This window comes from Oppia nitens, unplaced genomic scaffold (assembly GCF_028296485.1).
Source record: "Oppia nitens isolate AA-2021 unplaced genomic scaffold, nextdenovo-longstitch-racon4-pilon3 scaffold18_pilon_pilon_pilon, whole genome shotgun sequence".
NCBI lineage: Eukaryota > Metazoa > Arthropoda > Arachnida > Sarcoptiformes > Oppiidae > Oppia > Oppia nitens.
In genome coordinates this window covers 507,773-579,861 of record NW_026533197.1, presented here as the reverse complement: position 1 = coordinate 579,861, position 72,089 = coordinate 507,773, and the positions used below count along the sequence as shown (strand labels likewise).

The window sequence follows — 72,089 nt, the reverse complement described above, 5'->3', positions numbered from 1 at the left end:
ATTATACGTGGGATAAAATCACTAAAGTTTTATCGTACAAAAATCTGCCGGTGTTTTCATCAAACATTCACACCATAAGACACCTTAATATTTATAAATAACAGCTCTATTTGCAAATCTCTGTCATTAAACAACAATTGAATCAAATATATTATACAAAAAAACTATTATTCAATTCAACAAATTTCTCTAAATAAAAATATTGAATATTCTCATAAAGTTTTTTAAAATATATTTTAAATTATATTATTTAACAGTTTATTTCCTTTTATTCACTCATCTCATACTTGAAAGTGAAAATACATAAAAAAGTTTGTTTATAAAGTTTTGTGTAAATTACTTAATAATATCTGTATATATTGTATTATATAGTAAATGTGTGCCAATAATAAAATTAAAAGACTAACAACTAGTAAATGTCATTTGAGGATAAATATATAAATTATATATAATATTAGAATTATTAACAATAACTTATTAAAAGACAATACTTTTGAAAATTAAAAATTGATTCAATGTTTTCAGTATTGAAGAGGAAACCCAATGTTTAATAATAATAATAATAATAATAATATAATCATATTTGAATGCATATTTATTGTATGACCTGAAGTATCATAACATTACATCATTTGCATCATATATTTGATCACATTTTCATATACAAAGAAATGATTGATATTAACTTATATTTAACTCACATTTCAGGTAAGCTTTTTACTGATTTACTATTAAAATAAAAGCAAATATTTTGCATATGATTCTTGTGTTATGTAATTTTAAATATAATTTATTGCACTATAATATGATTTTTATATTCCAAACCATTGGCTTTTTTGTATATATGCTTTTTATTATTACAGTATATTTATGTGTATTTTATGTCTACCTTTTCTTTTCCCTCTATTACTACCCCTTTCTAAATATGTATATTATATGTCCGTTATGTATAATGTATACAGAGAGTTATATATATATTCAGCAAACATTAAAAATAGCATCTCATGAACCAAAATATAATTATATAAAATAATGTAATAAAAAAATAAATAATACATTTAATAAATACACATTTATTGAAGTAATAATAATAATACTTCTACTAATGTTAGAAAGTAATGATAGATAAATGTTATAATCAGCAAACAATATGGGAGTTTACCTGTCGATAGCATACAAGTTATAATATTATATTTTTTGAGTCATATTTAATGCATGTATATAAATATACAAAGTATTTGATATGAAACACTATTTTAATAAATTCCTTACTTAATTGATAATATTATTAATAATATAATTACTATTAATAATATAACTAAATTATATTAACTATTATAAATTTTATGTAGTTAATATAAATTGAAAGATCGTCTACTTTTACTAAACAAAATTAATATTATATTATAGTTATTACAAATAACTAACTATTGTAGCAATAATATTGTTTTCCTTTTTTATGTTTTATTAAATAAATATTAAGCACACTCTGTATAATATACAATATTACATGTTTTGCTATATAATTAAAATAGATTTCAATAATCAAAATATGCAACCATTTATATAAACAATATGTTTGTTTTATTGCAAATATTATTAATATTTTTTGTATAATGCTATATGTATATTAAAAATAAATTACAAAACAGAAAAATACTAATATTAGATGATATTAATAACATGCAATTCTATAAAATTACAAATTCATATCAAATTTTTTTAGGTGTATTTGTTATTTGCATTTCTATTAGATAGTCAATGATATAGATTTGTTAACCTAAATATAAATAATAATATTAATTGTTGGCTCTTATATTATAATAATAATATTGTTATTAATAACTTAGTATTCATTATTATTACGCCTCTATTTATTCAGGTATATCACAGTCCTTCGTTATCCTTGTGCTACAAATATTAACTATAATATAATTGCCATTTATTTTATGTTATATTATTTAAGATGAGACAAAACTTTGTTTTAAATTATATTTTGAATTATTTGAATAAAAAATATAGTATTAATTTATATACTGTACATCCGTTAGTATTATATAGCTTCCGATTCATACAATCGTAAACTTTTTTAAAGAGAGATAATTATTGAAAATATAAACTATTTAATAGAATAGTTAGTAATACAATATGAATCAAGAAATATAACTCGGATTTTAAATATATTTATTGTAGACATATGTAACACAATTTCATACATTATAATCAAGTGATGTTATTGTCAAAAGTAAATATTTCAATTGAAAAATGACACTCATATTTATTCAAATTTGTTTGTCATATTAGTAGTAATACAAACAAAATGCAAGTTTTGCTAAACAGACAATTGTTAGTCTTTTGATGGATTTGTGTGAATATCTTATTTAAGACCACAGAATATTATTGTAGTGATTGACAGTTAATTTGATGGTTAAGAGTGCCATTTGGTTATCAGTTTATAACTATAGATGAGTCAAATGTTAAGCAAAACTTATATCTATTTTAGTATCTGTTTGTCAAATATTAAATATCTTTCAAGTCATAAGAAATGGTTTATATTTTGCTTCACAAGTAAATAGTATTTTCGTTTATATTCAATAACTTTGAGAATCATGAATCATGTTATTAAATTCAATCAAATGTTTGCAGCACTTGATAAGTACAATCAAATAACTATATACTCTACTGTACTATACTTTACTAGTCAATTGCATCTCTCTCTCTCTCTCTCTCTCTCTCTCTCTCTCTCTCTCTCTCTCTCTCTCTCTCTCTCTCTCTCTCTCTCTCTCTTACTCTGTACTAACATTGATATCACATATATTAGTAAATATGACATTGTTTATGATGACTGGCCAACAGGCATATAATAATCACTGAATTTCTTATTTACAGTTATATTAATATTCACATTGACTGCAATGGTATCAGCACTACGTATAGTAATGTTAGACATACCGAGCCCTTCAATGGCCGGAGAGTCGGTTGAATTAATGTAAATATAATTTATTATAAATTAGTTTTAAATATGATTAAAGTGACCAATAAATAGACGAATCATTTATATTTTATGTTTTATTTATTAGGTGTAGTTATGACTTAGAAAATGATCGACTTTACTCTATTAAATGGTAATTATTATTGTATTGATACTTAAATCAATTATTGATTATTATTGCTTTCATTATACATAATATATTGATATAAACTATTTTGGACGTAAAAATAAATAAAAATACAGTTTCATTTTATTGATTCCCATAATATTAGGTATAAAAATGGGTACGAATTTTATAGGTAAGTGTAGCCATAAATTGTAATGAAAATTTATGGTTAATTTAAAAGTGAATAATTAACTATTGGATCATTTTTATGACTATAGATATGTGCCTCGCGATTGGCCACAGGCTCAGTATCTGGCGATGCCTGGCATTAAAGTCGATGTAAGTATCATTCAATCAGATACATCAAACTGCCTGTCCTTATGTTAATCTCATTAATGGCCCATTGGATTACATATAAGAAATAAACAAAAACTAATTAAATAATTACAGCGAAAACTGCTTAATATATTGTGGATTCAATTGAATTAACTCATCATTTACTTTGATAGCACTTTAATATGCAGTTTATTTCTATTACAATATATATCAATAACTTAGTATATTATATACACTTTGATTATAAATAAATTTTTCAATAATCAAAACATGATTAGATAGAAATACTTATATTTATATACTGTATATCTATTATATGTATAGCTATCTCGATCCGATAAGATGTCTGTATATCTGCAAAATGTAAACTTAAGCACAAGTGGCAAATACCGGTGCGAAATCAGTGCCGAAGCTCCGAGTAAGTGATACAAACATTTTTTATTGACTATTATTGTCGTATTTAAAAAAAATTGAATGTTAGTAATGTTGGTAATGTTGTTTGCCTCCAACAATATGCAACAAAATATAACAAAATAAAGTCATCCACAAAATTATTGTTATTGCACTGCTATATGTGTGCCAACAAAACAAATTTTATGTGTTTTAATGTATTTTACTTTTATTATTGTTATTATTATTATTTGTATTTTATATTTTATTTAGGTTTTAATACGGCAGCCGTTGAGGACTATTTGGTGATAAACGGTAATAAAAAATCTGAACACAAATTTGTAAACTTACTTTTTTTGACTTTCAATATTGATTTTTATTACTTAAATAGTGATAGCATAAAGTATAGACAATTGTATTTAAAGGCAAATGGTATAAAAATCTATTTTTTTAAAGTCAATGTTTTAAAGCTCATATAAAGTATTTTTCTTATAGTTGACACTAAAATAGGTGTAGATTTTATTTGAAGTTAACATTACATCATTTATCCAAAATTTATTATTATGTAGTTATAAGACATAGATTTCTTTTATTTCTAATAATTTTCTGATTGTTATAAAATTATAAGAGATATAAAAAATAGGAAACTAAATAATTGGCTAATATATAAAAGATTAAATCAAACAGAAAAAATCTGTCGAATAACTAATATATTTAATACAATTGAAAAGAGTTAGAGAAAAATTACTTTTTTTAATGTAATAGTTTTACAGACGATTTTTTTTGGATATTTTATGATTTGAACAAAAAAAATAGTGAAGTTTTTTGTATCAATTTTAGAGTCAAAAATAGAGAGCAAATAATATGAAATGTGAATCACTCAGCAAATGGGAAATATTTCGCTCCAACAGATACCGGGCATTAGCTTTATATACGGGTCACTAACTGTAACACTAATACTATTGCATTATTTCATTTGATACAGTATTTTTCAACCCATCATTTTAAACTTATTTTTATCTAACGGTGCAATTTGCTTTATCTTTATTAAAAAAAACAGTGTTACCATCGGAGGGCCCCCGGATATCGACGGGTAATGGAAAAATTGCTTACAGTCCGGGAGAGCTGGTTGTGGCCAACTGTACGTCAGCCAAATCAAAACCGGGAGCTTATCTTAATTTTACCATTAATGACGAACCCGTAAGTCAATACATAGTCAATAAATTTAATGCTTTTTATTTTTATGTTATTATTATATCCATTATTGTCTCTTATTCTTTATTATAGTATAATTCATTCCCAATAAGCATAATAATAATAATAATAGTAATAAACATTTAGTTTTATATCAATTTTAAGAAATTTGTCGTGTATTTCATAATATTTGCCTTAATCTCAATCATTCATTAAGTAATGAATTTTAGTGATTTTGTTAGAATTATAAACTCATATTTTATATACATTAGGATCTTTAAAAAAGATAATAATGAAGTTTACTAAATAAAATGATATCCAGTATTAATGTTAATGCAAAGCTATATGAGGTTATAATACATATTTTGCATAATAATTGGTTAACTGATTGATTGTGACGTTAATTATTTGGATGAAGAAAATTTGTCATTTTATAAATTATGGCACTAATTATATATCTTTCCTTTAGTTTTATATATAGTATATATTGTGAATTAAATTTGTAAATATTTTTGTATCAATTGCTAACAAAAATAGGTGGGTGCGGAACATGATGTTGAATACAGTACGACTCTGCACACCGACGGCTTAGAGACTTCAAGTCTTAGTCTGAGATTTAAAGCACAAGAAAAACATTTTATGAACTCCGGGCACATGAGGTTAAAGTGTATGTCCACTATATCACAGTTATATCAAATCAAAAATGAAGCCCAACTTATATTATATAATGCCGACGATAAACAACAGCAACAGTCAGGTCTACACATCATTAATAGTGAAAACTTAAGCCAAGGTTTGTATCAATAATTTTGTTAATCATTTCTAATTTTGCTATACAATAGTACTGTATTTAAATATACAAACAATTTTTATATTTAATATAAATTATATTATTTACTTATTTTTATGGTATCATATTTTAAAATGCATTTTATCATACACTTTTCATATCATTGCCATTTATCTGCAAAACACACATTGGTATTATAAAAATAATAAATTATTTGATGAGTTTGTAATTAAAAGTTTAATTTTGGTTTAAATACAAAACTAGTAAAAGTTAAAACATATTTTAAATGTTGACAACAGTTTGCAAAAATAATTAACGGAGAAAAAGGCATTACTTTGACTGTGTTTTGTGTTCACTCGTTAGATAACTATTGAATTACACGCAAACATATTACTGGCAACACATGCCTTTCAAATCTCGTGTTACTTAATATTAGTTTCAATCAAAGTTTAAAATTAATATTTATTTTACATTAAAACTATGAGATTACTAAACGAAAACATTTAACCATTGCTTTTATTACAATATATCTATGAAATATTACTGTATAATTGTAGTCATAGTAAAATTTTAGCATATATTTTGATAAATTAGTCGCTAATAATAATATGAATGATGTGATCATATCATGGCTTGTAATAACATATTAAATATATTCATCACACAATTAATTAAATAAAAAATTGTATTTTTAAAAATTATTTCAAATTATTTCAATTATTTTTTATGTCTTAAAAACCATTAAATTGATTATTTGCTTTATCTTTAATTATAATTTTTAAAGTTAATAATCAATATTTATATTAAAATGACTTAATTTTACTAATATTTTTGATAAAAAACAGTAATGACACGAAAATTAGTTTAGTTAACAGTTTTAAAATAAAATGACATTTTTATATATTTTATAAATTTAAACAAATCGTTACATTAACGATGATAATTGAATTTATGAAAATATTATGTTTAATTAATATAAATTATTTTATTTTAAATGTTATTGTTTTGTTATAATGTTGCAATATTTTTATTTCACAATAATTAAATGTTCATTTTAAATGTAAAATTATGAAAGAAAAAATTTGTTGCAATATAAAATTAAATTATCAAATTTATATGATATAAATTAATTTTAATTATTTCTCTGTATAATATTAGTACTTTAAATTGCGGTATTTAGTTGATTAAAATATAAAAAAAACCTTAAATATTTATGGAAATCTTTATTTTATATTAATATTAATAAAGTATTGTAGTAAATATTATATATTGTAAATCTAGCTATCATAATATTTTAAATATATTATATATAAACAAATATATAAATTATACAATTGTATTGCAAATATAACATATTAACTTAAAACTAATTAGTCATTAAATACGATTGTATTCATAGTTTCAAAACAAATGAATCGCACGAATCTTATGTTTTTTGATTAATTTTTATGTTATTAGTATTGTTTTCATAAAAATTTATTATTTAAATAAAATATTTTTTAAATAAGTGTTTTATAATTTTGTAAATATTTCAGTACTTTGTTGAATGTCAGAATAAAACAAACTTTTTTATTATTTTAATTTAATGAGTATAGAGAGTAACTTGTTATGAAACATATTGTATAAAACAATCAGTCATTAAATATAAAAAGTTTTTTATGTAATTTTGATAATTACTTGTTATTAGTGATAACTCGTAATTTAATTTATTCCACTCATTCATAGACTCACAGCATTGCATATATAATATAATTATATTAAACGATAATAAAATACAATAAAGTGTATTAAAATATAGCAAAATGTTTTATTTGCCTCAATATAATATGTATATACAGTATATTTTATATATTTTTTTTTGTTTAGTTCGCTCTGAAGCTAAGGACATCCATAACTCGGACTCACCGCCAAAGGAGTGGAAAGTGCTGTCAGTATTATTTGCTATGTATTTGCACCGGCAGTTGCAAAGGGTGTTCTCTACATGAATATCATCACATTATTCATAGATTTACATAGTTTACAAAATTCACATAAATGTTATATATATATATATATAATTCATATTATAATACAATTGTTAAATATTTTGAAAAATATTTGACAAGTAAATAGCTCAACACTAATATATATTATTTTATTTATAATATAATTTTTAAATTTATTATAAATCAAACAATTTACAGCTAATTTATTGTAAGACAAGCATAAAATCACATATATATTGGAAAATTATTTATTTAAAAAAATGTTTTATAAATTATACACAAGAATTATGAAGTTTTTATATTTATTTATATAATTTAATGATTTGTACAATTTAGAAATGTATATTAATATAATTTAGAAATTTAGAAATTATCAATTATAAGTTAAATAAGTGCATTATTTTTGCTTGATTTTTGACGTTATGTTTTAAACTTAATTTATTATTGTTAAGAATAATAAACATATCATTATTTCATTTGTTTATTAAGATTTTGTTATAAGAATGTAAAATATAAATTAAATAAAAATTTAATTATAAAATTAAATTTATATTTAGACATATTTGTTATTATGAAATTAAGATATAAAATTGTTTAGTTTAACCAAATTATGAATGTAGAAATATTAAATTAATTTGTAAATTAAATGCATTATAAATATAATTGTAATCAATAGTATATTTTATCTGTATTATTAATATACCTTAAGTGTATGACTGCAAGWTTCATGTGTGAAACTGAGGGATCATTTATGTTATATTTAATAAAATATAACAAAAATCGGATAATTAAACAAACATTTGACAAAATATCAAATAAGAAATGAACTACAAATCGGATTATTAATCAACATTTAAATCGAGAAAAAATTTACATTAAAAGCGCTTTTGTTAACTCAAAAATAGTTTGTAGTGTATAATAATAATTGAATCAATACTCTATTAACTATAAAGTTTTTCAAACAAAATATTTAAATCTATAGTTTTTCATAAATTAAGATAAAATATACAGTATGTATGTCTTTACCAAATGTTTTGCTTATGTGTCATCAAATTATAAATCCTATGATAAAGTATTTGCGACTTTTATTTTCTAATTTAAAAGTAAATTATTTTTGTTGCTATTTTGACAAACGTTTTAAACCGCTGACTTAAAACCACTTATTATTTACTTTAAAATTAAATTTTTATTTTTGCCCAAAGGCTCAGCAAATGCAATATATATATATATATATATATATATATTTGTTGAGATGTTTTCCCGTTTTTCATTGATCTCATCCTTATATAAATTACATTATATTTTACTTTGAATTTATGCTTATATAATATATAGTCGTATCTGTCATTTAAAAATATCATTATAAGTATAAGGAGATATTAAAAACATTCAAATTGATTTATAAACTTAAAAACAGCTTATTTTCGCACATAACTATTTTTATTCATTAAAAACAATATTAAAATAAAGTTTGATTGTTGTATTCTCCKTTTAAACAATTAAATACTAGTAATAATATAATTATAAAAATTAATAATTATTAAAAGCAATCGTAGAAATACAATAAATAGCGTTTGATGTGTAAACCAAATATTCACTATTTTTGTTTTATACCTTATTTGTCTAATAATATTGGTGTCTATTTTGACAATAATTAAATCATTGGACGTAAAATTTAAATAAAATAAAACTATTATTTTTTAATAATCTAATAAATTTAATAAACAATTATACTAAGAAAGCATACAATCATATAACATGTAGTTTATTATTATCTACACAAATATAATAATAAATATTAACATTTTAATCATAGGTTCATTTCAATTTCAATCATTAAGTGATTGTCGATAAGATTGTTTGGATTATATTGATGTGTATTATTTTAACTGATCATTATTTTAAAGCATTGATATTTAATTAATAAATTAAAGTACTTGAACTAAACATATTGTTATCTCTTATTTTTGTTTATAAAATTACATAAATTTCAGAAATACACTATTCCTATGAAATTTTATAATATTTTAATAATATAGACAAATTATGTCATCATATATTATAATATTGAGATTAACAAACAATAGATATAGTAAGTAATGTAGTATATTAGCAATAAAAATATACTAAATTTAATACAACTAGACTCTAGTTACTAGAGTATTATTGTACGATTACAACCCTAGATTATGAACTACCAAATTTTGCAAACTTTTTGTAAAGGCAATGGAGCTGTGATTTTATATTGTAAATTATAGTCTATAATATAGTGTAAATAGACATATATACACGTATTATACTGTATATTATACAATATAAATACAATATACAGATAAATGTTATAATAAATATAACCAAATGATGGCTAAGTTTTATATGTGGAAAGCATTGAAGCGGCGATTAAAGAGAAAATGCATTTCCTTTATAACCCAACACTATATTTAGGGAAACCATTGGTCTTACAGCTCACATACCACTCATGCCATACAAAGTAATGATGTTTTAGTTATATTATACACTTCTTCTCAAATCTCATCTCATATTTGCATACATTTATCTACACATAACTGACTCTATTGTCGCACAAAAAGTTTGCCACTAAATGTTTGATACCTTTTTATTTTTGTGTAATATTTAACAACACATCAAAAGTGATGCAAACTCTACGCAAACATCACTTTGAATACAATAATGTTTGCATCCATTATATCGCAAACTTCATTGTGTTTGTGTTGTGAACGTTATGTTAAATAAAATATTCATTACTTTAGATAACATTTTTTTGTGTAATTACATTACATTGTATTTCAACATAAATAGTTTATAAAAGTAATTTAATATGAATTTTATTGTATTTAAAATTATTTTCAAATGCTTTAAAATTATATATTGATATTTTAAAAATCAAAAATTCAATACATATTAATATTATTTAAGTTTTCTAAAAAAAATTGAGAAACGAAAGTTAATAATAAAAAAACTTGAATCAAGTGGTTGGCGCACAAGTAGTTACAGTTGACTATATTATGTATAAAATCACTGATACATTATCAATGGTATATTTTCTTGTCAACTATTTTTTATATGTTATAATCGGTTAATTTTATTTATTTCTATTAATACCATTACCGGTTGTCAATTATACATTTGATCACTCTATATATTTAATATATTTTATAATTTTAATTTTACAAATAATAAATTAAATATTTGTGTTCAATAAAAATATAATCATTTTTTTTTGTAGAAATACTTCATTTGGGGCAATATCTTACTATCAGACCCGCATCAGACTCCCGACTCATGATTTTTTTTTGAATATCTAGAAAACCATATTTTAAATATAAAATTGATAAATGGAAAAGTTATAGACAATTTTATACTGAATATATTTATAATTGGTCATTTTTATATTTAAAATATGGTTTACTAGATATTCAAAAAAATCATGAGTCGGGAGTCTAATGCGGGTCTGATTTTAAGTTATTGCCTTCATTTGGTTATAATTTATAAAGTATTATAACTGCAAAACTGATTATATGATATGGATGTACACATACAGTATGAGACTTCACTTCAGTTTATTGACTGCCATTGCCTACTATATGATAGCCGGAGGTATTGGTCATCACAGAGTCAATCATGTTATGTGTCGACACAAATGGGTTTCAGATGATGTCTATTCCTGTGATACTCACAAATATACAAATATTTATACATTTATATATTTATACTTTTTTATGAAACCCTCTGGTTATTGGGTTAACTCATAGCAATAATTGTGACAAATTTTAGCTAACTTTGCGATAAAATACTTTACTTTTTATATACAATATGTCTGATAAGTTATCTCATGTCTACAGAAAAATAATAGGGAAATCCATTTAATAGTCTCTCTCTCTCTCTCTCTCTCTTTATATACAAAAAACGATAAGAAAGATCATTCAACTCAGTTATGAAAATCAAACTTTCAATTATTAACAAAACTATCAAACATTTGATTAAAATATAAAAACTTAAACTTTCGTTGTCTGCAATCAGAAAATAGTTTTTTTTAAACTTTTCATTTTGTTGTTGATATCAATTGCATTGAATTGTAGTTTCAATATAACTTACAATTCATGTCAATGTACTGTATATGTAAGTCATTGCGATCATAAGTTTTTGTTGTTGTGATTATTAGTGAAAAGGCATTTAAAGCTACCGGTGCTGAGCTATTAATACAATGTTTGACAACTTTTCTAATTGAATAAAGTTTTAAAGCAAAATATTTTATACAATAATTGTTGTTATAATAATAGTTTGTGTCAATTCATATAGTTTTTTAAACAAAACTGTGTATCAATTCAAAGGTCTCAATCTATTAATATAATAGTATTATTGCTTTTGATGTCAAACATAGACAATATATTACATAACAACAAAACTTTTAGTTTTTTAGACAATAATAAACAACATGTTATGTGTTTTAACTTAAGATAAAAATAAATAATAAAATAATAGCCAAAAATGACATTTCACTGAATTGTAGTGAAATTAGACATTTATTTGAACAGTTGTATCATTGATGGTATGTTTTATGCCATCCAATGCACTACTGGTAACATTTGAACGGCCAAACTGTCAAAGACGTGATCAGACTTTACCACACATTCAATACATGTTTGAGGTGTCGATAGACATGAATGTTGTGTCTGTACTGTACTTAAGTGTCCACACATTCAAAGTGTGTTATCACTGATAAGCAGTCAAACACTCATTGAATATCATTAATAGTGTTAACACTTTGACATCATTTCAATGACAATCATTCAATCAAACAATTCAAACCAATTACTAATTCATCACAAAATATATCAATTGTTTGACATTTGTGTTAATCAATGAAAATATAGTCAAATCTGAATATAGACTGAGGGGGAAACAGGTGGGGGTTATAAAGTTTAGGTGTGGGTACTCCTAACTACTCCTAACTACTCCTAACTACTCCTAACTACTCCTAACTACTCCTAACTACTCCTAACTACTCCTAACTACTCCTAACTACTCCTAACTACTCCTAACTACTCCTAACTACTCCTAACTACTCCTAACTACTCCTAACTACTCCTAACTACTCCTAACTACTCCTAACTACTCCTAACTACTCCTAACTACTCCTAACTACTCTACTAACTACTCCTAACTACTCCTAACTACTCCTAACTACTCCTAACTACTCCTAACTACTCCTAACTACTCCTAACTACTCCTAACTACTCCTTATAAGTTATAACATTTGACGGCAATCGCTGACCGCATCTAACTTCTTAACCCTTGATCTCCGACTATTGACATCACTATATGTTAATCACTACTACTGTATATAATATATTATACTATATATATAATATTTATTGTCTATATTTACAGTCCATATACCGAAATGAGCGCTAATTTCATTTAATTGATGCTATAATTTATAATATTATAACTTATAAATAGTGTTGTACTGTACTGTATATAATTATACTGTATATTAGGACTATACAAATAATAAATTAAATATACTGTAGTCGTGTTGTATTAATAAATATTTTGACTGTTATTAATGTAAATGTAAATTGTTTTGAAAATAAAACTAATATTTACAATACTATATATCTTTTTATGATTTAAAAAATACATTTTCAGTACATATTATTGTATATTAATATTTGATTACATATTTGTCACTTAAAATGCATATTTTGGATGTACTCTAATATAATACTAATAATGATTGACAGTGTGTGACACGTGACTAACTATTAGTGATTGCGTTAACATTGAGTTCATATGATATGAATATCAATACATTAATAGCAATACATTTGATTCGACACTTGTTTTAGTGTTTTTGTCACACATTTGACAATAATTTGTGTGAAGATTATCACCATTTGGTCTCTAATATCAACTGTCAATCCATTGTTTACCATTGATTGACAACTCTATCACTATTTATATCGATTATTATAATTGCAAGACGTGTTGACAAATGGGAAAACCAGGTCTAATAGCGGCCATTAATGACCGCTAAATAATGAATAGACGGATCATATGATAACAATGATGTGTTGATAACCATAGGTTTGGACGACCGTCGGTCAGTTGGACGGGTCAGTGGTGGTGACGAGTGCTTCAAATGTGGCAAAACTGGTCACTGGTCACGAAATTGTCGCCTAAATAATAATGATGGCCAATGTTACCGATGTGGCCGATACGGACATTTTTCACGCGATTGTCGCAGTCCTGGTCCTAACACGTGCTATCGATGCAATAAAAATGGTCACTTTGCGCGTGACTGTCAAAACTCTGAGCGCACTTGTTATCAATGCGGTAAAGAAGGACACGAAGCCAGGGATTGCACTAATAGTCCAAATCGGACCAGAGATGGCTGTTATAAGTGTGGACAAGAAGGACATATGGCCAGAGATTGTCCAGATATTCAACGAAACAACTGTTTCCGTTGCGGTCAAGAAGGACATTACGCCAGAGAATGTCCTAATGAAGAATCGGACCGAAATAATGACAACCAAACTGATGATCACAATAAAGATAACGAGGATTCAGGAGATCAGTCAAAGGATTAGATAAACTTTTTGTTCATAAATTAATATCTAATTCATAATACATTTGAAATGCATATTTAAAAAGTTAATGTAAACAGCATTTAAAAAATTGTCTAAATAGTAATGTTATGATTGTTTATACACTAATTTATTTAAAAAGAAATATTTTCTAATTAAAGATTTTTTATATTACATAGTAATATAAATATTTTTGATAAAAATATTAATTAATTAATTATATAAAAATGTAATATTTTAATATTTGATATTTAAAATAAATATTACTGTAACCATTAAATAATTAATGATTATTATTATAACCATATTTAATTTTTATGTACTTTATTTATATTTCCAAATATATTACAAATTAAATAAAATTTTATTTTAAGAATTTGATTAATTTAAAACAATAAAAATGGTTAAGTATTTTAAATTTACATTATATATAACTTATAATTATACATAATTTAACAAACTACTAGTGTATATACTTTATCTAAAAATTTTGTAAATTAAATAATTTAATAACATTTTTAAATTAATTTATTAGTTGAGATGTACAGTAGTTTTTATATAATGGAGACATTGATTGTATAATAAATAACTTGTTAGAGGAAATATAGAAATATTATATAACATTATATATTAATTTAAGTGTCATTAATATTTACACAAAATATTTATATAAAATGAAAAATGAGTTCACAATTTATTTTTTTTATGGCAAACGTAAATTAACATTTTGTGATACACTAACCGTATGGGAGATAAAAATGTTTATAAAATACAATTGTATCTAAAAGACCACATACGGCATAGTGTTATACAGTATTTATCATATTATTGATATATGATATAAAGTACAGTAATGTTATATTAGTATTAATCTAATAATACAGAATAATAGTGACACTTTGTGTGTAAAAATAATAATAGATATTAGATAAGCGTTCATCAGTTTATTATAAAATATTAAATTAATTATGACTTTTAAAGTCCACTAAAACGGAAATAAAATATAATTTTGTGTTTATATTACCAGTATTTCTCATTGTTGTTTTACTGTTAATCATTTAATTTATAATATTAATTATATGCTATAATATAAAAGAGTTAATACTTTACTTTTCATTTTAATTTTTCGCATAAAGCAAATAACATTAAATATTTTTATTCTAAATACAAAAAACATATATAGTTTAAATAAAATATTATTCTGTATTTAAAATTAAAAGTACTAAAAAATAATACTAAAAATGTACTCTTTTTAAAAGTAGAATATTTAATATATTGTTATAGAAAATATTGACATACAATAGATTTATAATACAATACACACACATATATATATATATATATATATATATACTTATATCAAAATATACTAACAAATAAATTTTTTAGATGCACCCTAAAATTAATACATAATATACTGCATATAACATCTACATACATAGTGCCAAAAATCCAAATTTCTTTCCCGTACTGTAATATAAATCTATATAAAATTTCCCCTATCCGGTGCCAGAATTACCAATTTTAGACATCAATCATTACATAACATAGCATAAATAGTATTATATTGTAGTGTTTTTTGGCTCCAACGCATCACTAGTATATACCTTACCTCCCTTGAAAATTTATATTGATGCGACCGAGACTATAAAACCCCAAGTATCCTCAATGATAGAATCATTGAGATACTGGTAGTCATTGGCATAGACTAGTACTGCTAAGAGCCGTTAGCAGATCAGTTCTCTCCCCTTCTGGTTCGACCCCCTTCTCATTGATGGTCCGTATACTTGGATGTATACCACTTTGATGTCTTTTTAAATAAAAACCTTTTGGATTTAATGTAAGTTTTTACCATTTATTGTCTCCTACTTTTTTCTAAGCGACCTAAATCCGTGGGTTCCCGCGTCGGGAGCTCCAGTATCGTAAAGGTCCCTTCTTGTCTACAGTCTTAAGGTAAGATGACTGGCCATCGGGTCCGCCGTGTCGGGGGATCTGGTCGGTTATGTTGTCGAGCCTTCCCGCGTATATAGCTAATGGACGGAACCGCCGTGTCGGGGGTTCCGGTCCAGTTATGTAACCTTACCTAACCATACCCTATGATGGTTGGCCATCGGATCCGCCGTGTCGGGGGATTCGTACGGTCCTGCCGTCATTCCTTTACCTTTGATAGTATGCTAACGGATCTGTCGTGTCGAGAGATCTGTACGGCTATGCTGTCCTCATCCCTTACCTCCTTTGACCTATACTTAGTTATTGTTGGTATAGACTACTATATGTGTCATATGGAAGTCTCCGACATCCCCGAGATTGTACCAGGCCGCCGAAGGCTCTGCCCGATTTTTCGGCAATAGTCCTACGTTTTAGTGAAACAGTTGTAGTTTTGTCGGTTCTCAGTGTTATTTAACACTAATAGTCTGACCTTAAAATACAATTTACTAGGTGATCCAATAGTTGCTGTCTTCGTGACAATAGCACTAGTTTGGTTGATTGTTGTAATTATCGGCTGTTTGAGTGAATGTGTGTGTGAATGCATAGCAGTGGATTTCTCGAGTACATATGTGCTTTCGCTAACCTAGTTGGGAAATGCATAGTTACTATTCGATACCGACTGACTAGGCAGGCCAGTGGTCCCAAGAGGGTTCCGGTCTCCCGATCGCGTGATTGTGTGTTAATAGCCGATAACGGACACTGAGTTTAAGACCGTACACATACGCTCCTCAATAGTGATCCGAGAGTATAGTTAAGGTTTGCCTTAACTTTATGAGTCTATAGTCACCTTCGGGATTGACTGACCCAGTATAAATAAATATTTGGACACCTAATAGTTTATTGTTGTTACATATGCACTGTTCTTACAATATCACGGCCAAAAACCTAAAGGTGATGTCAATTGTCCCCGGAGACGACATAGTCATGTCTGACCAAATAAACTGAATACAGTATGTGAAATAATAGAAATGTTATGATAAGTATGTAATACTGTCGGCAATCTTTCGGTCATGTATTGTCTTTTTCGTACTTGAGTGTATGATGTGTTTGTATAGATTTATGTTAATTTATGTGATCGGTGACTCTCCGACAATACATTCGTTGACGGTCGCGGCGGCGGTTGTGTACGCGACACCGCTTGCTGTAGTTAATGAGCGCCTTATCATTGACGCCACCACACATACAATTTTGTCTAATATAGTCCTTGTCTATGTATGTTAGTTGAATGTAATTTTGTTGTCTGTTGTAATGTTATACAGTACAGATTAGTAGTCCAGTGATAGTCACCGTAACAAAGGTTTCGGGTGTTATCACATTTCACCGACGAGTGTCGGGTAGGGTTTAACTAGTGTTTAAACGCCTTTATTTAGTGCCGGGTAGGCACGGCTGGAGAGACATAGATGGGTTAGATTCCCCCAGAGATTGCTTGTGACGATCCCATGGTTATGTCATCAGAGTCAGAGGACTCTGATTTATAGTTTGGCCACAGGGTTGGTCAACGGGTATAGCATTACTTATCCTATAGTGGGTATTTGAATAGACTACGCCGGTTTTACCGACGGTAGTACCGAGTGATGGTACTGACCATTAGACTCAGTCTTACTAGTAGATTGGGTATTGAGTTGCATGTTTTGGTTAGAGGGAGGCTTTGAGGCTTCTCTCGTTGGCAATTATTGGTAGGGCCCGACCAGTTAGTCAATCGTTATGTTTTAGTTACCAGTTTATAATTGCGACAAGACATTTGTTGTCATTGAGTAATGTCGGTTTTTGTTTGTTTTTAGCGCAAGTGTTGCGGCTAGCCAGCCATTGTATGGATGCTGATAACACTGTATCGTCCTGTCTTCAGTATACTATAGTTGTGTCACGTGTAGTGAGTGACCAAACTAGTAAAATAGTTTTTACTGGTCTCAGAGCTTCTGACCAGACCCGAGTGGTACAGACTTCGAGTCTTAACTCTCAAAACAATGAGTCTGTCTTAACATTGAATAGTGTTTCGTTTGATAGTAAAGGTCAAATTGAATTGAATAATCTCAGGACCAGAGATAATACCTTTTATATAATTGGTCCGCAAAGTAGTAATGTCTTAATTTACGATCAATCAGACATAGATTGTATTAATAATTGTGTAGTAAAAGCTAATATTGTGCCCAATGTACAATTAAGACAACCTAAACCACTACAGGAGTACTGTGCCAATAGTGGCGGCCATTCCAGTGGTTTACGTGAAATCATTGCATGGAAAGTGAAGCGAGTAACTCACCCCAAAAATTCTCATGAAACATCTAAATAATCAACACTTTCCAGATATAAATGGCAATGCTATTAAAATAATATTGAAACGGTATAGAATTAGGATATATTATAGTTATAACAGTAATGATAAAATCTACTCATTACATCATGGTGGAGGTGCTCCGGTATAGAGTGTAGATTGAAATTATTATTACTATTTTTTCAAATCTTGAGCTCATTCTAACCTTAGTAGTTAAGCGGTCTTAACTAATTAAGCGATTTCCTGTATTTCAATTGCAAGTTATAATTGTAGTATGAATCCTAATTGGGTATATTTACCTAAACTTAAAGACTTTTCTTTTCTTGATCTACTTAATAGATCTTATGTTAAAAATAAATTAAGACAATATTTCGAATTACGTGAATACAACATTTTAGAAAAATCTGTATTTAATTATTGTATTTTAGTATGTACAGAAATAGTAAAGTTGATAAATGTTAGAATGGAGTTGTATAGTCAAATTTTACTTTTAAATACTAACAATAATTATATAAAACACTTAATCTCTATGATAACATATGAAATTAGAGATAGACTTATAAAATATCAAACATGGTATATCAGATTTGTTTTAAATAATAATATTATTTCCCAATAGTTGCAAATATTTTTGCATGGAATAATAATTATATCACTCAATTACAAATTGATAGATCTCAATATATAATATAGCTATAAGAATGTATATTATAATTGTATTTTATATTATGACATATTGTAATTGTCAATTGGAAAGAGGCTCTCCAATTATTTGGCATAAAGAGCCTGAGCCACTTATTAATGGCACTCATCAAGTAGTATTATTTATCAAATATAAATCACCTTGTTTTATATTTCATGATATTACCGATGAGCATACTGCTAACAAATTAACAGAATGGTGTAAACATTTATATAGAGAATCATATTTAATACCTTTAACTGATTTCTGTAAGAGTCAATCATTAGATTATGAAACTGAACATTATAGGAAAAAACGGTTATCTTCATTACTTTTAGTAGGTTTCGGTATATTAGGTGCAGTTGTTACCGCAGTCGGTATCGGCACAACAGCATTAGTTGAAGTTAGAGAACTATCAGGTCGAATAGATAAACTTGAAAATCGCTTTGATATAATGAGATCTAATATGGATAAATTAATTAAAAATCAACCTAATATTATTAAATCTATAGAAATACTTCAGAAACAGACTTTATTGCTTAACGACAAAATAGATAAAGTTATAACAAATGTTAAATACTTAGCTGAAAATCTACCAAACCTTACAATGATTGTATCAAATTTAGCAGCAAATTTATTGTCCACTCGAGACCAAATCAGAAGTATATCTAATGATTGGCATGACAATAGGGTTTCTAGAAATTTATTATACTTTGCTAATTTTTCTTTGCCGTGTTATCCGAGATGTCAAATGAGATATGCTAATCCAGAGACCTGTCTTATAGATCAAGATAAGCGAATGATATTATTAAAATTTACAATTAAAGAACAGGTATTAAACTCATATATTATGACTGCAGATCCATTTGATATATTTGTCAAAGGTATTAATGAGAACGAAATCTGCAAAGTAAAATATTCAGGTCCAAGTCAAATAATCTATGACTCTGATACTAACTGTATACAAGAGATACAAGTATCTGCATTTGTTAGAAAACACGGGTTAATCAATGTGTTACAAAAGAATTGTACACAAAGACTACAGTCTATAGAATTAGATTATAGAAAATTATGGAATAACTATGAGTGTTATCCCAAAATTAAAATACAGTCTAAAGAAATTATACAAATTAAATATACTAAAGACTTAATCTTAATTTTCTGTTATACACAAAATATCAATTTATTTAATGAACAATTAAGTTGTCCCGACTTTGTTATAGCTTTACCTCTATATTCAAACTTTAGTATAGGTACTATAAATTATACTTCTAATTTTTATCGCTTTAATTTAAGACCTTCTGTAGATTTACCAGTATCTAACCGAATAAATTTTAATTTAATGCCTGAACTTTACAAATTTGATTTTAATACATTGGTTAAAGAATTTAATGAAACAATAACACAAATAGATAACAGTTTTCTTACCGACAGATATAGCCTAAACTTTGATAATATACTAATTGTTTTTATAATATCTGGATTAGTAGCCATAATTTTAGTATTAACAATTTATTTGTCTTGGTTGTCATTGCAAGTACATTTAATTAAGAAACGCTCAGATAGAATAGATGTAGATGTAAAAAACATTGATAATAATGATAACCCAATTGTTTCTGATATTGATACTAAAATAACTTTAGATACAGATAGTTGTTGTTCAATTGAACAAAAACATAGTAGACCTACTACTCCTAAATTGACCCGTAGTTTGATAACAACACAGCTTTTACTGCTTATAATTTTACCAGAGTTCGAATGTAAGCAGTTAATTGTAATAAATTTTGTATATAAAAACCCATGTGAAAGTCTGCTATTAAGAAAATCTCATACACATCCAGAAACAGTTCAAATGTGTGAGAAAAAATTTAGAGAACTCTTTAAACAAAACATTGAAAAGTTTTGTAAAGATAGCGATAAAACTTTAATATTTCATAGAGAGCTAATGAATAACCTTAAAATAAATAAGAGAGAAATTAAATCAAATTTTATTGACCAACACTTAAATTTAACTGATTTTGAACTAAATTTTGAAATGAGTATTATAGCTAATAAACTTGTTGAATTTGACTCTATTATTAGCGATATCGGTGCGCTGTGGGCTAAAGGTATTATAAGCCCTAAGCTCATCAATCATCCAAAGCTAAACCTAAGACTTGACCAAAATGATATTAATAGAATGAAACCAATTTCATGTCTATATGATAGTCAGTGTAGGTCAATAAGATTAGAAATTGAATATAACGAAATATTTACTGATCAAAATATATATGTAATACTACCAATTGTCATTACAATATTAATGTTTAATTTTATCTTATGTGTACGACTTATGTATATACGTAAAAGAAGTCGATCTAATAATTTAAGACAAATTAGTCTTGAAATGTTAGATCAGACAGCAGTTTAAAATTATTAACAAATTGTAAATTTTGTAAATAATTATTTAGACAAAATTCTTCACAACGGCTAGTCTAAATGACTTCGATAATGAGAGTAATAATCATATGATTACAGACTCTCAAAATACTGATGAAAATAGTGATGAGAATTCACTAAACTTATTGAACATTTGTGAATCCCTCAATGAAAGCGAAGACGATAATTTTGTTGATGCGTCTCCGGAACCGCCAGTTCTGACCCGATACGATCAGGATACTTTTTATTATATTGATGAGTTAAGAAATTTTTGGTTACAGGACGATAATCCCCTTGTAAACAATACCTCTACTGACCAAAATATTAATATAAGAGAAACCTCATTACCTAATAATTATTTCTTTAACAACCATATAAATCAATCGACTCCCTTAGCTCAATCTAGATTGATAGCAAGCTCTTCTAGATTTCTTAATAGAGATACTAGAAATAACATGACTACTCATAATAGAGTAAGACATGAGGTTCAACCTGAAGTGTTTTTGGGTGACGGTAAACAAAATGCATTGGGTTGGCTCAAGAGATTTGAAGCTTTATCAGTTCACAATGAGTGGGGTACAGATGAGATAAAGATAACAAAGATCTTAGGGTTTTTAGATAAATATGCACTAAATTGGTGGGATACACATAAATACTCAAATGGTGAGAAAAGTTGGAATGATATTAAAACTAGTTTCATCAATACTTTTGATCCAAATTATGCTAATAAATTGGCAATACAACAAAAGTTAAGGGAAAGAAAATTAGGTGTAAATGAAAATGTAAATATCTATTTACAGGATATATTGCAATTGTGTTCTCAATATGATAGTGATATGTCGGAAGAAAGTAAAATAACTTATATAATGTTAGGATTACCCTATTATTATGTACAGTCTATTACTATGTTAGATCCCAAAAATACATTAGAATTGGAAGAAAAATTAAACAAACTAGAGTTTGGGTTAAAATATCAGTTACAATATAATAACCCATTAACGGGTACTGAAGTTCAAATTAATCAAATTAAACCAGAAAAATTCGATAAAATAGAAAAACAAAATAATGAGGTTTTAAATAGATTGGATAAAACATTAATGAGATTAGAAACAATAGTAGACGTAATGAAATTTCGTCAAAATCAGTATCAGAGACCAAGCCCAGTCTCAAATTATAATAATCGTCAGCAAAGTACTAGATTTAATCCCAGAACAAATAACGTAGAGAGAAGTTGTTATAATTGTGGTGATAGAAATCACATGATTAGACAATGTCCAGTACCAATTGCTAGTGTTGTTAAATCAACACCAAACACAATGCCGAAAGAACCTTGTCCTCTAACAGACCACCCAAACGGGCTGAGGCCTCCAAACTAAAATTGGGGGCGAAAAACTCTAATGTAATTAAAATGGTAAACATTAATTTGTTACCAAAAAATAATGTGAACATAAATGTATATGTAAATAATGTCGAAACTCTAGCTTGTATAGACAGCGGAGCCGGTATAAGTTTGATTAGATTTGATTTTACTGAAAAGTTAAATCAAAAAATTATATATAGTAATAATCCGAAATATGGTTTATTACCAAACATGAACAGAATATTGCTAAACAAAATAGTTAATGTAAATATAAAATACAAACAATCAAATATAACACTTGAGCTTTTTGTTGTTGATAACATGACTAACACTTTGTTGTTAGGATGTGATTGGCTAAGGAAAAGCGGAGCTATAATAAAATTCACTGAAATGGGTGCGAGAGTATCAGTAAATACAATTAATTATAAATTTTCAAAATTAAGGGTTTTAGAAAATACTGTCTTAAGACCAATGCATTGTTCATATGTCAAATGTATCAGTGACTTACAAGAGGGTGATTTTGTAACGGAACCATCTACTTATAAAGACAAATATCCTAAAATTCTTATACCTAAATGTGTAGTTACGATAGAAAATTATGAGACGGCAATCCCTATTATTAATGTCACTGCTAATGAACATGTACTTTATGAAAAAACAAATATAGCTATTCTTGAACCATATTACGAAGAAGTAGAACTAAATAATATTAGTATACAAGACTCAGAAAATTTGCAATCAGATGTTTGTTTTGACATAAATCCTAAATTATCAGATATACATAAACATATTATTAAAAAGTTTTTAAATGACAGAGTTAAACAGTTTGCATTTAGTGAAAATGAGGTCACTGAAACTGAGATATTTGAACATAGCATTGAAACAGGGGATCACCCACCTATTTACTTAAAACCTTTTAGAGCAAGCCCTAAAGAAAGAGATATTATAGAAAGCCAAATTAAAGAATATTTAGACGCTGGACATGTAAGGCCAAGCCAGTCTCCATGGGCCTTTCCTATTGTTGTAGTACCCAAAAAAGGAAATAAATGGCGAATGTGTATAGACTATAGAAAATTAAATAAAATAACTCAAATACCTCACTGGCCACTACCTACATTAGAATCTATCTTACAAAGCTTAGAGGGCATGTCTATGTTTACTACTCTTGATGCTCGATCAGGTTATCATGCAGTCAAGGTCAAAGAGCAAGACCAACCAAAAACTGCATTTATATCACATTGTGGTCAATACCAATGGTCTCGAATGCCTTTTGGTTTATCAGGCGCTCCACATACTTTTCAACGTATTGCAGATTGTTTACTAGCCGGACTTAATTATTTAATGACTTTATGTTACCTTGACGATATTATTATTTATAGTTCAAATTTTGAACAACACATGGATAGATTAACAATAGTTTTTGATAGATTCAAACAAGCTAATATTAAATTACACCCAGAAAAAAGTTCTTTTTGTTACAGTGAATTAAAATTTTTAGGTCATATAGTATCAGCAGAAGGTGTGAGGGTTAATCCAGATAAAATCTCTGATATACTTAAGATACCACCACCTACCTGTTTAAGAGCTGTTCAGAGTTTCTTAGGGATATGCAATTTTTATAGACGTCATATTAAAGATTATTCATTATTAGCAAAACCAATGACTAACTTAACTAAGAAAAATGTTAGATTCGAGTGGACTAATGAATGCAATGATGCTTTTATTAAGCTAAAAGATTGTTTAACATCCGCTCCAGTATTAGCACACTATGACCCTAAAAGAGATACTAGAGTTCATTGCGATGCTAGCTATGATGGCATCGGATCAGTCTTAGTACAAATCATTGATGACAAACCTCACCCAATAGCTTATTTTAGTCGATTATTAGCACCTGCTGAGAAAAATTATAGTATTACAGAATTAGAAGCTTTAGCTATGGTTAAGTCAATTGAGAAATTTAGACCATTTTTATTAGGTTTAAATTTTACAGTTATTACTGACCATAATGCATTAGTTTGGTTAATGAATAGTAAATGTAATAATGGCCGTATAGCGCGTTGGTATATGTCATTAGAAGAGTATAGACCTTTTAAAATCGAATATCGTAAAGGTAGAGTGCATTCCGATGCTGACCTATTGTCACGGTATGCTACACGAGAACCCTTAGATAAAGATGATGAGATTAGAATTTTTAACATTGAAGAGAAAAATTTATCCGAATTACAGGTTGAAGATTCATACTGTAAAAAACTCATTAATTTAGTCCAGGCAAATAAAACTAATAAATATTTAATTATAAATGAGGTGTTGTATAAAAAAGGTTCAAAAAGTAATTTAATTGTTTTACCTAAAGATCTAAAAAATGAAATACTGTACCAAACCCATGATCACCCAACCGGTGGCCACTGTGGTATATATAAAACTTATGTGAAAATTAGAGATAGATTTTATTATCCAAAATTACTTGACATAGTAAGAAAGTATATTAATGCTTGTCCTGAATGTAATGCATCCAAAAGACCAGTTAAACCTTTGAGAGCTGACCTTAAGCCATTACCAATTGGCAAAATATTTGAACACGTAGTATTTGACTTTTTAGGTCCCTTACCTGTGACTGAAAACGGTTATGATAATATTATTGTAGGTGTTGATATTGCTAGTAGATATCTTGAAACTAGAGCTGTAAAAGGTGCAACAACAGAATCTGCCTTAAAATTTATGTTAGAAAATATAATTCTAAGACATGGTTATGTAAAAACAATATCAAGTGATAGAGGTAAAGCTTTTATTTCTGAGTTGTGTCAAAAAGTATTAAAAACATTAAAAGTTAAACAGTCATTTACTACTGCTTATCATCCACAAGCAAACGGTTTAGCAGAGAGAACTATTGGTACTATAGTAGGAATGATAAAACATTACCTACAAACCGATCAAACACTATGGGACAATTTTTTACCTTATATTACATTTGCATATAATTCGTCTGTACAGTCTTCTATTGGCTTTTCGCCTTTTTATTTAATTTATGGTAGAGATCCAGTATTAGGTTTAGACATTCCACTAAATATTGATACAAATATAAAATATGGTAAAAGAATTCCTATATTTATTTCTGAAGCTCGTGATATAGCAAAAGCTTGCTTAGAAAGAGCTCAAGAAAATCAGGCAATTATATATAACCGTAAAACAAACGTAATTAAATTTCAAAAAGGCGATTTAGTTTACGTATATTTTCCCACAAGATATGTTGGGAAAACAACTAAATTTTTAAATAAATGGTATGGCCCAATGGTCATTACTCATGTATATAGTGACGCTACATACAAAGTTCAAGGCGTAGTTCATAGCGGATTAATAAAAGTATTTTCTGTAAATATTCAAAGATTAAAACCATATAGAGGTACTATAGTAGACCCCACTGTATTAGACAGTTTAGATATTACAGAATTGCAAAACGAATTGCGTGTTTTAGATGAAGAACCACAATTCAACCTTCTTAGCAATGATGATCAAATCAATGTAAATACAGAACCAACTGACCCTTCAAATGAACCCATAATTGAATCCCAAATTAACATTAAATTAAGTAAACCAAAAAGAGGCAGACCAAAGAATAGCCTTAAAAAACAAAAAGTGATCGTACCTTATGTGACTAGATTTGGTCGTCACAGTAAACCTAGAATTTAAAACATTAGTTTAACTTTTAACTGTATATATGTATATATATAATTTATAGGAAAGTGTAATAACTCATGAACACTAATAAACACGATATCAGAGATGTAATTAACACAATTTCATCGAGATCTCATCTGCCAACACCAGATTATTATTACCGAAAATTTCATAATTTCTATCAATGTCGATGTACTTTATCCACTGAAAACGAGACAGTAGTGTTTTATGGTACTGGTGATAATAAATCTGAGGCCCAAAGAATTGCATTAAAACATATGCAAAATGGTTTTCAAATTTCGATTATGAAATTTAAATCCTTGTGTCGTATTAATTGGCGACCGATCAGTAAAATTTGGGAAAGATTAAAATGGACTTTATTTCAATTAGAATTAAATAAACCCCAAATCTATTATAACAACAAAAACAAATACTTTTACGTTGTACATATAGACTTAGATGTGTATGTAGTAAATAGAAATATAGATATTGCAGCCAAAGATTTACTCCAAATAATTTACGTTAATCAACATACTTTACCTGTTGAATTAAAATTAACTCTAGAGGGTGGTATTTTATATACTCCTTTACCTAGAAATAACATATCAAACCTGTATAGAGATTTACCTCTTAATAGAGAAATCCAATTCAGCAAAAATGATGAACTTTGATAATTTTGAAAACACTGCCGTACCTGAGTCTATCGATGAAGTAGAAGAATATACTTTTCAGGAACTTTATCTAAATATTGAACAAATTAAAAGATATCAAATGAACTTAGATAGAGTTTTACAAGAGTTTCCTAATTTAAATTTCGAAAATCGTATCGAACTCTTGCAATCAGCCTATACTCAATCAATACATTGTTGTGAACAATGGATATTTTATATCAGACAATATAGCATGAAAATAATTAAAAAGAAAGTATATTTAACTAGAATTTTTAATTGTCAACGTGAATTGCGTAATCAGATATGGGACATTAAAAGATTAAGGGATTTAATTCTCAAACAAGAAACATCTATACCTAGTAAAGCAGTGAATTATTTACATGGACATGATTTAGTCCATAGAGAAACTAAAGTCTTTTCTCAATTACATGCATTACATTAGAACTACCATAAAATGAGTTCACAATTAATTACCTTAGAAATAAGTGACTTATTTAATATTGAGAGACCTTTTAAGCCATATTTTTGTCCTTTTGATGATGAACATAATTACCAAGCTAACGATATTATTAGAATGACTAACACACGTGCAGATGTTTTTAAAATATTCGATAATATTGATGATTTACGTAAGCATATAGAAGAATGTCATTTCCAGTACTCGTTATTTGTAAAATTACCTTATGTTAATGCTCTTATAACTAGTCTATGTAACTACCAATTAACTCTAGCAGAATGTATGAATAGAGACAATGTGATCTTACCCAGAGGTTATTTTGTTAATCGTACACTTTATATGGGTTGTCGTGTTTGTGAGATAATAATGACATTGTATCAAGATCATATAGAAAAATCTGTAAACAATATTAGTATAACAGATATAAGTGTTTTAATGGGTAGTAAATATCATTTATTTGAACATTTGGGATATAAACCTTTTTCTTGTACAATATGTAAATTCAATGGTAATTTAAACTCATTTATATACCCAAACCGCTCATCGAGACTTGAAGTGGTTAGAGAACATGTCTCCAATGCACATAACCTTAATTTTAATATTCAAAGTCCAAAATATGACTTTTTAATAGATAATGATAAAATACCAGAAATTGAAACCAATTTTTCAAACCCATTGACTGAAACTGGATTTGAGAATATAACTATAAATCTAACTGAAAACAATATACCTTATCAGTTTATGAATAGATTTATATTTTAATAATCAAATTTATTTTAATAGAGTGATTTAATAAATCAAGATAATTAACTGTTAATAAAAAACTATGAATTTAAACAAAGTTAAAGATCTAATTTCAACAATTAGTGCAACCCACAGACAGCTCAATGTTGAAATAAATTTATTGCAATCACATATCACTAAAACCGATTATCTAACTTTGTTTTCTTGTTCATCATCACTTAAAGAAAATCTAAGTGCTATTAATCGTGTTGTAAACAATTATAATGACATTGACAAATCATCACTTGGCTTTGTGACACTGAAAGCCAAAGAAATTAAACTTTTAAATGAATTAGACGAAATTCAAAAAGTACTTTATAAAAATGTGTAAAGTTTTTGATAAATATTCATTTATAAAAGTAACTATACATCAGTCAAACCATGAAATTATTGTTTCAATAGATTTGTTAAGAGACAAAATTTTAGACAGACTAACACATTTGAAAAGACTTGATTCAAACTTTTATAAGAGTGAAATTGGAAAATGTTGTGAAGCTTTTCAGGCATATTTTTATGCAAAATCGTTAACATTTACTACAGAATTTCTCACACCTGTTGTAAAATACAAAAGATTTTCACAAAGACTTGAAAACTTTATTGAACTATGTTCCCGTTTAGAACCTCCATTACAAATCTATAAATGTGATGATGTTTCTGAACATTGGCCTAACTGTGAACAGTGCAAAGTGTATATTAATCCTAAAAACAGTTTATAAAACTAATTAGTAAAAATGTCTGAACATGACCAGTCTCACATCTATTGGCCCATGCTAGAACATGAAATCAAAATTATGCATGAGCTTGATCGTAAACGGTTTAAATTAAGAAACATTGACCCTAATAATTATAAGCTAATGGCTTTCAGTACAGCATTAAGAGATCTATTTAATGAATTAATACGACTACAGAAATTTATTTTAAAAGGATTATTTCTGAGATATATCATTCTTATAGAATATCAATATATCAAAAATGATTTTATTAAATTTATAAGTAGATTTTTACAATGTATTGATTACTATAAAAATCTAAAAGCAAAAATACTTCAATCATTTAGTTTTCTTACTGAAGATAATATTGATACTTTTTATTTTAGTAATCAGCAATTAGATAGATTATGTCATTACAAAAATTATTTTATTCAAGATTATAATAACCATTTAAAAAATGAATAATCTTAAGAAACAAATTATTGAACATGTCGGCTATACTTTGTATATCAGAAACAAAATTATTGAATACAAACACATGAAAGAACAAAACATATTAGTAGAATTAAGTATTATTGATAATATAATTATATTATGTGAACAAATTAAAAATTTATTAGATGAGCGAATTGAAATACTTTATAAATTTACTCTGAAATACACAAACAAATCTGTATTAGTCGTTATGTTAGATCACATTAACTTTTTCCTAAAGTTAATTACATTAAAATTTGAAAATACAAAAAATTATTTAATAACATATAATGTAAATTTTACAAGCCAATTAAAACAAAAATTTCATTGGGATCGAGACCTCCTAATGTTTCTATTAACTCAATGTAAACCGGAAATCGATTAATATGCAAGCATTCTTACAAAATCTCGACTTTCATTTGCAACTAAGACATCACTTAGTGTTGTATAACATGAGATTACTGGCATACAAAAACTGTTTCACTAACAATATAAAAGCACTTGTAAATGCATTAATTAAGACCAATGAGCTAATTTTAAAGTTCGAGGATTTAGTAATTAATATCTTACAAACTATAAAATATTCCCATAAACCTAAATGTTGGTCAAGAACTTTATTATATAAAACTATTTCAGATTTAAATCAAATTTGGAAACACCAATTACATTTACAACAACTGGTGTTTCAACGTAATACTTCAATGCATATTGAAAAAGTGATAATATTTGCCCCATTTAATAACTAAAATATTAGTGTAATATTTATTAAGTACTTGTAAACATTAGTGATTTAGTGCTTAATAATTTGCTAATAAAACTTAATTGTGACCTTTTTGTGTAACTTGTCCCAAAATGATTTTAAGTAGAACTGAATTAAAACTTAAAAGAGGACATAGCGAGTGTAGACAACGTTTTTACAGTACACAAATTTCAACAATTCATATAATTAAAACATTACCAGAGATTAATAATATACCACTATTAGACAAACTTGAGAGAAAATTTAAGCAATTATTAAAAATATCCTCAAAACTTGAAGAGATTTATATAAGATTTTTATTGAAAGATAGTGAACAATATTGTGGTGACACACAGACCTATATCTTTTATGCAAACGAAGACATTATTAAATATACGCACAAAGTTAACAGCTTAGTTGACGAGTTTATATTTTTTAATCCCGAAATACGTGATATCTTTAAGAAAATATTACGTACTCAGTATTATTATAAAGATTACTTCACTTGGCTTGTTGAGCAATATCCCTAAGTGATTAACTTCGTTGATATGCTTAATCTATTAGACTTGCCTATAGACATTTTAGAGTATCATATTATTAATCGACTTAATTTATATGATCGTTTAAGAGCTACAGGTGTGAGCAAAGCATTTGACAATATATTATATGATACGCCCATCAATATAAATTTAAATAATAGATTTTTAAGTGAAATTACATCAACACCTAAATCACTAAAAAACTTATTAAAATTATCTAACGACATTAAGTGTATTAATAAACTATCAATTAAGGTTTTTCATCCGTTAATAATTTTATTTTTGAACATTATTGTCAAAAAGAATGAGAGAGAAACCAAACTTAATAAAGTTAATAAACAGTCTATTTTAACAAATGTGAAAGAATTTAAAATAAGAATACCACCGTCTTACACTTTTGTTGACCCTATTATTTATTGGTGTCTTCATTACTGTGCCCCATCAATAAAAATATTGTACTATAGTGAACATTCAAACTGTGACTTAAAATATTTACTTTATAATTATATTTCATTTAATATAATTAAACTTGATTTTCTTTTAATTTACACACACGACCATAAATTTACAGAAGGTTTGTGTAAAATATATAATAAACAAACGCGTGACAAATATATTGCCGACTTTTTCAATTGTGAAGAAGAAAACTTTAGAATTTGTGAAACAACTCAATTAGCCGTAGAGTATTACGATGAATCTCTTAGCGCTAACAACTATTTAATTGAAATCTTATCCCCATCCCTAACCCAACTGTGCATTCATTCTTATGACAGTGATGAAATAAAAATCCAACACGTCGAACAGTTTATTTTAAAATGTGAAAAACTTAATAAACTTTTAATATCAGGATTTCCAATTGATGACATTAATAGTTTATCATCACTTAATAATATAACTACAAAATTCAGTAATTTATCTGTGCTTAATATTGATATTACTGTTTATTCAGATCAATCAATCATTGATTTCTTGAAACCTCTAAATAGATTAACTAATCTAATTGACTTTACATTGAATGGCTGGTTTGAAGAAACAACCTGTGTGCCATCAATTATTGTTAAGCCCTTTAAAAACCTTAAATACTTTACGTTTAACGGTTACCAAAACAAATTTTCTACAGGGTTTTTCAATTATTCTATACTAAATTATATTACTAAATATTGCCCTAAAATTGAATATTTAGATATAGATTTTATATTTGCTGACACTAAAGACCATCGTTTTTCATTTAATAGTGATTTATTCAAAAATCATAAAAAGTTTTATTTCAATAAAAGAAAAAGAACTTTTGAAACCTTTTTAAAGAATTATAATACCGGTATAAGAGGACTGGTTGAGTTAATAAGTAAAACTAAAATTGCATCAATTACTTTAGTAGGCAATTTTAATTTAAATAGTTTTACTAAAAAACAAATTCTCCGATTAGTCAAACAAAAGAAAACTAAACTTTATTGTTTAGAATTAAATAATTATAGAATTATTTAAAAATGTCTCAACCCAGTACCAGTCACAATTGTGACGAGGACTGTCCATTATATGAGGATCATAGACCAGAAACACCCAATCCTCCTATATATTTACCCAAAAATCGCAAACCTTATGATAATTTAATAAGGAAATATAATCGAAAATATAACAAAAATTATATATTAAGACGAGACATAGACTTTGGAACAATTAAAGTCGTTGTGAGCAAAAATAATGTTGTTTATTATCAACAATTTATTTTTGGTCCTCGAAAATCCTCTATTGAAAACAGAGAGCCTATGATATTTTTAATTAGTTCATCTCATAACCCAAGAAGATCTCTTATTTATAAAATTAGATCTGAATATACACTATTATGTATACTTAATTATTATAAAACTAATATGTTACCTTTTAATTATATAAAACCTAAATATTCAATTAAATTAACCMAAACCATTAATAGTCAAAAATGGTTWAARCGTAGTGTAACAAAACGCTATATTTGTATATACTGCAATTTATTAAATGAAAATGGATATTACTTTACTAACCATATTGTCGACGAAATTAATAAGAATGAGATCACACATTTGTGCAACAACAAGTGTATTTTAATGTGTGAAACACATGATCACTGGCATAATAACAACCAAATTTGCAACGCAGAATGCAAACTATTTTGTCTTAAAAATAGTTTCGCAAAAACTTTGGAAACTACATGGCTTCCACAATTCACCCGTAATCATTGTGTTAATAAATTATGTATTTATTGTCTCAAATTAACCGACAGTAATGAATTATTAAATATATTAAAAAGTGAAGACATATCAAATGTCTTAAACACTTTCTATAACCATATTAATATGAAATCAGTGTTGTGTTTGTTGTGTCGTGCGAAACATTTTAGTCAATACAAAAATGGACATTCTATTGACCATTATATTGCAAATGATCTAAGTATCATTATTGATCATTTGATATCACACCATGTGACCGATATCCAAGAACCTCTACATCTGGAAGTCTCTACATTTAATTATGGTGAAGACATCACAGACGATGCTTTGACATGGATAAGACGGTACTTCTATGATGTTGGAGTAACGAAAATTGAAGAAATCATCAAAAGCAACATCAAGAAAGCATCACCGGATTCAGTTGTCTATTCATCACTAACAAAGGCGATATCGGATATGGGAACACTGGGTGAATTTAATTCGTTTTATACCATACCTATTGAAGCTGATAACATAGCAGCCGATGATATAATCAATGACTTATTTAATAAACTTAATTAATAATTTGAACTTACTTATATAACCTTATAAACAATGTTTTTATTATATAAAACAAACTTTATAGTCAACCAATTATTGCAACCAAATACTATAATAATCAATATACTTACATAATCTGAATATTGTATACACAATTTAACCCTTTTATAATTATATAATATACACTTATTATCCAATATTTTAGTCCTAGTATACTATTTACTATATATAAATATCACAATTAATGAGACTATTCTGATATAATTTATATTATTATATAACCGTAACTATGAATCTATTATTATATAATCTATTAATATATTTTGTGACTTACATTACATTACATGCAAAACTAAAATAACCAATTCATATATTTGTATAAATATTTCCCAATATAAACACCTATTAGTGTAACTTAATATTATACTCTAATCAATATTATATAATGAATATTTAAACATATTTATTATAACATTTATATTACATTTATAACAATTTTACTTTATATCCTATTTAATAATTGATGTTTTTAATGTTTAATTGTAATTTTAATCTTTATAAGCGGACAGATATCATGAGATTCGAGTCGAATCTACAGGGAGAAGGGAGTGATGTTATAGAAAATATTGACATACAATAGATTTATAATACAATACACACACATATATATATATATATATATATACTATATCAAAATATACTAACAAATAAATTTTTTAGATGCACCCTAAAATTAATACATAATATACTGCATATAACATCTACATACATAGTGCCAAAAATCCAAATTTCTTTCCCGTACTGTAATATAAATCTATATAAAATTTCCCCTATCCGGTGCCAGAATTACCAATTTTAGACATCAATCATTACATAACATAGCATAAATAGTATTATATTGTAGTGTTTTTTGGCTCCAACGCATCACTAGTATATACCTTACCTCCCTTGAAAATTTATATTGATGCGACCGAGACTATAAAACCCCAAGTATCCTCAATGATAGAATCATTGAGATACTGGTAGTCATTGGCATAGACTAGTACTGCTAAGAGCCGTTAGCAGATCAGTTCTCTCCCCTTCTGGTTCGACCCCCTTCTCATTGATGGTCCGTATACTTGGATGTATACCACTTTGATGTCTTTTTAAATAAAAACCTTTTGGATTTAATGTAAGTTTTTACCATTTATTGTCTCCTACTTTTTTCTAAGCGACCTAAATCCGTGGGTTCCCGCGTCGGGAGCTCCAGTATCGTAAAGGTCCCTTCTTGTCTACAGTCTTAAGGTAAGATGACTGGCCATCGGGTCCGCCGTGTCGGGGGATCTGGTCGGTTATGTTGTCGAGCCTTCCCGCGTATATAGCTAATGGACGGAACCGCCGTGTCGGGGGTTCCGGTCCAGTTATGTAACCTTACCTAACCATACCCTATGATGGTTGGCCATCGGATCCGCCGTGTCGGGGGATTCGTACGGTCCTGCCGTCATTCCTTTACCTTTGATAGTATGCTAACGGATCTGTCGTGTCGAGAGATCTGTACGGCTATGCTGTCCTCATCCCTTACCTCCTTTGACCTATACTTAGTTATTGTTGGTATAGACTACTATATGTGTCATATGGAAGTCTCCGACATCCCCGAGATTGTACCAGGCCGCCGAAGGCTCTGCCCGATTTTTCGGCAATAGTCCTACGTTTTAGTGAAACAGTTGTAGTTTTGTCGGTTCTCAGTGTTATTTAACACTAATAGTCTGACCTTAAAATACAATTTACTAGGTGATCCAATAGTTGCTGTCTTCGTGACAATAGCACTAGTTTGGTTGATTGTTGTAATTATCGGCTGTTTGAGTGAATGTGTGTGTGAATGCATAGCAGTGGATTTCTCGAGTACATATGTGCTTTCGCTAACCTAGTTGGGAAATGCATAGTTACTATTCGATACCGACTGACTAGGCAGGCCAGTGGTCCCAAGAGGGTTCCGGTCTCCCGATCGCGTGATTGTGTGTTAATAGCCGATAACGGACACTGAGTTTAAGACCGTACACATACGCTCCTCAATAGTGATCCGAGAGTATAGTTAAGGTTTGCCTTAACTTTATGAGTCTATAGTCACCTTCGGGATTGACTGACCCAGTATAAATAAATATTTGGACACCTAATAGTTTATTGTTGTTACATATGCACTGTTCTTACAATATCACGGCCAAAAACCTAAAGGTGATGTCAATTGTCCCCGGAGACGACATAGTCATGTCTGACCAAATAAACTGAATACAGTATGTGAAATAATAGAAATGTTATGATAAGTATGTAATACTGTCGGCAATCTTTCGGTCATGTATTGTCTTTTTCGTACTTGAGTGTATGATGTGTTTGTATAGATTTATGTTAATTTATGTGATCGGTGACTCTCCGACAATACATTCGTTGACGGTCGCGGCGGCGGTTGTGTACGCGACACCGCTTGCTGTAGTTAATGAGCGCCTTATCATTGACGCCACCACACATACAATTTTGTCTAATATAGTCCTTGTCTATGTATGTTAGTTGAATGTAATTTTGTTGTCTGTTGTAATGTTATACAGTACAGATTAGTAGTCCAGTGATAGTCACCGTAACAAAGGTTTCGGGTGTTATCACATTTCACCGACGAGTGTCGGGTAGGGTTTAACTAGTGTTTAAACGCCTTTATTTAGTGCCGGGTAGGCACGGCTGGAGAGACATAGATGGGTTAGATTCCCCCAGAGATTGCTTGTGACGATCCCATGGTTATGTCATCAGAGTCAGAGGACTCTGATTTATAGTTTGGCCACAGGGTTGGTCAACGGGTATAGCATTACTTATCCTATAGTGGGTATTTGAATAGACTACGCCGGTTTTACCGACGGTAGTACCGAGTGATGGTACTGACCATTAGACTCAGTCTTACTAGTAGATTGGGTATTGAGTTGCATGTTTTGGTTAGAGGGAGGCTTTGAGGCTTCTCTCGTTGGCAATTATTGGTAGGGCCCGACCAGTTAGTCAATCGTTATGTTTTAGTTACCAGTTTATAATTGCGACAAGACATTTGTTGTCATTGAGTAATGTCGGTTTTTGTTTGTTTTTAGCGCAAGTGTTGCGGCTAGCCAGCCATTGTATGGATGCTGATAACACTGTATCGTCCTGTCTTCAGTATACTATAGTTGTGTCACGTGTAGTGAGTGACCAAACTAGTAAAATAGTTTTTACTGGTCTCAGAGCTTCTGACCAGACCCGAGTGGTACAGACTTCGAGTCTTAACTCTCAAAACAATGAGTCTGTCTTAACATTGAATAGTGTTTCGTTTGATAGTAAAGGTCAAATTGAATTGAATAATCTCAGGACCAGAGATAATACCTTTTATATAATTGGTCCGCAAAGTAGTAATGTCTTAATTTACGATCAATCAGACATAGATTGTATTAATAATTGTGTAGTAAAAGCTAATATTGTGCCCAATGTACAATTAAGACAACCTAAACCACTACAGGAGTACTGTGCCAATAGTGGCGGCCATTCCAGTGGTTTACGTGAAATCATTGCATGGAAAGTGAAGCGAGTAACTCACCCCAAAAAATTCTCATGAAACATCTAAATAATCAACACTTTCCAGATATAAATGGCAATGCTATTAAAATAATATTGAAACGGTATAGAATTAGGATATATTATAGTTATAACAGTAATGATAAAATCTACTCATTACAATATTTTTATAATATATATATAATTTAAATAATTAGAAATTTAAGAGTTTATCAAATAATGATATGTTTGATGAACAATACAAAGTGAATGATTAAACATATTAATACAATCAAACAAATAATCAAATATTGTATTAAATATGGTGTTTGAAGTACCGGTAATGTAAATATATGAACAAATGTTAGCAAATGATAACAAAAATTGTTTGATTTTATTAGTCGGAGCTGAAGAGCCACCAATCCTTCTCATATCCTTCAATAATGTGATCTATCAGTGCTTTTCGTCTTTTATTGCAATAATTAGTTGAATGGATCACTTGATCTTTCAATTGTTTCATGTCTTTGTTTTCTTGTCGGTCATCGCTTGGAATTTCTCTTTCTAATAATTCGGATAATGTTTCCACAGATGACTGAAGATCTCTTTGATTTATTTCAAAGATTTGTATCTGCGGTGTCCTCTCATTATAAAAGGCAAACACATCTTAAATTTGATATAATGTAATAAAATAAAGTAAATTTGTAATAGAAATGACATTTAACATACAGGTGTACATCAATGTCTGTCGGCAATTGCAAAGCGCGTGAACGGCTTTCTCCATGAACTGGACCTCAACCCAAGCATTGTTGAAGTTATGCTGCATTTGAGTCATTCGTGTCCTAACTGTAGCCATGAGCTCACTCTCAAACTTAAGACTCTGTTTGTGATTCATAAATCTTTGCCAATAAAACATGAATCTCTCCAAAGACTTTCTTTGATCGCTTTGATTCTCTTTAACGGTTCTGGCTTTGGAATCATTAAATTGATTGCAATTGTAATAACTGGTCCCATGAGTGGCCCACGACTGTAGACATACCCAACAAAATTCAAACTTACACTTAAGACTCCGACATGTCCTACATATATGAAATAAATAATTATAGATTATTATTACCGGCAAATATCTTAAAATAAAAAATAAAGTCAACAGACATGTGGTTACATCCGCCGTTCTTTTCAATACTTGTGCGACATTTGGGGCACTCCTTTGTATTAGTTATAATCCAATTGGCTGTTCGGCCGTCAATTTTTTCGGCATTATTTCCGGCGGACTTTTTATTCCATCTGTAGATCAGTTCACAAGTAATGGGTTCGTGATTGGACTGACCGCAAGCAAAGCATATTTCAGTGCCACAAATACAGGTCACGGGATGTGCTTCTCGAAAATGAACACTAAAGACATGCAGACAATCAGGTTTAGGACACCAACGCAACAATCCATTGGACTCAACGTAGCAATTGATTGTTAATCTTTGATATTTACTCTTCAGTAGGTTGTCATCACTGATCAATTGTAGAACATCTTCGTCATCAACAATCACTTTACATTCAGTTTCTGCACAAGTAATGGCAGTTACATCTCCCTCAGCCATAATCTTAGTGGTCAAGTATTTCCTCCAACACTCTTTACAATAGTCGTGACCACAATTCAGACCAAATAARTAATTCTTGGAAACCAAATCACAACAGATTTCACAAGAAATTCTCATTTTTTGGTCCATTCGTCGTCTTTTGTTATGACTCTCATGAGACAAGTCTTTATTGACTACAATTCCAACGTCTTTGAAAAGTTGTTCTTCATTTCCATCAAATATTCGCTCTAAAAGTTTTTGAGAATCCCATCGAAAATGTTTGAGTAGAGTCCGAATGATAGCCGAAGACAATTGGATTACATGTTTGATGTTTTCAATGGTCTCTTCCATCTGTTTCTGGACGTCTTTGACTGAAAGCACTTGATATTCAAATGACTGGTTCGAAGTGGAAGAAGGGTTGACATCATCGCTAATAAGACCCAAATCTATATCTGAATCACTTATTGTATCAAATGATTCATCTGACAAATCAGTCATCTTTTATGGAAATAGTCTTTTATAATCTTAAGATATACTGTAGTATTATTAGACGATATAATACTACCAATGATTACAATAAGTAATAAAATTTTAATAACCGTTTAAATAAAAAGTAAGTCAATTATTTCACGCGATAAATACTTTACAAATTAATACTGTATTAAAATTATTAAAATAATTAAAATAATGTATTTTTCAATTTTATTCAATTTTATATTTCAAGTGTATTATATTACAAATTATCACAGTTTAATATGATATATAATTTACAATTATATGCTAAATGAGTACATAATAATAGATATATAGAAATGGGAATAAGTCTAGACTCTAGACTCTAGATTATAAGGAACCGGTAAATACATAGTTTTAATTCATAGAATCTATTAGATTAAATCAATATTATAGACATCCACTGAATATTAAACATTTATATAATAACATAAATATATTTGTCAAACAAAAACTTTCTATTTGACACACATCCCTATCCACCCACACCATACCTTCCCATCCCTATCCACCCACACCATACCTTCCCATCCCTATCCACCCACACCATACCTTCCCATCCCTATCCACCCACACCATACCTTCCCATCCCTATCCACCCACACCTCCCTACCCATCCCTACCCCTCTCATCAACAATTGATTTGGTGGTCAAGAAATTCTACGAAAGCCAAAAAAGTCACTTCACTGATAAACGACAAAAGTTTCAATTTTCAAGCAATGACTTTAGTGTCGACATTAATATCCCGGTGCCTAAGCCAATGGTCAACAGTTGCATACATGAAATTAAGTGCCAAAATGACGTCAACACTGACCAACAGTTAACGATTAAACTTAAATTGTGAAACACAATACCAGACAATCTATTTAACACTTAAAATAAATTTTATTATACTTTTTAAAAAACAAATGTATATCGAAAGGTATTTTTAAATATTTCAATGAAATTCTATGCAAAATATTTGAGTTTTGGTACTATTTATCGTAACTATGAAAGGAGGGAATATAAAATATTTTATGGGAAAATTGTAGTGATTTTATTAAGGGATTTTCCTAACTTGGAAATTGCCCCAACTCTACATACAATACATAAATTGAATGTATTGTACAATAATATTACACTTTTATAAAAATACTGTATATTTAAAAACAGTTGTCTTATTGTTTCTCATTTTAATAATAATAATAATAACAAATACTGTCTATTAAATTGCAAAATCATTGAAATTGATATTAAAAATGTTTACGAGATATCATATATAAAGTCTATAATATAATCAATTAATTAATAAATCATTTAGTTTTAAATGACATTTTGTTTTTATAATAGTAAACATTATTATATTATTAGATCATTAGTTTCGGGATTCAAATCCAAGTCAAGTCATAAGTTATTATTAAACAAAAGAAATAATCAATTGATTGCAATTAAATCAAAATTATTAATTAATTCAATTACAACATCTGTGTCGACAAACAAAATATCATCACAAGAAATGGGGGTTTGTTTTGTTGTTTAACTAATTATTAAATCCATTATTTAAATTGGTTTACATTTTTTGGTTCTCTCTCTCTCTCTCTCTCTTTCTCCAGAAAATAGCTATTCTTTTAGGATGTTTTGAAAAGAGTGACGACAAAGAAAAATATTTGCTAACAGAAAATGCCATCAAATTTGATGATACAATTGATGGCAAACTGAGTGATGCCATCAATGTGTAAGTCATATAATATGTCTTTTTATTTTTGACTAATCTTTTAATTTTTTTGTTTTTACTTTTTTGTTGTTATATCTGCTAAGTATTGGTCCACTGAAAAAAAACAAGTGTCGAGTCTTTTACGGTTTAAGTCCAAAACATCCAGTGGTGGCTGTGGTTGGTTTGGGACCAAACAATGCCGGTTATAATGATTCTGAACAGTTAGACGAAGATCGCGAAAATATCCGGTCAGCCATTGCTGTCGGTATCCGTACTTTGCGTGACTTGGGATCTATTGATCAAATCGATGTCGACGATTGCGGTGACAGTATAGCAGCAGCTGAAGGAAGTCATCTGATTCTCTATAATTATGATGAACTTAAAGGCGAATCACTAAAAAAGCCAATTATTAACTTAAATCACTTAAACGTTTACACGAATGACGACAACACAGAAGCTGGACTTAAGTGGAGTTATGGCCAAACTCTGGCCAACGGACAAAACATTACACGAAGACTAATGGAAACGCCAGCAAATCTAATGACTCCGACCAGATTCGGCAATATTGCTGTCGAAGAATTAAGCAAATTGTAATATTACCGCAAATGTTACCTTAAATTACTAATTTATAATTATTTTTTTAGAGGTGTTAAAGTTCATATCAGAGATAGGGTTTGGGCTGAAAGCCAGAAAATGGCATCTTTTTTAAGTGTAGCCAATGGTTCAGATGAACCACCAATATTTCTTGAGGTATTTGTTGTTGTTTTTTGTCTAGTTGGGGGTGGGGTATTGGGTGGGTTTAAAGTCGGATAAATCTATTAACTATTAAATAATTAATTAATAGGAATTTATTAAAATAAATATTTAAGATATTAATCTCTGTCTGTCTGTTTGTTTAACACATTTTCCCATTTATTTATAAAAATTTCTAAAAGAATTGTTTAATTATTATATTGTTAGGTTAGCCGTCTAATATAAAACTACTTAAAGAAATGTTTTTTCAATAAAAAATTTTAAATAATTATTTAGCACCGGTAGGTTAGGGGAACAGTTAGGCAACTTTTCTATAAGACAATCTAGCTGTATGGTATGAGATATAGTGCACCGGTAGGCTAGCTATCCATAAATATTGAATTGTATTGTTAGATCAAGTTTGTGGTGCGCGGGTTAAGTTAGGTTTTATTTGAATAAATAGTTGTTCATTTTTATCTCTCTATTTAGATATTTTTGATGACAGCCGTATCTCCTCCACCCACCCCCGCTCTATTCCTTATGCCCTCCACCCCTACCCTCTCTATTTAATATCTAGCCTTTATTGATATTTATAACAAATTTTCATATTTTTTGTTATTTTAAATTTTTTTTAGATGCATTACAATAACGCTCCCAATACTAAACCAATAGTATTTGTGGGCAAAGGTATTACTTTCGATAGCGGCGGCATATCATTGAAGCCATCGCTGAATATGGACAAAATGAGAGCCGATATGGGAGGTGCTGCTAATGTTTTTGGTACCATATATACATTGGCTTCTCTTAAAGCATCAGTCAATATAATTGGTAAGTATCCTAAACTAAACTAATACTACTACACACCAGTAGATTAAATTTGTTGATAAAATAATTTATTTTTAATAATTGTATAATTGATAGGTTTGACTCCATTAACTGAGAACATGCCGAGTGGAAAGGCAACAAAACCGGGAGATGTTGTGTTTGCTATGAATGGAAAAAGTATTCAAATTGATAATACCGATGCTGAGGGAAGGCTTGTATTGGCCGATGCCTTATGTTATGCACACAATTTTGAGCCGCAATTGATTCTAGATATTGCCACTCTAACTGGTGCAATGAGAGTGGCACTGGGAGCTGCAATGGTCGGTGTCTTTTCCACGTCTACTAAACACTATAATCTGTTACAAAAGTGTGGCGTCCAGACTGGCGATCGTGTTTGGCGAATGCCTATACTGTCACACTTTACCAAACAGATTACCGACAGTCCCACTGCTGACCTGAACAATATAGGTGGTGCCGGTCAGGGCGGGGCTTGTGTTGCGGCGGCCTTTCTTAAAGAGTTTGTCACTAATCAAAATTGGATGCATTTAGACATCGCTGGTGTTATGGATAACAAAGACGATGTCTCTTATTTAGGTAAAGGTATGTCTGGACGTCCGATGAGAACTTTGGTTTATTTTGCAAAAGCATTGTTCGATAATGAGTTAAATTAATTAATTAATAGATTTGATTAATAGGAACTGATTTTGTTTTTTTATAATTACCGTACATTTTATAATTTTTTTATATTCTCTTATGTGAACAAAAAAACATATTTTTTATGTGTAGGGATTAAATATTTCATTTATATAAAAAATGTATAAATAGACTAAATAAAATTGAATTTTTATTAATTTAATTTAAATATTTATTTTCATAATATCAAATGCCTTAAAAATCATGAATTGATAAAAATTTAAGTCAGGAAATACCTAAAACCTACTCAAATCTAACTTAACATTACCTGAGATAACAAATTATAAGACATCTCTCATGAGACAAGTCTTTGTTGACTACAATTTCAATGTCTTTAAAAATTTGTTATTCATTTTTCAATTTTATTTATTTTTAGTGTATTATATTACAAATTATCACAGTTTAATATGATATATAATTTACAATTATATGCTAAATGAGTAAATAATAATAGATATTAAGAAATATATTTTTAAAATGGTATGAAATGTTTAAAATATTAAATCAAGTCTTAAACTAAAAAAAATTGTAATAAAATTAAAGTACATTATAAGCAAAATATCACTTTTTTCGGCTAAACTGTTGATAACTTTTGACATCTTTGGCCAATTCGTCAATTTGTTTCATTATATTTGAATCATATCTGAAAAACAAACAAAAAACACATGAAATAATCAATAATTAGTGGACAGGTATGTGACCACCAACTCATTGCCGAGAATTGTCACATTGACAAAGGTTTGCGCCAAACATAACAGTCTGTCCATTGGATACCGATGTCGATGCGTCCAAATAAAGTCTCTTCTAAGCAACCAATGGTCGGTTATCTCCCATGACTTGCGAAGTCGATCCACTTCTTCATCAGTTAAGTCCTGATTGTAATTGCCTTCGGATGCGACCGTTATCTCATCTTTGGCCACAACAGCACTGTTTTCACTCATTATCTCAATTGACAAGTAATATCCCGTTTGATTATAAATAACTAAAAACTATCTGTATATTAGTTGATCCAAGTTATCGATGACTTTAAGAAGAAAATCAAATGAATGATATTAACAAAAATGATTATTAATTTGTCATAAAAACTAATGCTTTATAATTACCGGTAATATTGTATTATTAATACAAAAACATGTATTTATAGCATTCAAAGCAATGCAATGCCGGCTATAATATCCCTATATATTAGTCATATTCAGTGAATAACGCTATCTATAGTCACAACAAAACACATTAACTGTTGTATTGAAGGCAGCGTTGCATTCAAATAGTGTTTTAAACAAAACACGTGTTTATTAAAGCATTTATTTTTAATATTTATTTCACGTTAACTGAACACATCTTTTAATACTTGTGACCACTATTTAAGACAATTCGTATTTGTCTTTAATATCATATTTTAATTGCCATCAATCGTGTCATAAATGGGAAGACCAGGTCTTTACTAACGATATGATAAGCATTTAAAGTAATGTTTCAAACGATTTATTATAATTTTTTGGTTATATATTAGGTTTCAGTCCTCGCGGTGGAGGGTTTAGAGGTGGCGGCGGTGGCCGAGGAGGTCGTGGTGGCTTTGGAGGCCGTGGAGGTGGCGGAGGAGGAGGAGGTGATAATAGTTGTTTCAAATGTGGRCAAAGCGGACATTTTTCACGTGAGTGTCCTAACGCCAGCCAAGGAGGTGGTGGACGTGGAGGCGGCAGTGGTGGAGATAATAGTTGTTTCAAATGTGGACAAAGCGGTCACTTTTCACGCGAGTGTCCTAATGCCAGTCAAGGAGGCGGCGGTGGAGGAGGAGGTGGCGGCGGTTGTTTCAAGTGTGGACAAGACGGACATTTTTCACGAGAATGTCCGAATTCAAGCCAAGGTGGAGGACGCGGAGGTTTTCGGTAAGTTTTCTTTAAATTAAGTGATTTAAAATTAATAAATGATTTGATTAGTGGTGGCAGAGGTGGTGGCCGTGGTGGTGGTGACCGCGGAGGTCGTGGTGGCCGAGGAGGAGGTAGAGGTGGAACTCCCAGAGGTGGTCGCGGAGGTGGACGAGGCGGAGGTAGAGGTGGTAGAGGAGGAGGGGCTGGTTTTAGAGGCGGTAAAAAGGTTATGGTTGAACCACATCAACGTCTTGATGGTGTGTTCATAGCGAGAGGTAAAGAAGATGCTTTGGTGACCAAAAATATGGTTCCCGGAGATTCGGTATACGGAGAAAAAAGAGTGTCTATTGATGATGAAAACGGAAAAATTGAGTATCGCGTGTGGAATCCTTTCCGATCAAAACTGGGCGCCGCTATATTGGGAGGGGTGGAGAACATACATATCGCTCCCGGGTCTAAAGTTTTGTATTTGGGCGCCGCCTCTGGAACTACTGTCTCACATGTGTCCGATATTGTAGGTCCTGAAGGACGTGTATATGCTGTTGAATTTTCACACCGATCGGGTCGAGGTCAGCACTTTTTAATGATATTATGATTTTAGTTATTATAACATTTGTTTGGATTTGTAGACCTCTTAGGTGTAGCTCAAAAGCGTAGTAATATAGTTCCGATCATTGAAGACGCCAGACATCCACACAAGTATCGTATGGTATTGTCAATGGTTGATACGATATTTGCCGATGTGGCCCAACCAGATCAGGCCCGCATTGTTTTGCTTAATGCTCAGCACTTCCTCAAAATTGGTGGTCACGTTGTCATTTCAATTAAGGTATTTATTATAAAATATTAAATAATGATGTATTATATAATGTAATTATTTGCAAATTCAGGCCAATTGTATTGACTCTACGGCTCCGGCAGAAGCAGTGTTTGCACAGGAAGTGAATAAATTAAAATTAGAAAAAGTTAAACCCTTAGAACAGGTGACTCTTGARCCCTATGAAAGAGATCACGCTGTCGTTGTTGGTATCTATAGGTATGTATTGATTTAGTCATTACGTGTGAATTGCTATAAAAGATTAATTGTTTAAATTTGATCTGTGCTTTAGGTCCGATGTCAAGAAAGAATAGGTTAAAGTTTAAGTTTATATTATCACTCATATCTACCCAACCATCATATGTCCCATTAATTTAAAGTAATTATGACAATGGATTTTCTTAACGACGACATATGAATTATTTTATTGATAAAAAATATTTTTATTATGTATTTTGAAAATAAAAATTATCCGAAATCACAATTTTAATACTAAAATTTAAGATTAGTTTTTAAAATACATTTATAATAAGTAGTTAATGTTTTATGTAAATCAATATCATTTGATTCCGGCGTCCTTTGCCAGTGAATAAAATACTGAGTTTTCGTCGGCCAACAGGTTGTCGGGTGAATCAAATTCAGCGATTCGTCCCTCTATTGGATACAAAAGTTATATTAAATATAAGTTCATCTATAATGTCATTGTCTTACCATTCAATACAAGAACTCGAGTCGAGTCTAATATTGTATGCAATCGATGAGCTATTGTCAGTACAGTACAGTCGGCGAAAGCTTTTCTTATAGTTTGTTGAATCAATGAATCAGTTTCGAGATCGACAGCAGCGGTGGCTTCATCTAAGATGAGTACTTTGGTATGTCTTAGCAAAGCTCGTGCCAAACATATGAGTTGTCTTTGACCGACACTCAAGTTTTCTCCGCCTTCAGATACTTTGTACTCTAAAGTGGATTCAAGTGTTGAAACAAATGTTTTGAGATGYGATAACTCTAATGCTTTCCAAATGTCTTCATCGGTATATGTATTAAAAGGATCTAAATTTTGACGAATAGTTCCACTGAAGAGTACTGGATCTTGTGGTATAATTGTCAGTCGTGATCGCAATTGATGTAAACCAATGTCACTGATRTTGATGCCATCAATTGTTATGTTGCCTTCTGTGGCTTCAATTAGTCGAAAGAGAGCTAAAGTTAAAGATGACTTTCCAGCACCTGTTCGACCAACTATTCCTATCTTTTTTTTTATTTGAWAAATATATTGTAATTCTATAGTAAATTAAATTTTTGTTGAAAATCTTGTTACCCTTTCTCCAGAATTGATTTTAATACTGATTTGTTTGATAACTAAATCAAGTCCTTCCCTATATTTGGTGGAATAGTTATCGAAATCAATATTGCCATCAATAGGCCAACCACTTTGAGGCGCTGTGTCTTCTATATACCACTCGGCCTCAGTCTTTAAGTCAGTATACTCTAAGATGCGCTCCACACCAACAATGCTAAAAAATTGTCATTAAATAAAGTTACTGTAATTCTAATAGAAATATTATAAGTAAAACTATACTTAGTTTCCAAGTCGGAGAAGCAGCGGACCAACCAATTCAAATTCTGAGTCGTACTCAAAGCATATGTTATAATAAGTCCGACTTCACTCGCATCCAACTCTTCCCTATAAATGACTGCAAATAGCGCTGAGAAGAATATAATAAAATTTGCGACCATTTCTAGACGTATAGATAGCCATCGATTGGCCACAACGTTAGGAAAATAACATCTATTGTTTAAATCGAGTCCATTATCTGATTCTTTAATAAATTGTTCGTTCACACCGTCTAATTATAAATATTTTAAAAAACAGTCAAAAAATAATCATTACATTAAAACATTTATTATAATACAGGCTCTTATAGTGGTAACACCGGTCAATGTTTCACTGAAATGGGAATAAATTGGAGATTTGGTAATAGATTCCAAACGTTTTAATTGACGAGATGTTGTTATATAAAATTTCTAAATGTATTATAATATAAATATTTTATTAAAAAAAACTATATTTTGTTATTATTATTATTATTTACAAACCTGGATAAAATAGAAGATAATAGCAATTGGCAGTATTATAACCAAAAATATAGGTATCTCTAATTATAGTTTAAAATAATAATATATTAATATATTTAAACTCAAAAATAACAAAATAATTGTAGTACTCATAGATATTATAACGATTGTGGCAATTGATGAAAAAGCACAGGTGAGACAAAACCTATATAAAAATATTTAATTAAATAATTTATTGTGCTTATTAATTTTTATTTATTTTAGTTATAGTTATATTAAATTAGTGTATAATAAAAAATAAGATAAAATAAATTATGGCAACTGTATGATTGTATGCTAAAAACTATTGATAATTATTTAAAATAAAGAGTAAAACAAATCAATCGTCAATTACCTGATAGTCCCAGAAAGTGTTTGATCACAAATGTCGACATCTTTGCTAAATCGGTTTAATATCCGACCCAAAGGTGTGGTATCAAAGAAACTCATCGGTGAATGCATTATCTGTTCCAACATTTTTGAGTGCAAAAATTTGGCCGCTATTATAGTGCCTTTAGTTAATGCAAACCAACCAATTGTTACAAAAATAATTTGTAATAAACCCAACAATCCTATGAAAAATAAAGTTTATAATGTATGATATTTAATAGATATAAAAAACACATTTAAAAAGATATTTAAAAAATAACAAACCATAAAACATTAGATAAAATGAAGTCTCATGTTTTTCAGATTCAGTAGTCGCCGACCATTTTGAAAGCCAAATACTTTGAGCCGCAGTGGCCGCCTGTTGAAGAGCAAAGTTGACCACAACATTGATACACCAAAACCATGTGATGGCCTTAAAGTATCGAAAGTACACCGAATACTTGACTCTTCCAGTTTCAGCCCTTTCCACTTCAACTAACTTTGCCTTTTCATTGTTAGTCTCTTTAATTGTTCCCGACTTTGTTTTCTTTGTTTGATTTTCAACTTCTTCCTCTTTGTTTAAACTATTGGCTGAATATTGTTTAATAAGATCAGCAAAGAATCCATTATTTTTTATGAGTTCATCGAAAGTTCCAGTTTCACTGACGGCTCCGTCTTTTAATACTATTATCTTATCTGTCGACGGAAGAAATGTCAAACTATTTGTCACTAAAATTCTTGTCTTGTCTTTCAAAAATCCAGTTTTTGAATCCAATACTTCTTCAAATATATATCTACCGACGTGTGAATCGACTAATCATTAAAAAATAAGTATTATTATATAACATATTATTGATAACTTGTTTGACTAACCAGCAGACAATGGGTCGTCTAATAGATACAGATTTGAGTCGGTAAAGCACGCGCGAGCTAGACTTACACGTTGTTTTTGTCCTAAAATGTATAAATAAATTATATAATAACAACAATTGATTTAATAAGTTAATGATATTTTTTGCTTCATTTGAAACAAACCTCCGCTTAAGTTAATGCCTTTCTCTCCGATCTCAGTCTCATCCCCTCCCGGAAGGATATCCAGATCAGTCTTGAGAGCACAGACATCAATCACTTGTTTATATCTCTTTTCATCGTATCTATTGCTAAAAATTATGTTATTTTTAAGACTAGAGTTTTGAATCCAAGCCTGTTGTGGAACGTATGCTATTTTCTGTGAGGAACAGCTATAGACATGTTTTAATATTAAACAATTAATATTTTTTAATTTATTCAATTAATATAAGAAATACAATAATAATTACATGTTTACTGATCCGTCTTGTATTTCCATATCACCCAACAGTGCACTTAATAATGAACTCTTACCGGAGCCGACAGAACCAACTATTGCCACAAATGAATTCTTCTTGATTTCAATGTTAAGTCCGTGAAGTATTGTCTGGCAGTCATCGGATTCATTGATTGCTTTCTTCCAACTAAATGATCCGTTATTGACTTCAACTGCATTATTGTTATTAAACTCCCGCTGAACGTAACCACTGAGTTCGGGTGCGTTTAAAAACTTATTCAAACGCTTTACTGATACACTAGTCTATAAAATATTACAATTTGATTAATATACTGTAGTATTAAAAAAATAATTTCTTAAAATTATACCATTATTATACTTGTAATCAAATATGGTAACATTGATAACGGAAATCTCAATATATTAAAGAGTGCGAGCGATACAAATGCTTTTTGAGCGGTCAGTTCATTGTCGGGACTCATCAATACATAAATAGCAAACGTTATAAAAGACACGAAGAAAGGGGCGCACATCCAAAGACAGGCCAAAACACATCCGATATAATTAATTGTTCGCATATTTTTTAATTCTTTGTTTCTAATCTTCAGTATGTCGTCCATAAACGCCTGTTCCCAACCATAAAGTTTAAGTACTTTAATACCACTTAATATCTCATTCATAGCTTTGACTCTTTCATCTTTTAACTTCATTTGTTTAATTTGTAACTTTTTAGTAACTTTAGTTAAATATCCATTAATAGGTACCATAAATGCCATGACAGCCAATCCTCCTAATACTGAAATACCTAATTCTTGCCATAAGAAATAAACAGCTAAAACAATCTGAAGAGGTGCGGACCAAATCAAATTAATGAATTGTGCAATTTCTATGAATCTTTGCGCGTCAACTGCCATCAGATTTACTATCTCTCCAGTAGTTGATTCAGTCTTAGCGGTATTTGATAATCGCAATGACTTTCTATAAATAGCTGCCACCAAACAGGTCCTAATTCTCATACCAATAACCATCATTCGGTTGAAATAATAGTTCAATGATAAGACCTGAAACATTGTGGTCAAGAAAAGTAAAACGGCGTACAGGTATCCGTGCCATACTTCTTCATTTTTATTACTTATATATGACATTAATATACTGAATAAATAGATATATAAAAAATTAAATATAATTTTCAATAATAATATTCAATGTTTTTGATTTGATAAATAATATAACTTTTTATAATTACCTCATAAGCTGTGGACTAACAAAAGTCAACATATCATTGATAAGCTTAAAGAAAGATCCGGCAATAAAGTAAAACCAAAAGGTTTTAATAATTGTCTGCAGAATACCGACACTGAGTTTCTGTTTTTCATCAGCGATGGGTTGGTATTTGGTTTCGTCACTATTCATTGATTTGTTTAACATTTCATAATTGTTTTGTGATTCAGTTCTTTTAATACCATTAGTTTCTTCAATCACTTTAAACTGTTTCGATGGCAATTGATTATCAGTATTAACATCACTTGATTGTCGTTTAAATTTTGATTCAAATAAAAGCCAATTTTTGTTAAATATTGAAAAAATATTAATACTTTTGTCTCCGTGTCTTATCTGCCATAAGTTCTCGACTGTGAGCGGACTTTTCCAGCCCTGTATTGCCAATGATGTAAACCACGAGAAGATTAGTCGCGAAAGAAATGAAGCGCTATCTTTGGGACACTCCTCAGCCGTGTCTTCATTGATGATATGATTATTAATTTCATTAGTTTCACCACTGATTTTAATATAATTTTGTGGCAATTTATCGGCAAAACAGTAGATGAAAAATAAAATAACTGTTAGTGAATATTGAGTACAAAACAATATCTTTTCATAGAGTGGCGTTTGATGCCATTGAAAGTGGCCGTAAAGTGTCGGTGCGTTACATAAGACCGACAAAAATAAGTAAAACCAAATGACACCACTTGTATGGATACCGCCTTTTACTTGAGCCCAAAGTAAAACAAACAAAACTACCTGTTTTTAAATAAGTGTTAGATTTATGTTTTATAATATTATCTAAACTTACTGTTAATATAAAACGGACAACTGTTGCGATAACATCGGGTGCGAAAGCAATCGTKTCGTTGTCGGGATTGTCGTCATAGTGTTTGACCACAACAGCCACACATTCGGCAATTGCTATAATTACCGAAACAGTGGCCACTATTTGCCGAATTATATTATAATAATTCCAAGTAATTGTTTGACTACTTTTGATGAGCACTCGGATGAGTATTGGACAGAATATTAGTAAAAATATAAACGGAATCCAAACGGAAAGTGTTTTATTGAAGCATTCTGTGAGCTCCGGGCTATTCGTATGCCAAGTCTTATTTGAGTCCTAATTCATATAATAGTAATTCATTGTTTAAATTATAATAACAATCTTATTTTAATTATTATTTTATATAATAAATTATTTACTAATATAAACATACACACCATTAATATATTGTCGATTTTTATTTTAATTATTTATATTGTATTAAAATATTATTTTAAAATTACTTTATACTATTTTCATGTCATTTATAAGTTAAAATTTTATAATTTAATTAATTTATAATATTTCATGTAAATTACTTACTTATTGTCTTAATAAGTAAAGTAATTGTTTTATTTATTTTTGAAATATAATGTATTAAATAATTTATATTATTTTTGAAATGTGATAATAGTCTTTATAAATTATTGTTGCTAAACATAATATACAATATATCCTTTAACTATATGTCAAAATTATATGATAATTAAGTTAAATCTAAAACAAACTTCTATTTCCCGTATGGTTTATAGCATTGTATATACAGTTATGTCTTAATTAATATAAATCAGTGTTTGAAACCATAAGACACTTCATGTACTGTAGTTTTCAAGTGAATGACTTATCAAACAAATAAGTATTCATAAAGTTATAATTATTATAAAATTTAATTAATTCATTTATAAGTACTTAAAAAATTATTTATTAATATTTATAATCAATTACAAAATTATTTAATGTAATCATAATTAATTAATGACTGTATTTGAATTTATAACTTATTAGTAGGAGATATTTTATATATTTAATACAGTATTTATTTATCATATCCTATTTATCTTTAAATTTGTATTTAAATTATAATTAATTTTAAATATTGATTTAATTAATTAACATTTAAAACAAAATAACTTAAAAAATAAAAAAAAAATATTAAATTGCAAATCTCTATCTATTAAATGACATTTATATTAGATTAATATATTATTTATAATGTTTGGTAAAACAAATAAGGCGTTGTTCACATATTACGTTCGCAGTTTTTAAAAAATCTAGACCCCCTCCCCCCCTATGTTCGCAATTGTTCGCATGTAATGATATTTAAAAATTACGTTCGCATGTCCTTAACCCCCCCACCATTTAAATAGATATTTTATAAAATTATTTTCACTTTTAAAATAATCAAATAATAAAATAAATTAATATTATTCAAAAGTCATATATTTATTCAAAATTAGTTATTAAACCGTTTATCAAGGGATTAAGTTTACTCAAAATTAATCCCTTAAATTCATTCATTATTTAAATGCGAACGTTCTTATAGGCTTTACCCCCCCTCCCCCTCGTTCGCAAAAGTTCGCTTTGGCCGACCCCCCTCCCCTCAAGTGCGAACGTAATATGTGAACAACGCCTAATTGAAAATACAATTACAGTATTTCAAATAAATTTAATACTAAAAATAAATTCAAGTGAATCTCATTATAATAATCCTAAAAATAACTGTCAAAATAAACATTAAGTTATTATCATATCAGTGAATAATATCATCAAAAACATATGATATGAAAGTTAAGACAATTCAACATTTATTATATTAATAGTAAAATATGATACATTAAAATATAAATAAATTAAATATGTTTTAAAAGTTAAATATTATAAAATTTAATGACAAAATCAATACCCAAAATGTTTGTCCACAAAACTGATCCATATTTGAAGTCATTAATTGTCATCAAAAAGTCGTCAAATTATTTGCAAGACTTTTAACAAATGATTTGTTTTGATTTTTATTATTAAAAAGATTTATATAAACTATTATTTATAACAATTTGAAAGCAATTACTAGTATAAGCGGAAAAACAATTTTTTAAACAAAATTTTAAATAATAAGCGACTATTTATTAATATTATATTATCATTGATAACAATAATAATGTTCACCAATACTGTCAAAAATAGCTATAATTTAATTATTATATTTAATACAAAAATTTAATATAAAATTTCTATTGATTATCACAAATAATTACTGTACGGTATATTCAAAATGATAGCAAATTTAAAAATTGACTAAAAAATTATTTAAAATATGATATTATATATAAATTATCATTTATTTATTTTCAACATTTTCCAAAAAATCGATATTATATTACTTTATTCAATGAGACAATGCATTGGCAACCATACCATCCCTGTAGTAGTGGTGCGTCTGCGGCAATGTATGCGCACTCATAGGCACTGATATTTAGTTTTCATACAAATGTATAAAACTGCCAGCCCTTGAAAGGACCGACCAGTGATGCAATACATGTTGTAAGTGTTTTATGAAATACTGTTGAAATGCATTATTACATACAATATTATTTAATATTAAAACATACAATGTATTGCATTTTGCACTAAAATGTACTGAAAGAGCACTCTTTTAGTGCACAACATTAACACCAAAACTGGTTACCAATTCATAGATATATTTGCAGTGAGTTTGTGACCAATACTACAATACTATACAATTCAATAGTAAACTTAATTATAGATATTGCAAATCATATGATAGAGAATTTTTTTTATACAGTATTGCAATTTTAATATGATATAAACATTTATTAAATATTATACATGTAGTTTAGGAGCTTTATTTAGTAATTTCAAAAATTGTGAATAAAATTATTATATAAATTTATTTTCATTACCGGTACATAAATTTATAAGGTTATGAAATTACAGTACCGGTAAGTTTAGGTATAGTATAGATATAATGCCAATACAAGTCAATTGTGATCTCTTATTATGTTTTAATTTAAATTAAAAATTTTAATTTAAAATCATGTTTTGATTCCGGCGTCCTTTGCCAGTGAATAAAATACTGAGTTTTCGTCGGCCAACAGGTTGTCGGGTGAATCAAATTCAGCGATTCGTCCCTCTATTGGATACAAAAGTTATATTAAATATAAGTTCATCTATAATGTCATTGTCTTACCATTCAATACAAGAACTCGAGTCGAGTCTAATATTGTATGCAATCGATGAGCTATTGTCAGTACAGTACAGTCGGCGAAAGCTTTTCTTATAGTTTGTTGAATCAATGAATCAGTTTCGAGATCGACAGCAGCGGTGGCTTCATCTAAGATGAGTACTTTGGTATGTCTTAGCAAAGCTCGTGCCAAACATATGAGTTGTCTTTGACCGACACTCAAGTTTTCTCCGCCTTCAGATACTTTGTACTCTAAAGTGGATTCAAGTGTTGAAACAAATGTTTTGAGATGCGATAACTCTAATGCTTTCCAAATGTCTTCATCGGTATATGTATTAAAAGGATCTAAATTTTGACGAATAGTTCCACTGAAGAGTACTGGATCTTGTGGTATAATTGTCAGTCGTGATCGCAATTGATGTAAACCAATGTCACTGATGTTGATGCCATCAATTGTTATGTTGCCTTCTGTGGCTTCAATTAGTCGAAAGAGAGCTAAAGTTAAAGATGACTTTCCAGCACCTGTTCGACCAACTATTCCTATCTTTTTTTTATTTGATAAAATATATTGTAAATTAAATTTTTGTTGAAAATCTTATTACCCTTTCTCCAGAATTGATTTTAATACTGATTTGTTTGATAACTAAATCAAGTCCTTCCCTATATTTGGTGGAATAGTTATCGAAATCAATATTGCCATCAATAGGCCAACCACTTTGAGGCGCTGTGTCTTCTATATACCACTCGGCCTCAGTCTTTAAGTCAGTATACTCTAAGATGCGCTCCACACCAACAATACTACTCAAAAAAAATTGATTAAATAGTTTTTTATAAAAACAATTTTAAGATATAAATATGTAATTATTCAGTACTTAGTTTCCAAATCGGAGAAACAGCGGACCAACCAATTTAAGTTTTGTGTTGTATTTAATGCATACGAGACAATGAGCCCGACCTCACTCGCGCCCAACTTTTCCCTATAAATGACTGCAAATAGCGCTGAGAAGAATATAATAATATTGGCCACCATTTCTAAACGTATTGATAGCCATCGATTGGCCGCAACATTGGGATAAAAGCATCGGTTATTCAAATCAAGTCTATTATCAGATTCTTTAATGAATTGTTTATTGACACCATCTGTTTTTAAAATATTAATTATATAATTAATATTTAATTTATAATAATTTTTTATATTTTATAAATTACAAGCTCTTATAGTGGAAACACCGGTCAATGTTTCACTGAAATGAGCATAAATTGGAGATTTTGTGATTGACTCCAAACGTTTTAATTGACGAGAAGTTGTTATATAAAATTTCTAAATAAATTAAAATAATTTTTTATAACTATATTTTAAAAAACATTAAATTTATAAATTAAAAAAAACCTGGACAATGTAGAAAATAATTGCTATTGGTAATATTATTGCCAAAAATATAGGAATTTCTAATTATATTTGTAAACAAATATTATAAGATTAATTTAATTTATATTATTATAAAAAAAAATTAAATTTTTGATGTTTATTAAATTACCAATAGATATAACAACAATTGTTGCAATTGTAGCAAATCCACATGTTAAGCAAACTCTATGCAAAATAATTTTCAAAATAATATAATCAATTCCTGTAATAATATTTATAGTCAATTACCTAATAGTTTGCGCCAAAATTAGATCACATGTATCGACATCTTTGCTAAATCTGTTTAATATCCGACCCAAAGGTGTGGTATCAAAGAAACTCATCGGTGAATGCATTATCTGTTCCAACATTTTTAAATGTAAAAACTTTGCCGCTTTTATCGTCCCTTTGGTCAGTGCATACCAACCGAATGATACAAAAAATATTTGTATGACTCCCAACACTCCTATTATAAAATAATTAGCGTATATTAAGAGAAATATAATTATAAGTCATTTATTTCTATATTTTTGAAACTATGATAATAAAATAAAAATCATAATTCAAACCATAAATAATTAAATAATAAACATTGTTATTCTCATTAGTTGACCACTCAGATAGCCATACACTTTGTGCGGCAGTGGCCGCTTGCATGAGTCCATAGTTGACCACAACATTAATACACCAAAACCATGTGATGGCCTTAAAGTATCGAAAATACACCGAATACTTGACTCTTCCAGTTTCAGCCCTTTCCACTTCAACTAACTTTGCCTTTTCATTATTAGTCTCTTTAATAGTTCCCGACTTTGTTTTCTTTGTTTGATTTTCAACTTCTTTTTCCTCTTTGTTTAAACTGTTAGCTGAATATTGTTTAATAAGATCAGCAAAATGGCCGTTAAATTTAATGAGTTCATTGAAAGTTCCCGTTTCACTGACGGCTCCGTCTTTTAATACTATTATCTTATCTGTCGACGGAAGAAATGCCAAACTATTTGTCACTAAAATTCTGGTCTTGTCTTTCAAAAAACCAGTTTTTGAATCCAATACTTCTTCAAATATATATTTACCGACGTGTGAATCGACTATTCAATCAAATATTAATTATATACCATATTATTGATAATTTGTTTGACTAACCAGCAGACAATGGGTCGTCTAATAGATACAGATTTGAGTCGGTAAAGCACGCGCGGGCCACACTTACACGTTGTTTTTGACCTAAAATGTATAAATAAATAATATTATAACAACAATTGATTTAATAAGTTAATGATATTTTGTGCTTCATTTGAAACAAACCTCCGCTTAAGTTAATGCCTTTCTCTCCGATCTCAGTCTCATCCCCTCCCGGAAGGATATCCAGATCAGGCTTGAGAGCACAGACATCAATCACTTGTTTATATCTCTTTTCATCAAAACTATTGCCAAACAATATATTATTTTTAAGACTAGAGTTTTGAATCCAAGCCTGTTGTGGAACGTATGCTATTTTCTGTGAGGAACAGCTATAGACATGTTTTAATATTAAACAATTAATATTTTTTAATTAATTTAATTAATATAAGAAATACAATAATAATTACATGTTTACTGATCCGTCTTGTATTTCCATATCACCCAACAGTGCACTTAATAATGAACTCTTACCGGAGCCGACAGAACCAACTATTGCCACAAATGAATTCTTCTTGATTTCAATGTTAAGTCTGTGAAGTATTGTCTGGCAGTCATCGGATTCATTGATTGCTTTCTTCCAACTAAATGATCCGTTATTGACTTCAACTGCATTATTGTTATTAAACTCCCGCTGAACGTAACCACTGAGTTCGGGTGCGTTTAAAAACTTATTCAAACGCTTTACTGAAACACTTGTCTATGGATTAATTTTTTTAGATAAAATTTATATGAATTTATAAAAACAATTTTAATACCAAAATTATATTAGTGACCAAATATGGTAACATTGATAACGGAAATCTCAATATATTAAAGAGTGCGAGCGATACAAATGCTTTTTGAGCGGTCAGTTCATTGTCGGGACTCATCAATACATAAATAGCAAACGTTATAAAAGACACGAAGAAAGGGGCGCACATCCAAAGACTCATTAAAGCACAGCCGATATAATTAATTGTTCGTAAATTTCTTAGTTCTTTGTTTCTAATCTTCAGTATGTCGTCCATAAACGCCTGTTCCCAACCATAAAGTTTAAGTACTTTAATACCACTTAATATCTCATTCATAGCTTTGACTCTTTCGTCTTTTAGTTTCATTTGTTTAATTTGTAGTTTCTTTGAAACTTTTGTCAGATATCCATTAATAGGTACCATAAATGCCATGACAGCCAATCCTCCTAATACTGAAATACCTAATTCTTGCCATAAGAAATAAACAGCTAAAACAATCTGAAGAGGTGCGGACCAAATCAAATTAATGAATTGAGTCATTTCAATGAATCTTTGCGCGTCCACTGCCATCAGGTTTACTATTTCTCCAGTTGTTGACTCAGTTTTAGCAGTATTTGATAATCGCAATGACTTTCTATAAATAGCTGCCACCAAACAGGTCCTAATTCTCATACCAATAACCATCATTCGGTTGAAATAATAGTTCAATGATAAGACCTGAAACATTGTATTAATAAATAATAGGATTGCATAGAGGTATCCGTGCCACGTCTCTTCTGTTTTGTTTTTTATATATGACATTAAAATACTGTCAAATTTAAATTAAATATTTTATAATATTGTAATGTATTACATATAAAATATATATATTTATGATTACCTCATCAGTTGTGGACTAATGAAAGTCAATACATCATTAATAAGTTTAAAGAAAGCTCCGGCAATAAAGTAAAACCAAAACGTCCGGTACATAGTCTGCAGAATACCGACACTTGCTTTCCGTTTGTCGTCACTTTTGTCCTTATGTTTGGTTTCGTCTCTATCCTTAGTTTTAGATGTAATCTTATAATCATTTTGATTGTCATTATTTTTGATACTATTATTGTCTGAATTGGTTTTCAACTGTTGCGATGAGTTATATGTTGTTTTTTGTTTAAGTTTTGCTTCCAATGATAGCCAATGATTGTTAAATAATGAATAAATAGTAAAACTTTTGTCTCCGTGTCTTATCTGCCATAAGTTTTCAACTGTGAGCGGACTTTTCCAGCCCTGTATTGCCAGTGATGTAAACCAAGAGAAGAGTAGTCGAGACAGAAAGGAAGCGCTATCTTTAGGACATTCCTTAGGCTTGTCTTCACTGATGTCATCATTATTGTCATAAATTTTGTTATCATTATTATTGTTTTTTGGTAATTTATCAGCAAAACAATAAATGACAAATAAAACAATTGTCAGCAAATATTGTATACAAAAAAATATGAATTCATGAACTGGTGTCCGATGCCAATAGATATTCCCGTGAAGTGTCGGTGCGTTACATATAACAGCTAAACACAAATAAAACCAAATGACACCACTTGTATGAATACCACATTTTACTTGAGCCCAAAGTATACCAAATAAAACTAACTGTTTTATATTAAAAGTATTTATTTTTAAAAATTGGATTTTCAAAACTTAAGTTTTTTTACTTACCGCTGATATTAAGCGGACAATTGTTGCAATAATATCGGGTGCGGAAGCAATCGTGTCGTTGTCGAGACTGTCGTCATTGTGTTTGACTACAACAGCCACACATTCAGCAATTGCTATAATCACCGAAACAGTGGCCACTATTTGCCGAATTTTATTATAATAATTCCAAGCAATTGTTTGATTACTTTTGATGAGCACTCGGATGAGTATTGGACTGAATAGTAGTAAAAATATAAACGGAATCCAAACCAGAATTGTTTTATTGAAACATTCTGTGAGTTCCGGACTATTCGTATTCCAACTCAAGTTATTATCCTTTTTAGATATTAAGGTATAATATTATACATTCATACAGTATTATTATATTATATATAAAGTATATATATATATAATAAAAATTTATATACACTAAGTTAATAGTGTAATTATATTATATTAATGAAATTTATCACAATTTAATAATAATGCAATAAAATGTAACACAATTACGGTAGTGTAGATTACTTATCTAATGTAAATAATATATAATTATTTCTATAAAATTTCATATGACTATTGTAATCAATGATTTGAATTATAAATTTTATTTTAAAAATGTTAATTTTTTTACAAATTTATATAATTAAATTAAAGTTATATTATTGATATCATACGAAATATGTAAAATAAAGAAAATTTCATTTATTAAATAGCTTTACTACTTAAATATTATATGAATATACTAATTATTAAATTATTTATTTTTTAGTAATAATATAAATAAAAATAATAATAATTAAATTGACTATAATTTTTATACTATCGATTAATAAATCTATACAAATGATACTATTGACTATATTTTGTTAAAATTTAAAATTATAATATTCTAATTAAATATATTAATTTAAAATAAATGTAAATAATAATAATACCCAAAATGAATTTCCACAAAATTGGTCAAATTTTAACGACATCTTTATTTTTATTTTAAATATAATTTAGTTTAATTTAATTTTACAATTAGATTTTTTTCTAACTATTAATAATATTAAAAAACTTTAGTAACTACTGATGAGTTACAATAAAACAGTATATTTTATACTAAATTTTAATTATCAAAGAATACAATGATGATGTACATAAGCTTATTTATACATATGTTATAATAAAATTTGCACATAATATTTATTGCTTATTTAAAAAATATATAGTCCTTTTCAGTCACATGTTATATATCTAAATCTTTATAATAAAAAGTAATTTTTTTAAAATTTGAATACATCTAATCAAAATATATATAATTTTTATTGACTGGTTATTTACTATAATTCTACAATATTATTTGATATTAGTAGAAAAACTTGATTTTCTTAAATCATGTAAATATTGTCAATAAGATAAAATTGATTTAAAAAATATTAAACTATTAATATATAAATAAAAAATACAAGTTTATACTCAATGATATTATCTATATTTATCTATATTTAGTAATTAGATTTTTAAATATAATAATAAGATCTATTGAACGCTGCACTGAGCTGTAATGTTATGACTGATTATTAAATTTTAATGTCAATTATAAATACTAAATATAAACTAAGACTAATAATTAAGTTACTAAAGAATATTTTTTAATTTTTTGTATACTAATAATTTGTTATAAGTAAATAAATTTTAAACAGTATTTTTAATTATAAAAACATAAATATGTTAATATTGCTATATTTTAAAACACTATTTTTGATTGAATCAAATAAATTGTAAAGTGCCAATGCTCAATATTTGTCTAATTTTATATTACTTTTATCAAATGGTCTTTATCTAAAAATTTTACAGCTATAATAATTACAACAATTGTTAATGTCTAATTAATAATAAATAATGAATTTATAAATAAAAGAGTAATTAAAATCGTATTCATTTGTTTGTCTGATAATTAGTTGTTTAGAAAATGTAATTTAAGATTAAATAAAAATACTGTAAATATTTAGTTATGTACTGACATTACTGTTAATTTGAGAATTTGTAAGTTTATTAAATTATAATTTTTTTTATTATTCTATTTTTAAACTAAATATTAAATTAGTATTAAAAAACAAAATACTTTTATAATGCATAAATGATATGTTAAGACAATATAAATTTATATACAATTTTATTTACTGTATAATAATACACAGGTAAATTGTGATTATACAAAAATATATTATAAATAAATATTAATTAATTATTAATTAATTATTGAAATTATTATTAGTATTAGTCAGTTAATTATTTATTTGGTACATAACTAACATCAAAGTTTGTTAAAATTAAGTAAATAGTTGTAATATGTTTTGTGTTTTTATCTCTATGTTTACATGAGTTCACATAAATAATAATGTTTTTTGAGATTTTAATCATTTTATTTAGTTTTGTTAGATTTTGTGCAAAACTAATGTATAAACTAATGTTAAAGTTGTAACAAAATTGAACTGAATGTCATTTTACATCGATTTTGTTATTTTTAGTGCTGTTTCTGTTATTTTGTTATTGTTTTTTGGCGATTGCTTTGAAAGATAACTAAAAAACAGATGAAACAAATTTATCAAAATTAGCTCAACTTTGCAATCATTGTAAATGAACTGATGCTATGCTTTTCACTTGCAATCAAATGACGACCAGTGGTCAGCATTGTGTCTACAAGTGATACAACAGATTAAGACATTTATAAATGTGATTAATGCCTAACACAACACACTCTCTAATTTATAGACTATATATAGATATCATATAACATTACTTTCAATATCTATCAAATTATCTATAGATGAGAAAGAGAGAGAGAGAGAGAGAGAGAGAGAGAGAGAGAGAGAGAGAGAGAGAGAGAGAGAGAGAGAGAGAGAGAGAGAGAGAGAGAGAGAGATTAAATTGTTTAGTTAGTTACTTTTGATAAACTATTATATAATTTCCGTTTTATTTAACTAAAAATTGAAAAGTTTGTTAATTATTGTAGTCATTAAATTTATAATAAACTTTTTCAATACAACTGAGAATTGGATGTAGATTTTAAATTATTTTAAGTATGAAATCAAAGTTTAATTACAAATTTAATATTTTTACATTTAATATTAATACATAATATTTGTAAATAAAATCATTTATGATTTAAGGCTCTAATTTATAATATAAATATTTAAAAAAAAACTATCTTTGGAAAAAATTGTAACTTAATATTTAATTTTTATTTTACTATATAATAGTATTATTTCATAAAATATATAATTTCTATAGAATTATAAACAAAATACTTGTCTTATAAATTTGATTATATTGTGAAATGTGAATTAGCAATGTAAAATGAGTTAATAATAACATAAACATAAAAATCATGAATATTTCCTAAAATATTTTACATTTACTTAGGCGTGGTTAACATATTACGTTCGCACTTGAGGGGGAGAGGGGTTAGCCAAAGCGAACTTTTGCGAACGAGGGGAGGGGTAGAGACTTTAAGAACGTTCGCATTAAGATAATATTTTATTTCTTGTGGTGGGGTGGGGGTAGCGGTTAGGGACATGCGAACGTAATTTTTTTAAATGACTACATGCGAACAATTGCGAAATAGGGGAGGGAGGGGTCTAGATTTCTAAAAAAAAAGTGCGAACGTAATATGTGAACAACCCCTTACATCAAATAAATTAAAACTATTAAACAAAAATTGCTATCAAATTATTATAACTTATATTTAACATTAATATTAATATTATATACAGTAATCTTTGCTATTCAAAGATAATTAAGTTATGTGTCAATCATTATAAGATATTTTTTTAATTTGTTTTGTTTGTATAAAATATTTGTTAACTTAATATTTATTGAATTATAGTATATAATGGTTTGACAAAATCACTTTAATCTGAATCATCTTATTTTGTCTACAATACAATGTATGCAAAACTAATGTATTAAATCCTATGACACTATTGACATGACTTTCTCTAAGTTTGATAGAGTTGTGATACATTGAATCAGCAATTTTCAAGTTATATGATATAACTGATCACTCAATTCCTATCGGATGTTGCAATGATTTCATGCCATCATTTAGTTAATGGTAATCATTGTATTGCATACAACCATATGGGCGCCCATAGGAAAAGTTGATTTCGATAACATTTCGTATTGACTGCAAAAAACAGATAACAAAAATTTAGTATAACTTTATTGTTTTATAATACGACAATAAAAAGTACACCAAACGTACCAAAGTTTATTATTCAGTTTATTTATTATCAAATAAACAATTAAATTAATAACACTTATGATAATTGGTCCGAATTCATAAATAATTAAATTATATGATACGGGCTTAAGATTTTAGTTTATTTTTATTTAAAGTTTATATTAACTAATAAACAAATAATTTAAGTGTAACTTTAGTGCATATCAAATAAATTAATATTATTGATGGCTATTATCATAATACACATTATTAATAAATTAATTATAGTTAAAAATTAAACATACAGTATATTACATAGATAAATAATATAATAAAATTTGTTTAACCATTTTTGTATCCCAATATTTTAGTATTTTATAAAATTTTTGTTATTATAACCTAAATTTATGTTTAAAGTCAATACTTTATGTATCATTAATATTACTATTATATGAATATTTAATTAAAAATATATTAATATTTAAGTGAATTGCTGTTATATCATCCATATCTACTATTAGTTTATACTGTATGTTAAAATAAAACTATTAAAATATTTGTAATAAAATAATACACTACTTATTAATAATGCCTTCTTATTAAAGCCATCTTATAATCTCATTAATAGTCATTTCACTCTAATTATATAAAGATTGCATTGAAAATATTAATTATATACACAAAAAAACATATTATAATTAATTAATATTCTCAAAACAATTTTTAGATATTTAATAACTAAAAAGAAAAAAGAAAAAAAATAAAATTAAAAAAAGTTATTAAAGTTGGATATTAATCCAAAATTACAATGAATTATATTTATAGATGAAGTTTCTGCTTAATAATAATATAATAATTTTAATACATTTAAAAACTATTTCAATGTTATAAACGCATTCCGATGGGAATCAAAGTGTTTTTACTATTCATCACATCATTGAAGACCATGAGATAGATTTGTGGGATTTTTGCAGATGTCATCAGTAATGTTATAATTAAAATATTATAATAATATTTTATAAAATTATGTATTAAAATGTTTATTAATATATGATTGAAATATGGAAAATGAGTGGCATATTATTTAAAATTTAATGATTATAATAATTAGCATTATATAAATTTTTATAAAGTAATTTATTTAAAAATAAAAACAATGAATAAAACTTAAATTTTTAATATTATATATGATTTTACTTTACATTTCTATTTATATCACTAAATATAAAATATATGCCATAATAATAAAATGATATTAGATTAATATAAGTAATAGAAATTTAAATTAAAATAATGAAATAAAATATTTAATCTTAAAAGTTTAAGAATTTTATGGTAATATTAATACAGAGTAACATTTAAATACATTATTTTAGTTAATTAAAAAATAACCATGTTAAAATATTTATTGATTTATATTTATGTTGTTGTGAGAGCACATATTGATTAAAATATTTGTTTTAACTTACAATTCACAACATATGTCTGACCACATACTCTGGTGACTGACCGGACGGTACTGTTTCGACTCAATACTTGAAGTCTATGTCTGTCCTCTCAAAGAGAGAGAGAGAGAGAAACAATATCCAGGATTTGTATCCCCCGTTTTTACAATGATTGCATTGCACGGGGTTTTGAGAACCCTTAAACTATGTTTCTCTCTAGTATTGTTGGTTATACTGTGTATAGCACTCATAACCGCTGAGAGTGCAGTAGTTAGAGGAGTACCCCTATTAACGATAGGACAGCATTATATATGCGGACAGTTCTTCGTACACATATTATCTGTTTCCTCGCGTTAAAAATCCCAACAAACTTTCGTCCGCCCGTCCGGGTATCGATCTCGGGTTGTCGCACTCGAAAGCCGACAACTTAGCCTTTCGGCCACCGAGGCCCCATTAAAGAAAGAGAGAGAGAGAGAGAGACAGCTTTTAGTATTTTTTTGTGTTCACTACTTGTATTCATTTATATGCCATAGAATTGTATATATAGTTTTAATTTACATTTGTTTGAATTATTATAAACAAATTGTTAAAAAATATCACTTAATTTATAACATTTAAAACAAATAAACACACGACTCTAATTAAAGATAATAATAATTTATATTAATAATATGTTTAAATATTCTTTAAAAATGTATTTATATTAAAATAATATTAATATGTTTTAAAAGATGTTTAAATATGAAAATAAAAAATAAAAGCATGTCATATATAATAAGTTAAAAAATAATAAATAAAATTTTGATAAACATGAAAATACACTTATATTTAGTAGTGATTTGTTAGTAACAATACATGAATTGGTTAAGACATCAATAAACGACATATTTGTGTACATTTGAATAGAAAATAATTTTCTAAATATTTCTGTAATAACTTATATACTATAATATAATATCAATGGAGTAAATCTGTCTCCAGTTTGGGTCGATATTAATGCAAAACATTGGTCACAACAATAGAAACTACAGTACAGTTACTGAAGACACTGTACTATATGTCCCAATCGTCAGTCCATATAATTTATGTGAATAAAGTGTGTCATCAATAGTAGGACAAGAAAAGCAAAGCAATGATAACAGTGTTATCAGAAAATTAGTGATCATATCATTAGTTTTATTTTTATTATCAATATTTTTTTGCGATTATTTATTTATATTTATATGAATCAAAATAATATCAAAAATTGTTTGTCTAAATAAATATTAGATTATAAGTGAAATAAAATAATGATTTATAAGATTTAATAATTTCTTAACACATAATAATTTTTGACGTTTTCACTAAACATTAAGAGAGCGTGAAAAGTATTTTTATTGATTTATATTTATTATTAGACAACTGTTTCATCAAAATCCAGTTGTGAGGTCTGATCCCTAGCGACACATTATATGGTACAGTCATGTATACAATGGTATGCCATTCAATGAGGTACTGGTTTGAACATACAGTTCAGTCTGAAAAGTCTGCAAAGTATGAGATACGAGTGCACACAACACAAGAATAATATCAATAATATCGCTATGTTTTGAATTTTAAAGAATCGGATCATTAAACACAAGAATCTCATAATAATTTCTGGTATGTGTCGGCCCTCTATTCCCAGTCTACCGGTATATCATATAAATTAATATTATATATGCAATATTAGTGTTTTTTATTTTATCGATAATCATAAACAACCAATTTGTCATAATATATAAATATACCAATATATACAATAACTACCTAATCATATAATATCATATCATGTCATACCAATATAGTATTATAGCATATCTGTAAATCTCAAATCACACTTTTAGTAGCTAACACTTATTATTACCATATTATACAACATTTATGACCAATGAATAATACATTTACATCAAATTATTTTGAAAAAAAGTAAAACAATTTTTTACCAATATTAATAAAGATATTTTATCGAACCTATTATTAAGCATTTGATTATTTTATTAATATTTTATATTATAATATATACAGTATATATATATCAATATATCATATATGGTCATTATATAATTTTTTTGTTATTTTGAATAAAATATATAAATTATATTTAAATAATAAATAAAAATAGTATTTATATTTTAAGTATTTGTAGTTTGATAATATAATGTGTACACTACTGTATAGCATATTATATTATCTTATGACTTAGCCGGGTCTCCTCATTATTATTATATTTTTAATTATTAATATAACAATTGTTATTGTCTAATTATATTGCAATAATATAATTGAGTTTTATATAATTTAATAAAAATAAAAAATGTATATAATAATAATATTAAAAAAGTAATATAACAATGACTAATGTGAACAATTGTGAAACGTGTTAATATAACATAATTTTGATTATTTAATCATTTTTACTATTATTTTCAATGCAAGTTTCAAATAAAAGTAAAATTATATTATATTTTCAATAAAAATTAAGATATAAGAATATGCTAAATAGACAATATAATTTTATAATTTATCTATAATTGTTGTTATTTAAATTAAAAATAATATAATGATAGAAATGAGTTTCAATATTGATTTTTTAAATTTTATATTTCTAACATTTCTGATGCTATCAAACCATTCATAGACTATTGAAGTGTAAGTGAAGTTCAAAATTATTGACGTTTAATAAATTATTATAATTCTTATATTAAAAATAATTATATCACAAATAGTTAATTTAAAATTACTTATTTTTAATAGATATTTTATTAAATATTTGTTTTTGTCTCAACAGTTATACATATAATAAAAAAATATTTTCGTTTTTAAGTCATTACAATATATTGTTTTAGAAACATTAAAATAACGTAAAATTTTCTTAAATAAAATATTGTTATTACAAACTAAATTTTATTGTTATAATAAAAATAATAAATTTTAGTAGGCCATTATTTAATCTATATATTTATATGACAAAATTTTATTTTATTTAAATATTATAATTAAATTAATTTTATTGCATAATGAAATATTTATTTTAAAAAACTAAAATAAGTAATTCTTATATTATATTATATTAAGTTTTATATACTAAAACAATATCTAATAGTTTTTTTTGCAGTAATTTAAAACATTTATATTATATTACACTTTTATTGTTGTAATGATTATTAACGTAAGCAATAATTCAATAATTGACTAAAATAATATTTATTTATTTTTATATATTAGTTTACTAAAATAAGTTTATATTTTAATCTTGATATTAATAAATAGTAGAATATTAACTCAAATTTATTGATTAAATAATTAAATAACTAAAAAATTTTTGAAATAATTGATTAAATTGTAAATATTTTATTTATACAAATAGTAATTGTATTAATATAATATTCTTTGAACATTTTTTTATAACTTTATTTTAAAAAATAAAAATAAAAAACTAAATAAATTTTAATACTTGTATAACTATTAGTTCATACTTATAGTTATAAATTTGTCCTAAATAAAATTGTTTAAACTAAATATTTATTTAAATTAGTATTTTTTAAAATGTTATAACTAAAAAAATATAAGCTTTAATTAATAAATTATTGATAGTTTTATGGATTACATTAATTAAATTGAATTGAATGCAATCCATGCAGTAGTTGAGTGATTGTATCAATTGGTCTTAAGAGTGAAAACAAGCAAAACAAATGGTAACAAACTGTATATAAATAGCAAGTATTGTATTGTGTGTTGTCTTCACTAATCATTTGGTCTTTTTATTTCTTTGTCTTCACATATCAAATAACATCCAGAGGTCAGCAAACAATTATGACCAACACTTTTACACAATACGTATACATATGTATTGTATAACTCTATATATTATACACTATAATACAATATATTGTTGTATAAGACATTTAGAAATATATATAAAGAAAAATACATTAGTGATGTAAAATTCAGTTAAATTTATTATTAAACTAAATGTTCAACTACAAATTTTCAACAATTTAGATAATTTCTTAAATTTATATTTTTATAATTTAAATATTAATAATAAAAAATACTTTTAATTTTTATTAATACAATAAAATTAGCAAATAATATATAAATATTGATATTTATTTTTATAATAAATATTTGAATTGGGATAAAAAAAAATTTCATAAATATTAAAATAGATAATATTCATTTTTTAATTAACATAAAGTAAATTTCTCATTAATTTAAACATTAAATTCATCATTAAAAATATTATATATATTACTGTATTGATAGAACTGTCAATAAATGTTAGAAATGGTTGCAAACAATTGATGTAAGTGTGATGTTATATAAGGGGTATACAGACAAAGTAATTGACTATTTATTTATATAGTCTAACATAAGACTCGGTATTTTTGCTTTTTTCTCAATGGATTTCAATCACACATTACATAATATTATTACATACAATACAACACTATTGTAAACATTTTGATAGACTAGAAGTCTCTTATGAAGTATAGACAAAAATCATGGGAATAGAAAACGTGACATCACTTTAGGTTATATAATACAAAGTGTTATAATAATTATATACTTACAACTGTTAGTTATAACTAGAGTTATGCATATTCGGCATTTAAAGGGTTAAAATAGGGAGTAAAAAATGACAAAATCTAAAAATTAAATTTTGTTTATTTGCTATAATACTGATAGTCAATAGTTTATTTATCACAAAATTGATTATATAGTTATTGGTATTTATTAAATTACCAATATTATGGTAAATATTTATTATATTGGTATTATTGGTATATGGTAATTGGTCATAAATATAATTGTTATATATTTGATAAAAATACATTTATTTGCACTTTTAGTTCATTATTTAATTATAAAAATAAATTCAAATTAGATTTAATTATTGACTAAAATCCTTTAATTTTAAATAATTTTAGTGAAAAAATAATAATATCTAAAATTTGTAAAGCAATTATGTAAAAATGAATATTAATAAATCATTGTTTAGAGAAATAGTGATCACAAAAACATTTAAAATCACATGATTTGTCATTAAACAAATATTATGCTACAGTTGCTGACAATAAACGTAGATTTTTCATACTATAAATTAAAAAAAAAATACATTTTAATAAAATATTTGTTCTTAAAATTAAAGTATGCATTATAATGCAGAAATTTTTTTTTAAAAATGTTATTTCTAAAATTTGCTTTAAAATAAATAACTTTTAAGAAACTATTCGTCAACTTTTTACTAATTTTTATACTGACTTAAAACTATTTTTAGTACCTTTATATGGACAGCATAATGATTTATGCCTATGTGTAATTATTTTATTAATATTATGAATAGTATTTTAATTTTAAAAATAATATCTTATTATCGATATTTAAAAATATCGATTATAGAAGTTATAAATACAAAATTGATTTATTTTTTATTTTATTTTATAGAAACATTTTATAAAAAGCAATAATATAATTACACTCTTATATAAAATTTATTTGTGAGTAAATAAATATTTAAATAATTTAATTATATAGTTATTTAATTACTGTACATTTATTTATATTTTTAAGAATTTTGTGACATTTTTAATCAAATTTTAATATAATATCTTATAATAATTTACATAAAAATAATTCTTCTATTTGTTTTTAATTATCTAAAATAAATGTTTACATAATTACTGTTTACTACAGTATTAATAAATAAATACAACAAAACTGTATATACCGTAAATACAATATATATAATATAATAGTATATACATATAAAACTACTTTTGAAAATAAATTAAAATATAAATATTAAATCACTAGATTGTATTGCAATAGTTACTACAATATAATGTATTTTTAAAATGAATATTGATATTTAAAATTATATATTATGTCGTTTTTTAAAACAAATAATAAATAATGTATTTTCTTATATATTATAATATTTTAAGATTATTTGATAGTTTTTATTGATTTAAAAAAAATAATTTTCATTATTAATATTTAGAATTAAAATAAATGATAATCTAAATAATGATTTGTCAGTCAAAAATAATAAAAATGCAAAAATTATACAATAAATAATTGTTTGCTCATATAATACTGTACAGTAAAGTCATAATCGTATTTCATAAAAACAATTGATTACTGAATTTAATTATTGATTTCAGT

General features: G+C 27.5%; 8 protein-coding genes across 8 annotated transcripts; 4 read left to right on the top strand and 4 right to left on the bottom strand.

Annotated features, from left to right (window-relative positions):
• Window positions 1-657: 657 nt before the first annotated feature.
• Window positions 658-7,813, top strand: LOC128965703 (uncharacterized). Its single transcript, XM_054312451.1, has 10 exons — window positions 658-708; window positions 2,890-2,989; window positions 3,081-3,125; window positions 3,265-3,291; window positions 3,377-3,437; window positions 3,759-3,852; window positions 4,098-4,139; window positions 4,885-5,024; window positions 5,556-5,811; window positions 7,675-7,813. Exons 1-10 carry the CDS (start codon window positions 672-674, stop codon window positions 7,791-7,793), a joined length of 921 nt encoding a protein of 306 aa, XP_054168426.1. The 5' UTR covers window positions 658-671; the 3' UTR covers window positions 7,794-7,813.
• Window positions 7,814-13,562: 5,749 nt separating this feature from the next.
• LOC128965761 (DNA-binding protein HEXBP-like) lies at window positions 13,563-14,469 on the top strand. Its single transcript, XM_054312525.1, has 2 exons — window positions 13,563-13,825; window positions 13,905-14,469. Exons 1-2 carry the CDS (start codon window positions 13,813-13,815, stop codon window positions 14,405-14,407), a joined length of 516 nt encoding a protein of 171 aa, XP_054168500.1. The 5' UTR covers window positions 13,563-13,812; the 3' UTR covers window positions 14,408-14,469.
• Window positions 14,470-37,797: 23,328 nt separating this feature from the next.
• On the bottom strand, window positions 37,798-39,585 carry LOC128965951 (E3 ubiquitin-protein ligase ARIH1-like). Its single transcript, XM_054312740.1, has 3 exons — window positions 38,610-39,585; window positions 38,184-38,533; window positions 37,798-38,120 (listed from the first exon to the last, which is right to left on the bottom strand). The coding sequence occupies exons 1-3, from the start codon at window positions 39,524-39,526 to the stop codon at window positions 37,855-37,857; spliced, it is 1,533 nt and encodes a 510-aa protein (XP_054168715.1). The 5' UTR covers window positions 39,527-39,585; the 3' UTR covers window positions 37,798-37,854.
• Window positions 39,586-40,672: 1,087 nt separating this feature from the next.
• On the top strand, window positions 40,673-43,575 carry LOC128965950 (cytosol aminopeptidase-like). Its single transcript, XM_054312739.1, has 6 exons — window positions 40,673-41,042; window positions 41,134-41,255; window positions 41,339-41,824; window positions 41,879-41,984; window positions 42,602-42,794; window positions 42,888-43,575. The coding sequence occupies exons 1-6, from the start codon at window positions 40,848-40,850 to the stop codon at window positions 43,460-43,462; spliced, it is 1,677 nt and encodes a 558-aa protein (XP_054168714.1). The 5' UTR covers window positions 40,673-40,847; the 3' UTR covers window positions 43,463-43,575.
• A 441-nt stretch (window positions 43,576-44,016) lies between these two features.
• On the bottom strand, window positions 44,017-44,655 carry LOC128965787 (partner of xrn-2 protein 1-like). Its single transcript, XM_054312556.1, has 3 exons — window positions 44,588-44,655; window positions 44,193-44,508; window positions 44,017-44,127 (listed from the first exon to the last, which is right to left on the bottom strand). Exons 2-3 carry the CDS (start codon window positions 44,423-44,425, stop codon window positions 44,046-44,048), a joined length of 315 nt encoding a protein of 104 aa, XP_054168531.1. The 5' UTR covers window positions 44,426-44,508; window positions 44,588-44,655; the 3' UTR covers window positions 44,017-44,045.
• An 87-nt stretch (window positions 44,656-44,742) lies between these two features.
• Window positions 44,743-46,658, top strand: LOC128965786 (rRNA 2'-O-methyltransferase fibrillarin-like). Its single transcript, XM_054312555.1, has 6 exons — window positions 44,743-44,921; window positions 44,998-45,373; window positions 45,425-45,924; window positions 45,985-46,184; window positions 46,246-46,391; window positions 46,465-46,658. Exons 1-6 carry the CDS (start codon window positions 44,909-44,911, stop codon window positions 46,484-46,486), a joined length of 1,257 nt encoding a protein of 418 aa, XP_054168530.1. The 5' UTR covers window positions 44,743-44,908; the 3' UTR covers window positions 46,487-46,658.
• LOC128965784 (multidrug resistance-associated protein 1-like) lies at window positions 46,650-54,062 on the bottom strand. Its single transcript, XM_054312554.1, has 16 exons — window positions 53,955-54,062; window positions 52,034-52,348; window positions 51,209-51,981; window positions 50,331-51,114; window positions 49,976-50,265; window positions 49,692-49,897; window positions 49,530-49,610; window positions 48,942-49,469; window positions 48,643-48,859; window positions 48,398-48,453; window positions 48,270-48,328; window positions 48,086-48,197; window positions 47,752-48,019; window positions 47,491-47,686; window positions 46,884-47,421; window positions 46,650-46,826 (listed from the first exon to the last, which is right to left on the bottom strand). Exons 1-16 carry the CDS (start codon window positions 53,994-53,996, stop codon window positions 46,732-46,734), a joined length of 4,560 nt encoding a protein of 1,519 aa, XP_054168529.1. The 5' UTR covers window positions 53,997-54,062; the 3' UTR covers window positions 46,650-46,731.
• A 1,001-nt stretch (window positions 54,063-55,063) lies between these two features.
• On the bottom strand, window positions 55,064-61,226 carry LOC128965849 (multidrug resistance-associated protein 1-like). The gene is made up of 16 exons (XM_054312627.1): window positions 61,181-61,226; window positions 60,267-60,581; window positions 59,452-60,200; window positions 58,596-59,379; window positions 58,248-58,537; window positions 57,964-58,169; window positions 57,802-57,882; window positions 57,228-57,746; window positions 56,908-57,124; window positions 56,789-56,844; window positions 56,641-56,699; window positions 56,460-56,571; window positions 56,123-56,390; window positions 55,853-56,048; window positions 55,257-55,794; window positions 55,064-55,199 (listed from the first exon to the last, which is right to left on the bottom strand). The coding sequence occupies exons 1-16, from the start codon at window positions 61,220-61,222 to the stop codon at window positions 55,102-55,104; spliced, it is 4,530 nt and encodes a 1,509-aa protein (XP_054168602.1). The 5' UTR covers window positions 61,223-61,226; the 3' UTR covers window positions 55,064-55,101.
• Between the last annotated feature and the right edge of the window lie 10,863 nt (window positions 61,227-72,089).

Coding starts and splice junctions, on each gene's coding strand:
- LOC128965849 (XM_054312627.1), bottom strand. CDS start 61,222: ATGTCGTTAAAATTTGACCAATTTTGTGGAAATTCATTTTGG. Junction 59,380..59,451: donor ATTAGTCCACAACTGATGAG/GTAATCATAAAT, acceptor TAAATTTGACAG/TATTTTAATGTCATATATAA. Junction 58,170..58,247: donor CAAGACGGATCAGTAAACAT/GTAATTATTATT, acceptor ACATGTCTATAG/CTGTTCCTCACAGAAAATAG.
- LOC128965950 (XM_054312739.1), top strand. CDS start 40,848: ATGACATTTTGTTTTTATAATAGTAAACATTATTATATTATTAGATCA. Junction 41,256..41,338: donor CTGAGTGATGCCATCAATGT/GTAAGTCATATA, acceptor ATATCTGCTAAG/TATTGGTCCACTGAAAAAAA. Junction 41,985..42,601: donor AACCACCAATATTTCTTGAG/GTATTTGTTGTT, acceptor AATTTTTTTTAG/ATGCATTACAATAACGCTCC.
- LOC128965703 (XM_054312451.1), top strand. CDS start 672: ATGATTGATATTAACTTATATTTAACTCACATTTCAG. Junction 3,438..3,758: donor TGCCTGGCATTAAAGTCGAT/GTAAGTATCATT, acceptor TTATATGTATAG/CTATCTCGATCCGATAAGAT. Junction 3,853..4,097: donor AATCAGTGCCGAAGCTCCGA/GTAAGTGATACA, acceptor TATTTTATTTAG/GTTTTAATACGGCAGCCGTT.
- LOC128965787 (XM_054312556.1), bottom strand. CDS start 44,425: ATGAGTGAAAACAGTGCTGTTGTGGCCAAAGATGAGATAACGGTCGCA. Junction 44,128..44,192: donor GTGACAATTCTCGGCAATGA/GTTGGTGGTCAC, acceptor TTTGTTTTTCAG/ATATGATTCAAATATAATGA.